This window comes from Notamacropus eugenii, chromosome 7 (genome assembly GCF_028372415.1).
Source record: "Notamacropus eugenii isolate mMacEug1 chromosome 7, mMacEug1.pri_v2, whole genome shotgun sequence".
In the NCBI taxonomy this organism is placed as follows: domain Eukaryota; kingdom Metazoa; phylum Chordata; class Mammalia; order Diprotodontia; family Macropodidae; genus Notamacropus; species Notamacropus eugenii.
In genome coordinates, this window is record NC_092878.1 from 80099952 (window position 1) to 80172040 (window position 72089).

The window sequence follows — 72089 nt, forward strand, 5'->3', positions numbered from 1 at the left end:
AAATCATCAATTGCAACACTAACCCTAAGCCTCAATGCTCTGAATTATGACCCAAAATGCTCTCCTGACCCTAAGCCTAACCCAAAACCTGGATTCTACCAACACAAACCCTAACCCTAATCGTAACCCAACTCCTCCCCTACCCCTAAATGCACTCAAACCCTAACCATAACCCCAACCCTAACACTAAAAATGCACTTGATTCTAACCCTAATCTTTACCCTAACTCTAACCCAAACACTGACCCTCGATTCTACGAAAGCTAACCCTATACCTAACTCTAACCCTAATACTATCCTTAAATGCACTCGATTCTAACCCAAAAGGCAATCCTGACCCTAAACCTAACACTAACCCTCGATTCTACGAATGTTAACCCTGTACATAACACTACCCCTAACACTATCCTTAAATGCACTCGATTCTCACCCTCACCCTGAACATAACCCTAACCCTAACCCTAATCCTAACCCTAAATGCACTGGATTCTAACCATAACTCAAACCCTAATGTGCACGATTATAACCCTAACTCTAAATCGTCAATCTCAACACTAAGCCTAACCCTAAATGCACTCGAATCTAACACAAAAGGCAATCCTGACCCTAAGCCTAAACCTAAACCTCGATTCTACCAACACAAACCTTAAACCTAATACTAACCCTACTCCTCCCACTAGCCCTAAAAGCACTTTAACCCTCACCCTCACCCTAACGCTAACACTACAACTGTGCTTGATTCTTACCCTAACCCTCACTCTAAGCCTAACCCTAAGACTAACCCTCGATTATACGAAAGCTAACCCTATACCTAACTCTAACCCTAACACTATCCTTAAATGCACTCGACTCTAACCCAAAAGGCAATTCTGTCCCTAAGCCAAACCCAAAACCTCGATTCTACCAACACAAACCCTAACCCTAATCCCAACCCTACTCCTATCCCTACCTCTATATGCACTCTAACCGGAACCCTAACCCAAATCCTAACAATAAAAATGCGCTTGATTCTGACACTAACCCTAACCCTAACCCTGACCCTCAATTCTACGAAACCTAACCGTAAACCTAACTATAACCCTAAAGCTATCCTTAAATGCTCTCGCTTCTAATCCTGACCCTAATAACCCTAACCCTAAGCCTAAGCCTAAATGCAGTGGATTCTAACCATTACTCTAACCCTCATGTGCTTGATTCTAACCCTAACTCTAAATCGTCAATCCCAACACTAACCCGAACCCTAAATGCACTCGATTCTAACCCAAAAGGCAATCGTGACGCTAACCCTAACCCTAACCCTCGATTCTAGGAATGCTAACCCTATACATAACACTACCCCTAACACTATCCTTAAATGCACTCGATTCTAACCCTCACCCTGAACATAACCCTAACCCTAATACTAATCCTAACCCTAAATGCACTGGATTCTCACCATAACTCTAACCCTAATGTGCTCGATTATAACCCTAACACTAAATCGTCAATCTCAACACTAAGCCTAACCCTAAGTGCACTCGACTCCAACCCAAAAGGCAATTCAGACCCTAAGCCTAAACCTAAACCTCGATTCTACCAACACAAACCTTAACCCTAATCCTAACCCTACCCCTACCACTAGTCCTAAAAGCACTTTAACCCTAACCCTCACCCTAACTCTAACACTAAAACTGTGCTTGATTCTAACCCGAACCCTCACCCTACGCCTAACCCTAAGCCTAACCCTCGATTCTACGAAAGCTAACCTTAAACCTAACTCTAACCCTAGCACTATCCTTAAATGCTCTCGATTCTAATGCTGACCCTAAGCCTAAGCCTAAGCCTAAGCCTAACCCCAACCCTAACACTAACCCTAAATGCACTGAATTCTAACCATAACTCTAACCCTAAATGTGCTCGATTCAAACACTAACACTAAATCGTCAATTTGAACACTAACCCAAAGCCTAAATACACTCGATTCTGATCGAAAATGCAATCCTGACCTTAAGCCTAAACCTAAACCTCGATTCTACCAACACAAACCTTAACCCTAATCCTAACCCTACCCCGACCACTAGCCCTAAAAGCACTTTAACCCTAACCCTCACCCTAACGCTAACACTAAAACTGTGCTTGATTCTAACCCTCACCCTCACCCTAAGCTTAACCCTCGATTCTACGAAAGCTAACCCTAAACCTAACTCTAACCCTAGCACTATCCTTAAAGGCTCTCGATTCTAATCCTGACCCTAAGCCTAAGCCTAAGCCTAACCCTAACCCTAACGCCAACCCTAACACTAACCCTAAATGCACTGAAATCTAAGCATAACTCCATCCCAAAATGTGATTGATTCGACCGCTAAAACTAAATCATCAATTTCAACAATAACCCTAAGTCTAAATGCTCTGAATTATGACCCAAAATGCTCTCCTGACCCTAACCCTAACCGAAAACCTCGATTCTACGAAAGCTAACCTTATACATAACTGGAACCCTAAAACTATCCTTAAATGCACTCGATTCTAACCGTCACCCTGAACATAACCCTAACCCTAACCCTAATCCTAACCCTAAATGCACTGGATTCTAACCATAACTCTAACCCTAATGTGCCCGATTATAACCCTAACTCTAAATCGTCAATCTCAACACTAAGCCTAACCCTAAATGCACTGGCTTCTGACCCAAAAGCCATTCCTGACCCTAAGCCTAACCCTAAACCTCGATTCTACCAACACAAACCTTAACCCTAATCCGAACTCTACTCATACGCCTACCCTGAAATGCACTCTAAGCCATACCCTGACGAAAACCACAACACTAAAAATGCGCCTGATTCCAATCCTAACCCTCACCCTAAGCCAAACCCTAAGCCTAACCTTCGATTATACGAAAGCTAACCCTAAACCTAACTCTAACCCTAGCACTATCCTTAAATGCTCTCGATTCTAACCCTGACCCTAAACCTAAACCTAACCCTATCCCTAACACTAACGCTAAATGCACTGAATTCTAAGCATAACTCTAACCCGAAAGGTGCTTGATTCTAACGCTAAAACTAAACCATCAATTTCACCACTAACCCTAAGCCCAAATGCTCTGAATTATGACCCAAAATGCTCTCCTGACCCTAAGCCTAACACAAAACCTCGATTCCACCAACACAAACCCTAACCCGAATCCTAACCCAACTCCTCCCCTACCCCTAAATGCACTCAAAGCCTAAGCCCAACCCTAACACTAAAAATGCCCTTGATTCTAACCCTAATCTTTACCCTAACTCTAACCCTAACACTATGCTTAAATGCACGCGATTTTAACCCTCACCCTAAACATAACCCTAACCCTAACCCTAATCCAAACCCTAAATGCACTGGATTCTAACGATAAATCTAACGTTAATGTGCTTGATTCTAACCCTAACTCTAAATCGTCAATCCCAACACTAACCCGAACTCTAAATGCACTCGATTCTAACCCAAAAGGCAATCGTGACCCTAACCCTAATCCTAACCCTCGATTCTACGAATGCTGACCCTATACATAACACTACCCCTAACACTATCCTTAAATGCACTCGATTCTCACTCTCACCCTAAACATAACCTTAACACTAACCCTAATCCTAACCCTAAATGCAGTGGATTCTAACCATAACTCTAACCCTAATGTGCTCGATTATAACGCTAACACTAAATAGTCAATCTCAATACGAAGCCTAACTCTAAATGCACTCGACTCTAACCCAAAAGGCAATTCTGACCCTAAGCCTAACCCTAAACCTCGATTCTACCAACACAAACCCTAACCCTAATCCTAACCCTACTCCTATCCCTACCTCTATATGCACTCTAACCTTAACCCTAACCCAACCCCTAACACTAAAAATGAGCTTGATTCTAACCCTAAAGCTAACCCGAACCCGAACACTCGATTCTACGAAACTTAACCCTAAACCTAACTCTAACCCTAAAAGTATTCTTAAATGCTCTCGATTTTAATCCTGACCCTAATAACCCTAACCCTAACCCTAAGCCTAAATGCAGTGGATTCTAACCATAACTCTTACCCTCATGTGCTTGGTCCTAAGCCTAACACTAAATCGTCAATCTCAACACTAACCCTAACCCTAAATGCACTCGATTCTAACCCAAAAGCCATTCCTGACCCTAAGCCTAACCCTAAACCTCGATTCTACCAACACAAACCTTAACCCTAATCCTAACTCTACTCATATCCCTACCCCTAAATGCACTCTAAGCCATACCCTGACGAAAACCGCAACACTAAAAATTCGCCTGATTCTAACCCTAACCCTAAGCGTAACCTTAAGCCTAACCCTCGATTCTGCGAAAGCGAACGCTAAACCTAACTCTAACCCTAGCACTATCCTTAAATGCTCTCTATTTTAACCCTGACCCTAAACCTAACCCTAACCCTAACCCTAACCCTAAATGCACTGAATTCTAACCATAACTCTAACCCTAAATGTGCTCGATTCAAACACTAACACTGAATCGTCAATTTGAACACTAACCCAAAGCCTAAATACACTCGATTCTGATCGAAAATGCAATCCTGACCTTAAGCCTAAACCTAAACCTCGATTCTACCAACACAAACCTTAACCCTAATCCTAACCCTACCCCTAGCACTAGCCCTAAAAGCACTTTAACCCTAACCCTCACCCTAACGCTAACACTAAAACTGTGCTTGATTCTAACCCTCACCCTCACCCTAAGCTTAACCCTCGATTCTACGAAAGCTAACCCTAAACCTAACTCTAACCCTAGCACTATCCTTAAAGGCTCTCGATTCTAATCCTGACCCTAAGCCTAAGCCTAAGCCTAACCCTAACCCCAACCCTAACACTAACCCTAAATGCACTGAAATCTAAGCATAACTCCATCCCAAAATGTGATTGATTCTAACGCTAAAACTAAATCATCAATTTCAACACTAACCCTAAGTCTAAATGCTCTGAATTATGACCCAAAATGCTCTCCTGACCCTAACCCTAACCGAAAACCTCGATTCTACGAAAGCTAACCTTATACATAACTGGAATCCTAACACTATCCTTAAATGCACTCGATTCTAACCCTCACACTGAACATAACCCTAACCCTAATCCTAACCCTAAATGCACTGGATTCTAACCATAACTCTAACCCTAATGTGCTCGATTATAACCCTAACACTAAATCGTCAATCTCAACACTAAGCCTAACCCTAAATGCACTGGCTTCTGACCCAAAAGCCATTCCTGACCCTAAGCCTAACCCTAAACCTCGATTCTACCAACACAAACCTTAACCCTAATCCAAACTCTACTCATATCCCTACCCCTAAATGCACTCTAAGCCATACCCTGACGAAAACCACAACACTAAAAATGCGCCTGATTCTAACCCTAACCCTAACCCTAAGCCTAACCTTAAGCCTAACCCTCGATTCTGCGAAAGCGAACGCTAAACCTAACTCTAACCCTAGCACTATCCTTAAATGCTCTCTATTTTAACCCTGACCCTAAACCTAACACTAACCCTATCCCTAACCCTAAATGCACTGAATTCTAACCATAACTCTAACCCTAAATGTGCTCGATTCAAACACTAACACTAAATCGTCAATTTGAACACTAACCCAAAGCCTAAATACACTCGATTCTGATCGAAAATGCAATCCTGACCTTAAGCCTAAACCTAAACCTCGATTCTACCAACACAAACCTTAACCCTAATCCTATCCCTACTCCTAGCACTAGCCCTAAAAGCACTTTAACCCTAACCCTCACCCTAACGCTAACACTAAAACTGTGCTTGATTCTAACCCTGACCCTCACCCTAAGCCTAACCCTCGACCCTACGAAAGCTAACCCTAAACCTAACTCTAACCCTAGCACTATCCTTAAAAGCTCTCGATTCTAATCCTGACCCTAAGCCTAAGCCTAACCCTAACCCTAACCCCAACCCCACCACTAACCCTAAATGCACTGAATTCTAAGCATAACTCGATCCCAAAATGTGATTGATTCTAACGCTAAAACTAAATCACCAATTTCAACACAAACCCTAAGCCTAAATGCTCTGAATTATGACCCAAAATGCTCCCCTGACCCTAACCCTAACCGAAAACCTCGATTCTATGAAAGCTAACCTTATACATAACTGTACCCCTAACACTATCCTTAAATGCACTCGATTCTAACCCTCACCCTGAACATAACCCTAACCATAACCCTAATCCTAACTCTAAATGCACTGGATTCTAACCATAACTCTAACCGTAATGTGCTCGATTATAACCCTAACACTAAATCGTCAATCTCAACACTAAGCCTAACCCTAAATGCACTGGCTTCTAACCCAAAAGCCATTCCTGACCCTAAGCCTAACCCTAAACCTCGATTCTACCAACACAAACCTTAACCCTAATCCTAACTCTACTCATATCCCTACCCCTAAATGCACTCTAAGCCATACCCTGACGAAAACCACAACACTAAAAATGCGCCTGATTCTAACCCTAACCCTAACCCTAAGCCTAACCTTAAGCCTAACCCTCGATTCTGCGAAAGCGAACGCTAAACCTAACTCTAACCCTAGCACTATCCTTAAATGCTCTCTATTTTAACCCTGACCCTAAACCTAACACTAACCCTAACCCTAACCCTAAATGCACTGAATTCTAACCATAACTCTAACCCTAAATGTGCTCGATTCAAACACTAACACTAAATCGTCAATTTGAACACTAACCCAAAGCCTAAATACACTCGATTCTGATCGAAAATGCAATCCTGACCTTAAGCCTAAACCTAAACCTCGATTCTACCAACACAAACCTTAACCCTAATCCTAACCCTACTCCTAGCACTAGCCCTAAAAGCACTTTAACCCTAACCCTCACCCTAACGCTAACACTAAAACTGTGCTTGATTCTAACCCTAACCCTCACCCTAAGCCTAACCCTCGATCCTACGAAAGCTAACCCTAAACCTAACTCTAACCCTAGCACTATCCTTAAAGGCTCTCGATTCTAATCCTGACCCTAAGCCTAAGCCTAACCCTAACCCTAACCCCAACCCCACCACTAACCCTAAATGCACTGAATTCTAAGCATAACTCGATCCCAAAATGTGATTGATTCTAACGCTAAAACTAAATCATCAATTTCAACACAAACCCTAAGCCTAAATGCTCTGAATTATGACCCAAAATGCTCCCCTGACCCTAACCCTAACCGAAAACCTCGATTCTACGAAAGCTAACCTTATACATAACTTTACCCCTAACACTATCCTTAAATGCACTCGATTCTAACCCTCACCCTGAACATAACCCTAACCATAACCCTAATCCTAACTCTAAATGCACTGGATTCTAACCATAACTCTAACCCTAATGTGCTCGATTATAACCCTAACACTAAATCGTCAATCTCAACACTAAGCCTAACCCTAAATGCACTGGCTTCTGACCCAAAAGCCATTCCTGACCCTAAGCCTAACCCTAAACCTCGATTCTACCAACACAAACCTTAACCCTAATCCTAACTCTACTCATACGCCTACCCTGAAATGCACTCTAAGCCATACCCTGACGAAAACCACAACACTAAAAATGCGCCTGATTCCAATCCTAACCCTCACCCTAAGCCAAACCCTAAGCCTAACCTTCGATTATACGAAAGCTAACCCTAAACCTAACTCTAAACCTAGCACTATCCTTAAATGCTCTCGATTCTAACCCTGACCCTAAACCTAACCCTAACCCTAACCCTAACCCTAAATGCACTGAATTCTAAGCATAACTCTAACCCTAAATGTGCTGGATTCTAACGCTAAAACTAAATCATCAATCTCAACACTAAGCCTAACCCTAAATGCTCTGAATTTTGACCCATAATGCTCTCCTGACCCTAAGCCTAACCCGAAACCTCGATTCTACCAACACAAACCCTAACCCTAATCCTAACCCAACTCCTCCCCTACCCCTAAATGCACTCAAACCCTAACCCTAACCCCAACCCTAACACTAAAAATGCAGTTGATTCTAACCCTAATCCTTACCCTAACTCTAACCCGAACACTGACCCTGGATTCTATGAAAGCTAACCTTATACCTAACTCTAACCCAAACACTATCCTTAAATGCTCTCGATTCTAATCCTGACCCTAATAACCCTAACCCTAACCCTAAGCTTAAATATAGTGGATTCTAACCATAACTCTAACCCTAATGTGCTCGATTCTAAGTCTACCACTAAATCGTCAATCTCAACACTAACCCTAACGCTAAATGCACTCAAGTTGTAACCGAAAAGGCAATCCTCACCCTACTCCTAACCCTAAACGTTGATTCTACCAACACAAACCCTAACCTTAATCCTAACCCAACTCCTTCCCTACCCCTATATGCACTCAAACCCTAACCCTAACCCCAACCCTAACACTAAAAATGCACTTGATTCTAACCCTAATCTTTACCCTAACTCTAACCTGAACACTGACCCTCGATTCTATGAAAGCTAACCCTATACCTAACTCTAACCCTAACACTATCCTTAAATGCACTCGATTCTCACCCTCACCCTAAATATAACCTTAACCCTAACCCTGATCCTAACCCTCGATTCTACGAATGCTAACCCTATACATAACACTACCCCTAACACTATCCTTAAATGCACTCGATTCTCACTCTCACCCTAAACATAACCTTAACACTAACCCTAATCCTAACCCTAAATGCAGTGGATTCTAACCATAACTCTAACCCTAATGTGCTCGATTATAACGCTAACACTAAATCGTCAATCTCAATACGAAGCCTAACTCTAAATGCACTCGATTCTAACCCAAAAGGCAATTCTGACCCTAAGCCTAACCCTAAACCTCGATTCTACCAACACAAACCCTAACCCTAATCCTAACCCTACTCCTATCCCTACCTCTATATGCACTCTAAGCCATATCCTGACGAAAATCGCAACACTAAAAATTCGCCTGATTCTAACCCTAACCCTAAGCCTAACCTTAAGCCTAACCCTCGATTCTGCGAAAGCGAACGCTAAACCTAACTCTAACCCTAGCACTATCCTTAAATGCTCTCTATTTTAACCCTGACCCTAAACCTAACCCTAACCCTAACCCTAACCCTAAATGCACTGAATTCTAACCATAACTCTAACCCTAAATGTGCTCGATTCAAACACTAACACTAAATCGTCAATTTGAACACTAACCCAAAGCCTAAATGCACTCGATTCTGATCGAAAATGCAATCCTGACCTTAAGCCTAAACCTAAACCTCGATTCTAACAACACAAACCTTAACCCTAATCCTAACCCTACCCCTACCACTAGCCCTAAAAGCACTTTAACCCTAGCCCTCACCCTAACGCTAACACTAAAACTGTGCTTGATTCTAACCCTCACCCTCACCCTAAGCTTAACCCTCGATTCTACGAAAGCTAACCCTAAACCTAACTCTAACCCTAGCACTATCCTTAAAGGCTCTCAATTCTAATCCTGACCCTAAGCCTAAGCCACTCTAACCTTAACCCTAACCTTAACCCCTAACACTAAAAATGAGCTTGATTCTAACCCTAAAGCTAACCCGAACCCGAACCCGAACCCGAACACTCGATTCTACGAAACTTAACCCTAAACCTAACTCTAACCCTAAAAGTATTCTTAAATGCTCTCGATTTTAATCCTGACCCTAATAACCTTAACCCTAACCCTAAGCCTAAATGCAGTGGATTCTAACCATAACTCTTACCCTCATGTGCTTGGTCCTAAGCCTAACACTAAATCGTCAATCTCAACACTAACCCTAACCCTAAATGCACTCGATTCTAACCCAAAAGCCATTCCTGACCCTAAGCCTAACCCTAAACCTCGATTCTACCAACACAAACCTTAACCCTAATCCTAACTCTACTCATATCCCTACCCCTAAATGCACTCTAAGCCATATCCTGACGAAAATCGCAACACTAAAAATTCGCCTGATTCTAACCCTAACCCTAAGCCTAACCTTAAGCCTAACCCTCGATTCTGCGAAAGCGAACGCTAAACCTAACTCTAACCCTAGCACTATCCTTAAATGCTCTCTATTTTAACCCTGACCCTAAACCTAACCCTAACCCTAACCCTAACCCTAAATGCACTGAATTCTAACCATAACTCTAACCCTAAATGTGCTCGATTCAAACACTAACACTAAATCGTCAATTTGAACACTAACCCAAAGCCTAAATACACTCGATTCTGATCGAAAATGCAATCCTGACCTTAAGCCTAAACCTAAACCTCGATTCTAACAACACAAACCTTAACCCTAATCCTAACCCTACCCCTACCACTAGCCCTAAAAGCACTTTAACCCTAACCCTCACCCTAACGCTAACACTAAAACTGTGCTTGATTCTAACCCTAACCCTCACCCTAAGCCTAACCCTCGATCCTACGAAAGCTAACCCTAAACCTAACTCTAACCCTAGCACTATCCTTAAAGGCTCTCGATTCTAATCCTGACCCTAAGCCTAAGCCTAACCCTAACCCTAACCCCAACCCCACCACTAACCCTAAATGCACTGAATTCTAAGCATAACTCGATCCCAAAATGTGATTGATTCTAACGCTAAAACTAAATCATCAATTTCAACACAAACCCTAAGCCTAAATGCTCTGAATTATGACCCAAAATGCTCCCCTGACCCTAACCCTAACCGAAAACCTCGATTCTACGAAAGCTAACCTTATACATAACTGTACCCCTAACACTATCCTTAAATGCACTCGATTCTAACCCTCACCCTGAACATAACCCTAACCATAACCCTAATCCTAACTCTAAATGCACTGGATTCTAACCATAACTCTAACCCTAATGTGCTCGATTATAACCCTAACACTAAATCGTCAATCTCAACACTAAGCCTAACCCTAAATGCACTGGCTTCTGACCCAAAAGCCATTCCTGACCCTAAGCCTAACCCTAAACCTCGATTCTACCAACACAAACCTTAACCCTAATCCTAACTCTACTCATACGCCTACCCTGAAATGCACTCTAAGCCATACCCTGACGAAAACCACAACACTAAAAATGCGCCTGATTCCAATCCTAACCCTCACCCTAAGCCAAACCCTAAGCCTAACCTTCGATTATACGAAAGCTAACCCTAAACCTAACTCTAAACCTAGCACTATCCTTAAATGCTCTCGATTCTAACCCTGACCCTAAACCTAACCCTAACCCTAACCCTAACCCTAAATGCACTGAATTCTAAGCATAACTCTAACCCTAAATGTGCTGGATTCTAACGCTAAAACTAAATCATCAATCTCAACACTAAGCCTAACCCTAAATGCTCTGAATTTTGACCCATAATGCTCTCCTGACCCTAAGCCTAACCCGAAACCTCGATTCTACCAACACAAACCCTAACCCTAATCCTAACCCAACTCCTCCCCTACCCCTAAATGCACTCAAACCCTAACCCTAACCCCAACCCTAACACTAAAAATGCAGTTGATTCTAACCCTAATCCTTACCCTAAATCTAACCCGAACACTGACCCTGGATTCTATGAAAGCTAACCTTATACCTAACTCTAACCCAAACACTATCCTTAAATGCTCTCGATTCTAATCCTGACCCTAATAACCCTAACCCTAACCCTAAGCTTAAATATAGTGGATTCTAACCATAACTCTAACCCTAATGTGCTCGATTCTAAGTCTACCACTAAATCGTCAATCTCAACACTAACCCTAACGCTAAATGCACTCAAGTTGTAACCGAAAAGGCAATCCTCACCCTACTCCTAACCCTAAACGTTGATTCTACCAACACAAACCCTAACCTTAATCCTAACCCAACTCCTTCCCTACCCCTATATGCACTCAAACCCTAACCCTAACCCCAACCCTAACACTAAAAATGCACTTGATTCTAACCCTAATCTTTACCCTAACTCTAACCTGAACACTGACCCTCGATTCTATGAAAGCTAACCCTATACCTAACTCTAACCCTAACACTATCCTTAAATGCACTCGATTCTCACCCTCACCCTAAATATAACCTTAACCCTAACCCTAATCCTAACCCTCGATTCTACGAATGCTAACCCTATACATAACACTACCCCTAACACTATCCTTAAATGCACTCGATTCTCACTCTCACCCTAAACATAACCTTAACACTAACCCTAATCCTAACCCTAAATGCAGTGGATTCTAACCATAACTCTAACCCTAATGTGCTCGATTATAACGCTAACACTAAATCGTCAATCTCAATACGAAGCCTAACTCTAAATGCACTCGACTCTAACCCAAAAGGCAATTCTGACCCTAAGCCTAACCCTAAACCTCGATTCTACCAACACAAACCCTAACCCTAATCCTAACCCTACTCCTATCCCTACCTCTATATGCACTCTAACCTTAACCCTAACCCAACCCCTAACACTAAAAATGAGCTTGATTCTAACCCTAAAGCTAACCCGAACCCGAACCCGAACCCGAACACTCGATTCTACGAAACTTAACCCTAAACCTAACTCTAACCCTAAAAGTATTCTTAAATGCTCTCGATTTTAATCCTGACCCTAATAACCTTAACCCTAACCCTAAGCCTAAATGCAGTGGATTCTAACCATAACTCTTACCCTCATGTGCTTGGTCCTAAGCCTAACACTAAATCGTCAAACTCAACACTAACCTTAACCCTAAATGCACTCGATTCTAACCCAAAAGCCATTCCTGACCCTAAGCCTAACCCTAAACCTCGATTCTACCAACACAAACCTTAACCCTAATCCTAACTCTACTCATATCCCTACCCCTAAATGCACTCTAAGCCATACCCTGACAAAAACCGCAACACTAAAAATTCGCCTGATTCTAACCCTAACCCTAAGCGTAACCTTAAGCCTAACCCTCGATTCTGCGAAAGCGAACGCTAAACCTAACTCTAACCCTAGCACTATCCTTAAATGCTCTCTATTTTAACCCTGACCCTCAACCTAACCCTAACCCTAACCCTAACCCTAAATGCACTGAATTCTAACCATAACTCTAACCCTAAATGTGCTCGATTCAAACACTAACACTAAATCGTCAATTTGAACACTAACCCAAAGCCTAAATACACTCGATTCTGATCGAAAATGCAATCCTGACCTTAAGCCTAAACCTAAACCTCGATTCTACCAACACAAACCTTAACCCTAATCCTAACCCTACTCCTAGCACTAGCCCTAAAAGCACTTTAACCCTAACCCTCACCCTAACGCTAACACTAAAACTGTGCTTGATTCTAACCCTCACCCTCACCCTAAGCTTAACCCTCGATTCTACGAAAGCTAACCCTAAACCTAACTCTAACCCTAGCACTATCCTTAAAGGCTCTCGATTCTAATCCTGACCCTAAGCCTAAGCCTAAGCCTAACCCTAACCCCGACCCTAACACTAACCCTAAATGCACTGAAATCTAAGCATAACTCCATCCCAAAATGTGATTGATTCTAACGCTAAAACTAAATCATCAATTTCAACACTAACCCTAAGTCTAAATGCACTGAAATATGACCCAAAATGCTCTCCTGACCCTAACCCTAACCGAAAACCTCGATTCTACGAAAGCTAACCTTATACATAACTGTACCCCTAACTCTATCCTTAAATGCACTCGATTCTAACCCTCACCCTGAACATAACCCTAACCATAACCCTAATCCTAACCCTAAATGCACTGGATTCTAACCATAACTCTAACCCTAATGTGCCCGATTATAACCCTAACTCTAAATCGTCAATCTCAACACTAAGCCTAACCATAAATGCACTGGCTTCTGACCCAAAAGCCATTCCTGACCCTAAGCCTAACCCTAAACCTCGATTCTACCAACACAAACCTTAACCCTAATCCTAACTCTACTCATACGCCTACCCTGAAATGCACTCTAAGCCATACCCTGACGAAAACCACAACACTAAAAATGCGCCTGATTTCAATCCTAACCCTCACCCTAAGCCAAACCCTAAGCCTAACCTTCGATTATACGAAAGCTAACCCTAAACCTAACTCTAACCCTAGCACTATCCTTAAATGCTCTCGATTCTAACCCTGACCCTAAACCTAACCCTAACCCTAACCCTAACCCTAACACTAACGCTAAATGCACTGAATTCTAAGCATAACTCTACCCCAAAAGGTGCTTGATTCTAACGCTAAAACTAAACCATCAATTTCACCACTAACCCTAAGCCCAAATGCTCTGAATTATGACCCAAAATGCTCTCCTGACCCTAAGCCTAACACAAAACCTCGATTCCACCAACACAAACCCTAACCCGAATCCTAACCCAACTCCTCCCCTACCCCTAAATGCACTCAAAGCCTAAGCCCAACCCTAACACTAAAAATGCCCTTGATTCTAACCCTAATCTTTACCCTAACTCTAACCCTAACACTATGCTTAAATGCACTCGATTTTAACCCTCACCCTAAACATAACCCTAACCCTAACCCTAATCCAAACCCTAAATGCACTGGATTCTAACGATAAATCTAACGCTAATGTGCTTGATTCTAACCCTAACTCTAAATCGTCAATCCCAACACTAACCCGAACTCTAAATGCACTCGATTCTAACCCAAAAGGCAATCGTGACCCTAACCCTAATCCTAACCCTCGATTCTACGAATGCTAACCCTATACATAACACTACCCCTAACACTATCCTTAAATGCACTCGATTCTCACTCTCACCCTAAACATAACCTTAACACTAACCCTAATCCTAACCCTAAATGCAGTGGATTCTAACCATAACTCTAACCCTAATGTGCTCGATTATAACGCTAACACTAAATCGTCAATCTCAATACGAAGCCTAACTCTAAATGCACTCGACTCTAACCCAAAAGGCAATTCTGACCCTAAGCCTAACCCTAAACCTCGATTCTACCAACACAAACCCTAACCCTAATCCTAACCATACTCCTATCCCTACCTCTATATGCACTCTAACCTTAACCCTAACCCAACCCCTAACACTAAAAATGAGCTTGATTCTAACCCTAAAGCTAACCCGAACCCGAACCCGAACCCGAACACTCGATTCTACGAAACTTAACCCTAAACCTAACTCTAACCCTAAAAGTATTCTTAAATGCTCTCGATTTTAATCCTGACCCTAATAACCCTAACCCTAACCCTAAGCCTAAATGCAGTGGATTCTAACCATAACTCTTACCCTCATGTGCTTGGTCCTAAGCCTAACACTAAATCGTCAATCTCAACACTAACCCTAACCCTAAATGCACTCGATTCTAACCCAAAAGTCATTCCTGACCCTAAACCTAACCCTAAACCTCGATTCTACCAACACAAACCTTAACCCTAATCCTAACTCTACTCATATCCCTACCCCTAAATGCACTCTAAGCCATACCCTGACGAAAACCACAACACTAAAAATGCGCCTGATTCTAACCCTAACCCTAAGCCTAACTTTAAGCCTAACCCTCGATTCTGCGAAAGCGAACGCTAAACCTTACTCTAACCCTAGCACTATCCTTAAATGCTCTCTATTTTAACCCTGACCCTAAACCTAACCCTAACCCTAACCCTAACCCTAAATGCACTGAATTCTAACCATAACTCTAACCCTAAATGTGCTCGATTCAAACACTAACACTAAATCGTCAATTTGAACACTAACCCAAAGCCTAAATACACTCGATTCTGATCGAAAATGCAATCCTGACCTTAAGCCTAAACCTAAACCTCGATTCTACCAACACAAACCTTAACCCTAATCCTAACCCTACCCCTACCACTAGCCCTAAAAGCACTTTAACCCTAACCCTCACCCTAACGCTAACACTAAAACTGTGCTTGATTCTAACCCTCACCCTCACCCTAAGCTTAACCCTCGATTCTACGAAAGCTAACCCTAAACCTAACTCTAACCCTAGCACTATCCTTAAAGGCTCTCGATTCTAATCCTGACCCTAAGCCTAAGCCTAAGCCTAACCCTAACCCCAACCCTAACACTAACCCTAAATGCACTGAAATCTAAGCATAACTCCATCCCAAAATGTGATTGATTCTAACGCTAAAACTAAATCATCAATTTCAACACTAACCCTAAGTCTAAATGCTCTGAATTATGACCCAAAATGCTCTCCTGACCCTAACCCTAACGGAAAACCTCGATTCTACGAAAGCTAACCTTATACATAACTGGAACCCTAACACTATCCTTAAATGCACTCGATTCTAACCCTCACACTGAACATAACCCTAACCCTAACCCTAATCTTAACCCTAAATGCACTGGATTCTAACCATAACTCTAACCCTAATGTGCCCGATTATAACCCTAACTCTAAATCGTCAATCTCAACACTAAGCCTAACCCTAAATGCACTGGCTTCTGACCCAAAAGCCATTCCTGACCCTAAGCCTAACCCTAAACCTCGATTCTACCAACACAAACCTTAACCCTAATCCTAACTCTACTCATACGCCTACCCTGAAATGCACTCTAAGCCATACCCTGACGAAAACCACAACACTAAATATGCGCCTGATTCCAATCCTAACCCTCACCCTAAGCCAAACCCTAAGCCTAACCTTCGATTATACGAAAGCTAACCCTAAACCTAACTCTAACCCTAGCACTATCCTTAAATGCTCTCGATTCTAACTCTGACCCTAAACCTAACCCTAACCCTAACCCTAACCCTAAATGCACTGAATTCTAAGCATAACTCTAACCCGAAATGTGCTGGATTCTAACGCTAAAACTAAATCATCAATCTCAACACTAAGCCTAACCCTAAATGCTCTGAATATTGACCCATAATGCTCTCCTGACTCTAAGCCTAACCCGAAACCTCGATTCTACCAACACAAACCCTAACCCTAATCCTAACCCAACTCCTCCCCTACCCCTAAATGCACTCAAACCCTGACCCTAACCCCAACCCTGACGCTAAAAATGCTCCTGATTCTAACCCTAATCCTAGCCCTAACCCTCACCCTAACACTGACCCTCGATTCTATGAAAGTTAACCCTATACCTAACTCTAACCCTAACACTATCCTTAAATGCACTCGATTCTAACACAAAAGGCAATCCTGACCCTAACCCTAACACTAACCCTCGATTCTACGAATGCTAACCCTGTACATAACACTACCCCTAACACTATCCTTAAATGCACTCGATTCTAACCGTCACCCTGAACATAACCCTAACCCTAACCCTAATCCTAACCCTAAATGCACTGGATTCTAACCATAACTCTAACCCTAATGTGCCCGATTATAACCCTAACTCTAAATCGTCAATCTCAACACTAAGCCTAACCCTAAATGCACTGGCTTCTGACCCAAAAGCCATTCCTGACCCTAAGCCTAACCCTAAACCTCGATTCTACCAACACAAACCTTAACCCTAATCCTAACTCTACTCATACGCCTACCCTGAAATGCACTCTAAGCCATACCCTGACGAAAACCACAACACTAAAAATGCGCCTGATTCCAATCCTAACCCTCACCCTAAGCCAAACCCTAAGCCTAACCTTCGATTATACGAAAGCTAACCCTAAACCTAACTCTAACCCTAGCACTATCCTTAAATGCTCTCGATTCTAACCCTGACCCTAAACCTAACCGTAACCCTAACCCTAACCCTAACACTAACGCTAAATGCACTGAATTCTAAGCATAACTCTACCCCAAAAGGTGCTTGATTCTAATGCTAAAACTAAACCATCAATTTCACCACTAACCCTAAGCCCAAATGCTCTGAATTATGACCCAAAATGCTCTCCTGACCCTAAGCCTAACACAAAACCTCGATTCCACCAACACAAACCCTAACCCGAATCCTAACCCAACTCCTCCCCTACCCCTAAATGCACTCAAAGCCTAAGCCCAACCCTAACACTAAAAATGCCCTTGATTCTAACCCTAATCTTTACCCTAACTCTAACCCTAACACTATGCTTAAATGCACTCGATTCTAACCCTCACCATAAACATAACCCTAACCCTAACCCTAATCCAAACCCTAAATGCACTGGATTCTAACGATAAATCTAACGCTAATGTGCTTGATTCTAACCCTAACTCTAAATCGTCAATCCCAACACTAACCCGAACTCTAAATGCACTCGATTCTAACCCAAAAGGCAATCGTGACCCTAACCCTAACCCTAACCCTCGATTCTACGAATGCTAACCCTATACATAACACTACCCATAACACTATCCTTAAATGCACTCGATTCTCACCCTCACCCTGAACATAACCCTAACCCTAACCCTAATCCTAACGTTAAATGCACTGGATTCTAACCATAACTCTAACCCTAATGTGCTCGATTATAACCGTAACACTAAATCGTCAATCTCAACACTAAGCCTAACCCTAAATGCACTCAACTCTAACCCAAAAGGCAAATAAGACCGTAAGCCTAAACCTAAACCTCGATTCTACGAACACAAACCTTAACCCTAATCCTAACCCTACCCCTACCACTAGCCCTAAAAGCACTTTAACCCTAAGCCTCACCCTAACGCTAACACTAAAAGTGTGCTTGATTCTAACCCTAACCCTAACCTTAAGACTAAACCTAAGCCTAACCCTCGATTCTACGAAAGCTAACCCTAATCCTAACTCTAACCCTAGCACTATCCATGAATGCTCTCGATTCTAACCCTGACCCTAAACCTAACCCTAACCCTAACCCTAACCCTAAATGAACTGATTTCTAAGCATAAGTAGAACCCTAAATGTGCTTGATTCTAACGCTAAATCTAAATCATCAATTGCAACACTAACCCTAAGCCTAAATGCTCTAAATTATGACCCAAAATGCTCTCCTGACCCTAAGCCTAACCCAAAACCTCGATTCTACCAATACAAACCCTAACCCTAATCCTAACCCAACTCCTCCCCTAACCCTAAATGCACTCAAACCCTAACCCTAACCGCAACCCTAACACTAAAAATGCACTTGATTCTAACCCTAATCTTTACCCTAACTCTGACCCGAACACTGACCCTCGATTCTATGAGAGCTAACCCTATACCTAAATCTAACCCTAACACTATCCTTAAATGCACTCGATTCTAACCCTCACCCTGAACATAACCCTAACCCTAACCCTAATCCTAACCCTAAATGCACTGGATTCTAACCATAACTCTAACCTTTTGTGCCCGATTATAACCCTAACACTAAATCGTCAATCTCAACACTAAGCCTAACCCTAAATGCACTCGACTCTAACCCAAAAGGCAATCCTGACCCTAAGCCTAAACCTAAACCTCGATTCTACCAACACAAATCTTAACCCTAATACTAACCCTACTCCTACCACTAGCCCTAAAAACACTTTAACCTTCACCCTCACCCTAACGCTAACACTAAAACTGTGCTTGATTCTAACCCTAACCCTCACTCTAAGCCTAACCCTAAGACTAACCTTCGATTCTACGAAAGCTAACCCTAAACCTAACTCTAACCCTAGCACTATCCATGAATGCTCTCGATTCTAAACCTGACCCTAAACCTAACCATAACCCTAACCCTTACCCTAAATGCACTGAATTCTAAGCATAACTCTAACCCTGAATGTGCTTGATTCTAACGCTAAAACTAAATCATCAATTGCAACACTAACCCTAAGCCTAAATGCTCTGAATTATGACCCAAAATGGTCTCCTGACCCTAAGCCTAACCCAAAACCTCGATTCTACCAACACAAACCCTAACCCTAATCGTAACCCAACTCCTCCCCTGCCACTAAATGCACTCAAACCCTAACCATAACCCCAACCCTAACACTAAAAATGCACTTGATTCTAACCCTAATCTTTACCCTAACTCTAACCCGAACACTGACCCTCGATTCTATGAAAGCTAACCCTATACCTAACTCTAACCCTAACACTATCCTTAAATGCACTCGATTCTAACCCAAAACGCAATCCTGACCCTAACCCTAACACTAACCCTCGATTCTACGAATTCTAACCCTGTACATAACACTACCCCTAACACTATCCTTAAATGCACTCGATTCTAACCGTCACCCTGAACATAACCCTAACCCTAACCCTAATCCTAACCCTAAATGCACTGGATTCTAACCATAACTCTAACCCTAATGTGCCCGATTATAACCCTAACTCTAAATCGTCAATCTCAACACTGAGCCTAACCCTAAATGCACTGGACTCTAACACAAAAGGCAATCCTGACCCTAAGCCTAAACCTAAACCTCGATTCTACCAACACAAACCTTAACCCTAATACTAACCCTACTCCTCCCACTAGCCCTAAAAGCACTTTAACCCTCACCCTCACCCTAACGCTAACACTAAAACTGTGCTTGATTATAACCCTAACCCTCACTCTAAGCCTAACCCTAAGACTAACCCTCGATTCTACGAAAGCTAACCCTAAACGTAACTCTAACCCTAACACTATACAGGAATGCTCTCGATTCTAACCCTGACCCTAAACCTAACCCTAACCCTAACCCTAACCCTAAATGCACTGAATTCTAAGCATAACTCTATCCCTAAATGTGCCTGATTCTAACGCTATAACTAAATCATCAATTTCAACACTAACCCTAAGCCCAAATGCTCTGAATTATGACCCAAAATGCTCTCCTGACCCTAAGCCTAAACCAAAACATCGATTCTACCAACACAAACCCTAACCCTAATCCTAACCCAACTCCTCCCCTACCCCTAAATGCACTCAAACCCTAACCATAACCCCAACCCTAACACTAAAAATGCACTTGATTCTAACCCTAATCTTTACCCTATCACTAACCCGAACACTGACCCTCGATTCTATGAAAGCTAACCCTATACCTAACTCTAACCCTAACACTATCCTTAAATGCACTCGATTCTAACTCAAAAGGCAATCCTGACCCTAACCCTAACACTAACCCTCGATTCTACGAATTCTAACCCTGTACATAACACTACCCCTAACACTATCCTTAAATGCACTCGATTCTAACCGTCACCCTGAACATAACCCTAACCCTAATCCTAACCCTAAATGCACTGGATTCTAACCATAACTCTAATCCTAATGTGCCCGATTATAACCCTAACTCTAAATCGTCAATCTCAACACTAAGCCTAACCCTAAATGCACTCGAATCTAACACAAAAGGCAATCCTGACCCTAAGCCTAAACCTGAACCTCGATTCTACCAACACAAACCTTAACCCTAATATTAACCCTACTCCTCCCACTACCCCTAAAAGCACTTTAACCCTCACCCTCGCCCTAACGCTAACACTACAACTGTGCTTGATTCTAACCCTAACCCTCACTCTAAGCCTAACCCTAAGACTAACCCTCGATTCTACGAAAGCTAACCCTAAACCTAACTCTAACCCTAGCACTATCCATGAATGCTCTCGATTCTAACCCTGACGCTAAACCTAACCCTAACCCTAACCCTAACCCTAAATGCGCTGAATTCTAAGCATAACTCTAACCCTAAATGTGCTTGATTATAACGCTAAAACTAAATCATCAATTGCAACACTAACCCTAAGCCTAAATGCTCTGAATTTTGACCCAAAATGCTCTCCTGACCCTAAGCCTAACCAAAATACTCGATTCTACCAACACAAACCCTAACCCTAATCCTAACCCAACTCCTCCACTACCCCTAAATGCACTCAAACCCTAACCCTAACCCCAACCCTAACACTAAAAATGCACTTGATTCTAACCCTAATCCTTACCCTAACTCTAACCCGAACACTGACCCTCGATTCTATGAAAGCTAACCCTATACCTAACTCTAACCGTAACACTATCCTTAAACGCCCTCGATTCTCACCCTCACCCTAAATATAACCTTAACCCTAACCCTAATCCTAACCCTAAATGCAGTGGATTCTAACCATAATTCTAACCCTAATGTGCTCGATTATAACCCTAACACTCAATCCTCAATCTCAATACGAAGACTAACCCTAAATGCACTCGACTCTAACCCAAAAGGCAATTCTGTCCCTAAGCCAAACCCTAAACCTCGATTCTACCAACACAAACCCTAACCCTAATCCCAACCCTACTCCTATCCCTTCCTCTATATGCACTCTAACCGGACCCCTAACCCAACCCCTAACAATAAAAATGCACTTGATTCTAACCCTAATCTTTCACCTAACTGTAACCCAAACACTGACCCTCGATTCTATGAAAGCTAACCCTATACCTAAATCTAACCCTAACACTATCCTTAAATGCACTCGACTCTAACCCAAAAGGCAATCCTGACCCTAAGCCTAAACCTAAACCTCGATTCTACCAACACAAAATTTAACCCTAATACTAACCCTAATTCTACCAATAGCCCTAAAAGCACTTTAACCCTAATCCTCACCCTAACGCTAACACTAAAACTGTGCTTGATTCTAACCCTAACCCTCACTCTATGCCTAACCCTAAGCCTAACCCTCGATTCTACGAAAGCTAACCCTAAACCTAACTCTAACCCTAGCACTATCCATGAATGCTCTCGATTCTAACCCTGACCCTAAACCTAACCCTTACCCTAACCCTAACCCTAAATGAACTGATTTCTAAGCATAACTAGAACCCTAAATGTGCTTGATTCTAACGCTAAAATTAAATCATCAATTGCAACACTAACCCTAAGACTAAATGCTCTAAATTATGACCCAAAATGCTCTCCTGACCCTAAGCCTAACCCAAAACCTCGATTCTACCAACACAAACCCTAACCCTAATCTTAACCCAACTCCTCCCCTCCCCCTATATGCACTCAAACCCTAACCCTAACACCAACCCTAACAGTAAAAATGCACTTGATTCTAACCCTAATCTTTAACCTAACTGTAACCCAAACACTGACCCTAGATTCTATGAAAGCTAACCCTATACCTAAATCTAACCTTAACACTATCCTTAAATGCACTCGATTCTAACCCTCACCCTGAACATAACCCTAACCCTAACCCTAATCCTAACCCTAAATCCACTGGATTCTAACCATAACTCTAACCTTATGTGCCCGATTATAACCCTAACACTAAATCGTCAATCTCAACACTAAGCCTAACCCTAAATGCACTCGACTCTACCACAAAAGGCAATCCTGACCCTAAGCCTAAACCTAAACTTCGATTCTACCAACACAAATCTTAACCCTAATAGTAACCCTACTCCTACCACTAGCCCTAAAAGCACTTTAACCTTCACCCTCACCCTAACGCTAACACTAAAACTGTGCTTGATTCTAACCCTAACCCTCACTCTAAGCCTAACCCTAAGACTAACCTTCGATTCTACGAAAGCTAACCCTAAACCTAACTCTAACCCTAGCACTATCCAAGAATGCTCTCGATTCTAACCCTGACCCTAAACCTAACCCTAACCCTAACCCTTACCCTAAATGCACTGAATTCTAAGCATAACTCTAACCCCAAATGTGCTTGATTCTAACGCTAAAACTAAATCATCAATTGCAACACTAACCCTAAGCCTAAATGCTCTGAATTATGACCCAAAATGGTCTCCTGACCCTAAGCCTAACCCAAAACCTCGATTCTACCAACAAAAACCCTAACCCTAATCGTAACCCAACTCCTCCCCTACCACTAAATGCACTCAAACCCTAACCATAACCCCAACCCTAACACTAAAAATGCACTTGATTCTAACCCTAATCTTTACCCTAACTCTAACCCGAACACTGACCCTCGATTCTATGAAAGCTAACCCTATACCTAACTCTAACCCTAACACTATCCTTAAATGCACTCGATTCTAACCCAAAAGGCAATCCTGACCCTAACCCTAACACTAACCCTCGATTCTACGAATGCTAACCCTATACCTAACTCTAACCCTAACACTATCCTTAAATGCACTCGATTCTCACCCTCACCCTAAACATAACCTTAACCCTAACCCTAATCCTAACCCTAAATGCAGTGGATTCTAACCATAACTCTAACCCTAATGTGCTCGATTATAACCCTAACACTCAATCCTCAATCTCAATACGAAGCCTAACTCTAAATGCACTCGACTCCAACCCAAAAGGCAATTCTGTCCCTAAGCCAAACCCTAAACCTCGATTCTACCAACACAAACCCTAACCCTAATCCCAACCCTACTCCTATCCCTACCTCTATATGCACTCTAACCGAAACCCTAACCCAACCCCTAACAATAAAAATGCGCTTGATTCTGACACTAACCCTAACCCTAACCCTGACCCTCAATTCTACGAAACCTAACCGTAAACCTAACTATAACCCTAAAGCTATCCTTAAATGCTCTCGCTTCTAATCCTGACCCTAATAACCCTAACCCTAAGCCTAAGCCTAAATGCAGTGGATTCTAACCATTACTCTAACCCTCATGTGCTTGATTCTAACCCTAACTCTAAATCGTCAATCCCAACACAAACCGGAACCCTAAATGCACTCGATTCTAACCCAAAAGGCAATCGTGACCATAACCCTAACCCTAATCTTCGATTCTAGGAATGCTAACCCTATACATAACACTACTCCTAACACTATACTTAAATGCACTCGATTCTAACCCTCACCCTGAACATAACCCTAACCCTAATACTAATCCTAACCCTAAATGCACTGGATTCTAACCATAACTCTAACCCTAATGTGCTCGATTATAACCCAAACACTAAATCGTCAATTTCAACACTATCCCTAACCCTAAATGCACTCGACTCTAACCCAAAAGCCATTCCTGACCCGAAGCCTAACCCTAAACCTCGATTCTACCAACACAAACCTTAACCCCAATCCTAACCCTACCCCTACCACTAGTCCTAAAAGCACTTTAACCTTAACACTCACCCTAACGCTAACACTAAAACTGTGCTTGATTCTAACCCGAACCCTCACCCTACGCCTAACCCTAAGCCTAACCCTCGATTCTACGAAAGCTAACCCTAAACCTAACTCTAACCCTAGCACTATCCATGAATGCTCTCGATTCTAACCCTGACCCTAAACCTAACTCTAACCCTAACCCTAACCCTAAATGCACTGAATTCTGAGCATAACTCTAAACCTAAATGTGATTGATTCTAACGCTAAAACTAAATCATCAATTGCAACACTAACCCTAAGCCTAAATGCTCTGAATTTTGACCCAAAATGCTCTCCTGACCCTAAGCCTAACCCAAAACCTCGATTCTACCAACACAAAGCCTAACCCTAATCCTAACCCAGCTCCTCCCCTACCCCTAAATGCACTCAAACCCTAACCCTAACCCCAACCCTAACACTAAAAATGCACTTGATTCTAACCGTAATCTTTACCCTAACTTTAACCCGAACACTGACCCTCGATTCTATGAAAGCTAACCCTATACCTAACTCTAACCCTAACACTGTCCTTAAATGCACTCGATTCTCACCCTCACCCTAAACATAACCTTAACCCTAACCCTAATCCTAACCCTCGATTCTACGAATGCTAACCCTATACATAACACTACCCCTAACACTATCCTTAAATGAACTCGATTCTAACCCTCATCCTGAACATAACCCTAAACCTAACCCTACTCCTAACCTTAAATGCACTGGATTCGAACCATAACTCTAACCCTAATGTGCCCGATTATAACCCTAACACTAAATCGTCACTCTCAACACTAAGCCTAACCCTAAATGCACTCGAATCTAACACAAAAGGCAATCCTGACCCTAAGCCTAAACCTAAACTTCGATTCTACCAACACAAATCTTAACCCTAATACTAACCCTACTCCTACCACTAGCCCTAAAAGAACTTTAACCCTCACCCTCACCCTAACGCTAACACTACAACTGTGCTTGATTCTAACCCTAACCCTCACTCTAAGCCTAACCCTAAGACTAACCCTTCGAATCTACGAAAGCTAACCCTAAACCTAACTCTAACCCTAGCACTATCCATGAATGCTCTCGATTCTAACCCTGACCCTAAACCTAACCCTAACCCTAACCCTAACCCTAAATGCACTGAATTGGAAGCATAACTCTAACACTAAATGTGCTGGATTCTAACGCTAAAACTAAATCATCAATTGCAAAGCTAACCCTAAGCCTAAATGCTCTGAATTTTGACCCATAATGCTCTCCTGACCCTAAGCCTAACCCGAAACCTCGATTCTACCAACACAAACCCTAACCCTAATCCTAACCCAACTCCTCCCCTACCCTTAAATGCACTCAAACCCTAACCCTAACCCCAACCCTAACACTAAAAATGCACTTGATTCTAACCCTAATCCTTACCCTAACTCTAATCCGAACACTGACCTTGGATTCTATGAAAGCTAACCCTATACCTAACTCTAACCCTAACACTATCCTTAAATGCTCTCAATTCTAATCCTGACCCTAATAACCCTAACCCTAACCCTAAGCTTAAATATAGTGGATTCTAACCATAACTCTAACCCTGATGTGCTCGATTCTAAGTCTAACACTAAATCGTCAATCTCAACACTCACCCTAACTCTAAATGCATCAGTTGTAACCCAAAGGGCACTCCTCACCCTACTCTTAACCCTAAACTTCGATTCTACCAACACAAACCCTAACCCTAATCCTAACCCTACCCCTACCCCTACCCCTAAATGCACTCTAACCCTACTCCTACCCCTTACACTAACCCTAACCCTAACGAATTCTAACCAAAACTCTAACCCTAAATGTGCTCGATTCTAACCCAAACACTAAATCGTCAATTTCAACACTATCCCTAACCCTAAATGCACTCGACTCTAACCCAAAAGCCATTCCTGACCCGAAGCCTAATCCTAAACCTCGATTCTACCAACACAAACCTTAACCCTAATCCTCACCCTACTCCTAGCCCTACCCCTAAATGCACTCTAAGCCGTACCCTAACGAAAAGCAAAACACTAAAAATGCGCCTGATTCGAACCCTAACACTAAGCCTAAGCCTAACCTTAAGCCTAACCCTCCATTCTACGAAAGCGAACGCTAAACCTAACTCTAACCCTAGCGTTATCCTTAAAAGCTCTCGATTTTAACCCTGACCCTCAACCTAACCCTAACCCTAACACTAAACTTAAATGCACTGAATTCTAAGCATAACTCTAACCCTAAATGTGCTCGATTCAAACCCTAACACTAAATCGTCAATTTGAACACTAACCCAAAGCCTAAATACACTCGATTCTGATCCAAAATGCAATCCTGATCCTAAGCCTAAACCTAACCCTCGATTCTACCAACACAAACCTTAACCCCAATCTTAACCCTATCCCTTCCACTAGCCCTAAAAGCACTTTAACCCTAACCCTCACCCTAACTCTTACACTAAAACTGTGCTTGATTCTAACCCTAACACTCACCCTAAGCCTAACACTAAGTGTAACCCTCGATTCTACGAAAGCTAACCCTATACCTAACTCTAACCCTAACACTATCCTGAAATGCTCTCGATTCTAACCCTCACCCTAAACATAAATCTAACCCTATCCCTAATGCTAATCCTAAATGCACTGGATTCTAACCATAACTCTAACCCTAATGTCCTCGATTATAACCCTAACACTAAATCGTCAATCTCAACACTAAGCCTAACCCTAAATGCACTCGACTCTAATCCTAAAGGAAATCCTGACCCTAAGCCTAACCCTAAACCTCGATTCTACCAACACAAACCCTAACCCTAATCCCAACCCTACTCCTATCCCTACCTCTATATGCACTCTAACCGAAACCCTGACCCAACCCCTAACACTAAAAATGCGCTTGATTCTATCCCTAACCCTAACCCTAACACTAACCCTCAATTCTACGAAACTTAACCCTAAACCTAACTCTAACCCTAACACTATCCTGAAATGCTCTCGATTCTAATCCTGACCCTAATAACCCTAACCCTAACCCTAAGCTTCAATATAGTGGATTCTAACCATAACTCTAACCCGCATGTGCTCGATTCTAAGCCTAACACTAAATCGTCAATCTCAACACTAACCCTAACTCTAAGTGCTCTCAGTTGTAACCCAAGAGGCAATCCTAACCCTACACCTAACCCTAAACTTCGATTCTGCCAACACAAACCCTAACCCTAATCCTAACCCTACCCCTACCCCTACCCCTAAATTCACTCTAACCCTACCCCTACCCCTTACACTAACCCTAACCCTAACGAATTCTAACCAAAACTCTAACCCTAAATGTGCTCGATTCTAACCCAAACACTAAATCGTCAATTTCAACATTATCCCTAACCATAATGCACTCGACTCTAACCCAAAAGCCATTTGTGACCCTAAGCCTAATCCTAAACCTCGATTCTACCAACACAAACCTTAACCCTAATCCTCACCCTACTCCTAGCCCTACCCCTAAATGCACTCTAAGCCGTACCCTAACGAAAACCAGAACACTAAAAATGCGCCTGATCTAACGCTAACACTAAGCGTAAGCCTAACCCTAAGTCTAACCCTCGATTCTACGAAAGCTAACCTTAAACCTAACTCTAACCCTAGCACTATCCTTAATGCTCTCGATTCTAACCCTGACCCTCAACCTAACCCTAACCCTAACGCTAACCCTAAATGCACTGAATTCTAAGCATAACTCTAACCCTAAATGTGCTCGATTCAAACCCTAACACTAAATCGTCAATTTGAACTCTAACCCAAAGCCTAAATACACTCGATTCTGATCCAAAATGAAATCTTGCCCTAAGCCTAAACCTAAACCTCGATTCTACCAACACAAACCTTAACCTTAATCCTAACCCTATACCTTCCACTAGCCCTAAAAGCACTTTAACCCTAACCCTCACCCTAACGCTTACACTAAAACTCTGCTTGATTCTAACCCTAACACTCACCCTAAGCCTAACCCTAAGTCTAACCCTCGATTCTACGAAAGCTAACCCTAAACCTAACTCTAACCGTAGCACTATCCTTAATGCTCTCGATTCTAACCCTGACCCTAAACCTAACCCTAACCCTAACCCTAACCCTAAATGCACTGAATTCTAATCATAACTCTATCCTTAAATGTGCCTGATTCTAACGCTATAACTAAATCATCAATTTCAACACTAACCCTAAGCCCAAATGCTCTGAATTATGACCCAAAATGCTCTCCTGACCCTAAGCCTAACCCAAAACCTCGATTCTACCAACACAAACCTTAATCCTAATCCTAACCCAACTCCACCCCTACCCCTAAATGCACTCAAACTCTGACCTTAACCCCAACCGTAACGCTAAAAATGCTCCTGAGTCTAACCTTAATCCTAACCCTAACCCTCACCCTAACACTGACCCTCGATTCGACGAAAGCTAACCCTATACCTAACTCTAACCCTAACACTATCCTTAAATGCACTCGATTCTAACCCTCATCCTAAACATAAACCTAACCCTATCCCTAATGCTAACCCTAAATGCACTCGACTCTAACCCAAAAGCCATTCCTGACCCTAAGCCTAATCCTAAACCTCGATTCTACCAACACAGACCTTGACCCTAATCCTAACCCTACCCCTTCCACTCGCCCTAAAAGCACTTTAACCCTAACCCTCACCCTAATGCTAACACTGAAACTGTGCTTGATTCTAACCTTAACACTCACCCTAAGCCTAACCCTAAGTCTAACCCTCGATTCTGCAAAAGCTAACCCTAAAGCTAACTCGAAAGCTAGCACTATCCTTAAATGGTCTCGATTCTAACCCTGAACCTAAACCTAACAATAACCCTAACCCTAACCCTAACCATAAATGCACTGAATTCTAATCATAACTCTATCCCTAAATGTGCCTGATTCGAACGCTATAACTAAATCATCAATTTCAACACTAACCCTAAGCCCAAATGCTCTGAATTATGACCCAAAATGCTCTCCTGACCCTAAGCCTAGCCCAAAACCTCGATTCTATCAACACAAACCCTAACCCTAATCCTAACCCAACTCCTCCCCTACCCCTAAATGCACTCCAACCCTAACTCTAACCCCAATCCTAACACTAAAAATGCGCTTGATTCTAACCCTAATCCTACTCCTAACCCTAACACTAACACTAACCATCGATTTTACGAAATCTAACCCTGTACCTAACTTTAACCCTAATACTATCGTTAAATTCACTCGATTCTAACCCTCACCCAAAACATAAACATAAACCTATCCCTAATCCTAACCCTAAATGCACTGGATTCTAACCATAACTCTAACCCTAATGTGCTCGATTATAACCCTAACACTAAATCGTCAATCTCAACACTAAGCCTAACCCTAAATGCACTCGACTCTAACCCAAAAGGCATTCCAGACCCTAAGCCTAACCCTAAACCTCGATTCTACCAACACAAACCCTAACCCTAATCCCAACCCTACTCCTATCCCTACCTCTATATGCACTCTAACCCTAACCCTGACCCAACCCCTAACACTAAAAATGTGCTTGATTCTATCGCTAACCCTAACCCTAACCCTAACCCTCAATTCTACGAAACCTAACCCTAAAGGTAACTCTAACCCTAACACTATCCTGAAATGCTCTCGATTCTATTCCTGACCCTAATAACCCTAACCCTAACCCTAAGCTTCAATATAGTGGATTCTAACCATAACTCTAACCCGCATGTGCTCGATTCTAAGCCTAACACTAAATCGTCAATCTCAACACTAACCCTAACTCTAAGTGCTCTCAGTTGTAACCCAAAAGGCAATCCTAACCCTACACCTAACCCTAAACTTCGATTCTGCCAACACAAACCCTAACCCTAATCCTAACCCTACCCCTACCCCTAGCCCTAAATGCACTATAACCCTACCCCTACCCCTTACACTAACCCTAACCCTAACGAATTCTAACCAAATCTCTAACCCTAAATGTGCTCGATTCTAACCCAAACACTAAATCGTCAATTTCAACACTATCCCTAACCCTAAATGCACTCGACTCTAACCCAAAAGCCATTCCTGACGCGAAGCCTAACCGTAAACCTCGATTCTACCAACCCAAACCTTAACCCTAATCCTAACCCTACTCCTACCCCTACCCCTAAATGCACTCTAAGCCGTACCTTGAAGAAAACCAGAACACTAAAAATGCGCCTGATTGTAACCCTAACCCTAAGCCTAAGCCTAACCTTAAGCTTAACCCTCGATGCTATGAAAGCGAAGGCTAAACCTAAGTCTAACCCTAGCACTATCCTTACATGCTCTCGATTTTAACCCTGACCCTCAACCTAACCCTAACCCTAACGCTAACCCTAAATGCACTGAATTCTAAGCAAAACTCTAACAATAATTGTGCTCGATTCAAACCCTAACACTAAATCGTCGATTTGAACACTAACCCAAAGCCTAAATACACTCGATTCTGATCCAAAATGCAATCCTGACCCTAAGCCTAAACCTAAACCTCGATTTTACCAACACAAACCTTAACCCTAATCCTAACCCTATCCCTTCCACTAGTGCTAAAAGCACTTTAACCCTAACCCTCACCCTAACGCTAACACTAAAACTGTGCTTGATTCTAACCCTAACACTCACCCTAAGCCTAACCCTAAGCATAACCCTCGATTCTACGAAAGCTATCTCTAAAGCTAACTCGAACCCTAGCACTATCCTTACACGGTCTCGATTCTAACTCTGACCCTAAACCTAACCCTAACCCTAAGCCTAACCCTAAATGCACTGAATTCTAATCATAACTCTATCCCTAAATGTGCCTGATTCGAACGCTATAACTAAATCATCAATTTCAACACTAACCCTAAGCCCAAATGCTCTGAATTATGACCCAATATGCTCTCCTGACCCTAAGCCTAACCCAAAACCTCGATTCTACCAACACAAACCCTAACCCGAATCCTAACCCAACTCCTCCACTACCCCTAAATGCACTCCAACCCTAACTCTAACCCCAACCCTAACACTAAAAATGCGCTTGATTTTAACCCTAATCCTAACCCTAACCCTAACCCTAACACTCACCATCGATTCTACGAAAGCTAACCCCATACCTAACTCTAACCCTAACACTATCCTTAAATGCACTCGATTCTAACCCTCACCCTAAACATAAACCTAACCCTATCCCTAATGCTAACCCTAAATGCACTGGATTCTAACCATAACTCTAACCCTAATATGCTCGATTATAACCCTAACACTGAATCGTCAATCTCAACACTAAGCCTAACCCTAAATGCACTCGACCCTAACCCAAAAAGCAATCATGACCCTAAGCCTAACCCTAAACCTCGAGTCTACCAACACATACCCTAACCCTAATCCCAACCCTACTCCTATCCCTACCTCTATATGCACTCTAACCCTAAACCTGACCCAACCCCTAACACTAAAAATGCGCTTGATTCTGTCTATAACCCTATCCCTAACCCTAATCCTAACCCTCAATTTTCCGACACCTAACCCTAAACCTAACTCTAACACTAACACTATCCTTAAATGCTCTCGATTCTACTCCTGAGCCTAATAACCCGAACCATAACCCTAAGCTTAAATATAGTGGATTCTAACCATAACTCTAACCCGAATGTGCTCGATTCTAAGTCTAACACTAAATCGTCAATCTCAACACTAACCCTAACTCTAAATGCACTCAGTTGTAACCCAAAAGGCAATCCTCACCCTACGCCTAACCCTAAACTTCGATTCTACCAACACAAACCCAAACCCTAATACTACCCCTACCCCTACCCCTACCCCTAAATGCACTCTAACCCTACCCCTACCTCTTACACTAACCCTAACCCTAACGAATTCTAACCAAAACGCTAACCCTAAATGTGCTCGATTCTAACCCAAACCCTAAATCGTCAATTTCAACACTATCCCTAACCCTAAATGCACTCGACTCTAACCCAAAAGCCATTCCTGACCCTAAGTCTAACCCTACTATTACTCCTACCCCTAAATGCACTCTAAGCCACACCCTGATGAAAAGCAGACCACTAAAAATATGCCTGATTCTAACCCTAAGCCTAACCCTAAGCCGAACCTTAAGCCTAACGCTCGATTCTACGAAAGCGAATGCTAAACCTAAGTGTAACCCTAGCACTATCCTTAAATGCTCTCGATTTTAACCCTGACCCTCAACCTAACCCTAACCCTAAAGAATTCTGACCAAAATTCTAACCCTAAATGTGCTCGATTCTAACCCAAACACTAAATCGTCAATTTCAACACTATCCCTAACGCTAAATGCACTCGACTCTAACCGAAAAGCCATACCTGACCCGAAGCCTAACTCTAAAGCTAGATTCTACCAACACAAACCTTATCCCTAATCCTAACCCTGTCCCTTCCACTAGCCCTAAAAGCACTTTAACCCTAATCCTCACCCTAACCCTAACACTAAAACTGTGCTTGATTCTAACCCTAACCCTCACCCTAAGCCTAACCCTAAGCCTAACTCTCGATTTTACCAAAGATAACCCTAAACCTAACTCTAACCTTAGCACTATCCTTAATGCTCTCGATTCTAACCCTCACCCTAAACCTAACCCTAACCCCAACCCTAACCCTAAAGGCACTCGACTCTAACCCAAAAGGCATTCCTGACCCTAAGCCTAACCCAAAACCTCGATTCTACCAACACAAACTCTAAGCCTAATCCTAATCCAACTCCTCCCCTACCCCTAAATGCACTCAAACCCTGACCCTAACCCCAACCCTAACGCTAAAAATGCTCCTGACTCTAACCTTACTCCTAACCCTACCCCTCACCCTAACACTGACCCTCGATTCTACGAAAGCTAACCCTATACCTAACTCTAACCCTAACACTATCCTTAAATGCACTCGATTCTAACCCTCACCCTAAACATAAAACTAACCCTATCGCTAATACTAACCTTAAATGCACTGGATTCTAACTATAACTCTAACCCTAATGTGCTCGATTATAACCCTAACACTAAATCGTCAATCTCAACACTAAGCCTAACCCGAAATGCACTCGACTCTAACCCTAAAGGCAATCCTGACCCTAAGCCTAACCCTAAACCTCGATTCTACCAACACAAACCCTAACCCTAATCCCAACCCTACTCCTATCCCTACCGCTATATGCACTCTAACCCTTACCCTGACCCAACCCCTAACACTAAAAATGCGCTTGATTCTATCCCTCACCCTAAACCTAACAGTAACCCTAACCCTAAATGCACTGAATTCTAATCATAACTCTATCCCTAAATGTGCCTGATTCTAACTCTATAACTAAATCATCAATTTCAACACTAACCCTAAGCCCAAATGCTCTGAATTATGACCCAAAATGCTCTCCTGACCCTAAGTCTAACCCAAAACCTCGATTCTACCAACACAAACCCTAACCCGAATCCTAACCCAACTCCTCCCCTACCCCTAAATGCACTCAAACCCTGACCCTAACAAAAACCCTAACGCTAAAAATGCTCCTGATTCTAACCTTAATCCTAACCCTAACCCTCACCCTAACACTGACCCTCGATTCTATGAAAGCTAACCCTGTACCTAACTTTAACCCTAGCACTATCCTTAAATGCACTCGATTCTAACCCTCACCCTAAACATAAACCTAACCCTATCCCTAATCCTATCCCTAAATGCACTGGATTCTAACCATAACTCTAACCCTAATGTGCTCGATTATAACCTTAACACTAAATCGTCAATCTCAACACTAAGCCTAACCCTAAATGCACTCGACTCTAACCCAAAAGGCATTCCTGACCCTAAGCCTAACCCTAAACCTCGATTCTACCAACACAAACCCTAACCCTAATCCCAACCCTACTCCTATCCCTACCTCTATATGCCCCCTAACCCTAACCCTGACCCAACCCCTAACACTAAAAATGCGCTTGATTCTATCCCTAACCCTAACCCTAACCCTAACCCTAACCCTCAATTCTACGAAACCTAACCCTAAACCTAACTCTAACCCTAACACTATCCTTAAATGCTCTCGATTCTAATCCTGACCCTCATAACCCTAACCCTTACCCTAAGCTTAAATATAGTGGATTCTAACCATAACTCTAACCCTAATGTGCTCGATTCTAAGTCTAACACTAAATCGTCAATCTCAACACTAACCCTAACTCTAAAAGCACTCAGTTGTAACCCAAAACGCAATCCTCACCCTATGCCTAACCCTAAACTTCGATTCTACCAACACAAACCCTAACCCTAATCCTAACCCTACCCCTACCCCTATCCCTAAATGCACTCTAACCCTACCCCTACCCCTTACACTAACCATAACCCTAACGAATTCTAACCAAAACTCTAACCTTAAATGTGCTCGATTCAAACCCAAACACTAAATCGTCAATTTCAACACTATCCCTATCCCTAAATGCACTGGACTCTAACCCAAAAGCCATTCCTGACCTGAAGCCTAACCCTAAACCTCGATTGTACCAACACAAACCTTAACCCCAATCCTAACCCTATCCCTTCCACTAGCCCTAAAAGCACTTTAACCCTAACCCTCACCCTAACTCTTACACTAAAACTGTGCTTGATTCTAACCCTAACACTCACCCTAAGCCTAACCCTAAGTGTAACCCTCGATTCTACGAAAGCTAACCCTATACCTAACTCTAACCCTAACACTATCCTGAAATGCTCTCGATTCTAACCCTCACCCTAAACATAAATCTAACCCTATCCCTAATGCTAATCCTAAATGCACTGGATTCTAACCATAACTCTAACCCTAATGTCCTCGATTATAACCCTAACACTAAATCGTCAATCTCAACACTAAGCCTAACCCTAAATGCACTCGACTCTAATCCTTAAGGAAATCCTGACCCTAAGCCTAACCCTAAACCTCGATTCTACCAACACAAACCCTAACCCTAATCCCAACCATACTCCTATCACTACCTCTATATGCACTCTAACCCTAACCCTGACCCAACCCCTAACACTAAAAATGCGCTTGATTCTATCCCTAACCCTAACCCTAACCCTAACCCTCAATTCTACGAAACCTAACCCTAAACCTAACTCTAACCCTAACACTATCCTGAAATGCTCTCGATTCTAATCCTGACCCTAATAACCCTAACCCTAACCCTAAACTTAAATATAGTGGATTCTAACCATAACTCTAACCTGAATGTGCTCGATTCTAAGTCTAACACTAAATCGTCAATCTCAACACTAACCCTAACTCTAAATGCACTCAGTTGTAACCCAAAAGGCATCCTCACCCGACGCCTAACCCTAAACTTCGATTCTACCAACACAAACCATAACGTTAATCCTAACCCTGCCCCTACCCCTACCCCTAAATGCACTGGAACCCTACCCCTACCCCTTCCACTAACCATAACCCTAACGAATTCTAACCAAAACTCTAACCCTAAATGTGCTCGATTCTAACCCAAACACTAAATCGTCAATTTCAACACTATCCCTAACCCTAAATGCACTCGACTCTAACCCAAAAGCCATTCCTGACCCGAAGCCTAACCCTAAACCTCGATTCTACCAACACAAATCTTAACCGTAATCCTAACCCTATCCCTTCCACTAGCCCTAAAAGCACTTTAACTCTAATCCTCACCCTAACGCTAACACTAAAACTCTGCTTGATTCTAACCCTAACCCTCACCCTAAGCCTAACCCAAAGCCTAACTCTCGATTCTACGAAAGCTAACCCTAAACCTAACTGTAACCCTAGCACTGTCCTTAATGCTCTCGATTCTAACCCTCACCCTAAACCTAACCCTAACCCTAACCCTAACCCTAAATGCACTGAATTCTAATCATAACTCTATTCCTAAATGTGCCTGATTCGAACGCTGTAACTAAATCATCAATTTCAACACTAACCCTAAGCCCAAATGCTCTGAATTATGACCCAAAATGCTCTCCTGACGCTAAGCCTAACCCAAAACCTCGATTCTACCAATACAAACCCTAACCCTAATCCTAACCCAACTCCTCCCCTAACCCTAAATGCACTCAAACACTAACCCTAACCCCAACCCTAACACTAAAAATGCACTTGATTCTAACCCTAATCCTTACCCTAACTCTAATCCGAACACTGACCTTGGATTTTATGAAAGCTAACCCTATACCTAACTCTAACCCTAACACTATCCTTAAATGATCTCAATTCTAATCCTGACCCTAATAACCCTAACCCTAACCCTAAGCTTAAATATAGTGGATTCTAACCATAACTCTAACCCTGATGTGCTCGATTCTAAGTCTAACACTAAATCGTCAATCTCAACACTCACCCTAACTCTAAATGCATCAGTTGTAACCCAAAAGGCAATCCTCACCCTACTCTTAACCCTAAACTTCGATTCTACCAACACAAACCCTAACCCTAATCTTAACCCTACCCCTACCCCTACCCCTAAATGCACTCTAACCCTACTCCTACCCCTTACACTAACCCTAACCCTAACGAATTCTAACCAAAACTCTAACCCTAAATGTGCTCGATTCTAACCCAAACACTAAATCGTCAATTTCAACACTATCCCTAACCCTAAATGCACTCGACTCTAACCCAAAAGCCATTCCTGACCCTAAGCCTAATCCTAAACCTCGATTCTACCAACACAAACCTTAACCCTAATCCTCACCCTACTCCTAGCCCTACCCCTAAATGCACTCTAAGCCGTACCCTAACGAAAAGCAAAACACTAAAAATGCGCCTGATTCGAACCCTAACACTAAGCCTAAGCCTAACCTTAAGCCTAACCCTCCATTCTACGAAAGCGAACGCTAAACCTAACTCTAACCCTAGCGTTATCCTTAAAAGCTCTCGATTTTAACCCTGACCCTCAACCTAACCCTAACCCTAACACTAAACCTAAATGCACTGAATTCTAAGCATAACTCTAACCCTAAATGTGCTCGATTCAAACCCTAACACTAAATCGTCAATTTGAACACTAACCCAAAGCCTAAATACACTCGATTCTGATCCAAAATGCGATCCTGACCCTAAGCCTAAACCTAAACCTCGATTCTACCAACACAAACCTTAACCCCAATCCTAACCCTATCCCTTCCACTAGCCCTAAAAGCACTTTAACCCTAACCCTCACCCTAACTCTTACACTAAAACTGTGCTTGATTCTAACCCTAACACTCACCCTAAGCCTAACCCTAAGTGTAACCCTCGATTCTACGAAAGCTAACCCTATACCTAACTCTAACCCTAACACTATCCTTAAATGCTCTCGATTCTAACCCTCACCCTAAACATCAATCTAACCCTATCCCTAATGCTAATCCTAAATGCACTGGATTCTAACCATAACTCTAACCCTAATGTCCTCGATTATAACCCTAACACTAAATCGTCAATCTCAACACTAAGCCTAACCCTAAATGCACTCGACTCTAATCCTAAAGGAAATCCTGACCCTAAGCCTAACCCTAAACCTCGATTCTACCAACACAAACCCTAACCCTAATCCCAACCATACTCCTATCCCTACCTCTATATGCACTCTAACCCTAACCCTGACCCAACCCCTAACACTAAAAATGCGCTTGATTCTATCCCTAACCCTAACCCTAACCCTAACCCTCAATTCTACGAAACTTAACCCTAAACCTAACTCTAACCCTAACACTATCCTGAAATGCTCTCGATTCTAATCCTGACCCTAATAACCCTAACCCTAACCCTAAGCTTCAATATAGTGGATTCTAACCATAACTCTAACCCGAATGTGCTCGATTCTAAGTCTAACACTAAATCGTCAATCTCAACACTAACCCTAACTCTAAATGCACTCAGTTGTAACCCAAAAGGCAATCCTCACCCTACGCCTAACCCTAAACTTCGATTCTACCAACACAAACCCTAACCCTAATACTACCCTTACCCCTACCCCTACCCCTAAATGCACTCTAACCCTACCCCTACCTCTTACACTAACCCTAACCCTAACGAATTCTAACCAAAACGCTAACCCTAAATGTGCTCGATTCTAACCCAAACCCTAAATCGTCAATTTCAACACTATCCCTAACCCTAAATGCACTCGACTCTAACCCAAAAGCCATTCCTGACCCTAAGTCTAACCCTACTATTACTCCTACCCCTAAATGCACTCTAAGCCACACCCTGATGAAAAACAGACCACTAAAAATATGCCTGATTCTAACCCTAAGCCTAACCCTAAGCCGAACCTTAAGCCTAACCCTCGATTCTACGAAAGCGAATGCTAAACCTAAGTGTAACCCTAGCACTATCCTTAAATGCTCTCGATTTTAACCCTGACCCTCAACCTAACCCTAACCCTAAAGAATTCTGACCAAAATTCTAACCCTAAATGTGCTCGATTCTAACCCAAACACTAAATCGTCAATTTCAACACTATCCCTAACGCTAAATGCACTCGACTCTAACCGAAAAGCCATACCTGACCCGAAGCCTAACTCTAAAGCTAGATTCTACCAACACAAACCTTATCCCTAATCCTAACCCTGTCCCTTCCACTAGCCCTAAAAGCACTTTAACCCTAATCCTCACCCTAACCCTAACACTAAAACTGTGCTTGATTCTAACCCTAACCCTCACCCTAAGCCTAACCCTAAGCCTAACTCTCGATTTTACGAAAGATAACCCTAAACCTAACTCTAACCTTAGCACTATCCTTAATGCTCTCGATTCTAACCCTCACCCTAAACCTAACCCTAACCCCAACCCTAACCCTAAAGGCACTCGACTCTAACCCAAAAGGCATTCCTGACCCTAAGCCTAACCCAAAACCTCGATTCTACCAACACAAACTCTAAGCCTAATCCTAATCCAACTCCTCCCCTACCCCTAAATGCACTCAAACCCTGACCCTAACCCCAACCCTAACGCTAAAAATGCTCCTGACTCTAACCTTACTCCTAACCCTACCCCTCACCCTAACACTGACCCTCGATTCTACGAAAGCTAACCCTATACCTAACTCTAACCCTAACACTATCCTTAAATGCACTCGATTCTAACCCTCACCCTAAACATAAACCTAACCCTATCGCTAATACTAACCTTAAATGCACTGGATTCTAACTATAACTCTAACCCTAATGTGCTCGATTATAACCCTAACACTAAATCGTCAATCTCAACACTAAGCCTAACCCTAAATGCACTCGACTCTAACCCTAAAGGCAATCCTGACCCTAAGCCTAACCCTAAACCTCGATTCTACCAACACAAACCCTAACCCTAATCCCAACCCTACTCCTATCCCTACCGCTATATGCACTCTAACCCTTACCCTGACCCAACCCCTAACACTAAAAATGCGCTTGATTCTATCCCTTACCCTAAACCTAACAGTAACCCTAACCCTAAATGCACTGAATTCTAATCATAACTCTATCCCTAAATGTGCCTGATTCTAACTCTATAACTAAATCATCAATTTCAACACTAACCCTAAGCCCAAATGCTCTGAATTATGACCCAAAATGCTCTCCTGACCCTAAGTCTAACCCAAAACCTCGATTCTACCAACACAAACCCTAACCCGAATCCTAACCCAACTCCTCCCCTACCCCTAAATGCACTCAAACCCTGACCCTAACACAAACCCTAACGCTAAAAATGCTCCTGATTCTAACCTTAATCCTAACCCTAACCCTCACCCTAACACTGACCCTCGATTCTACGAAAGCTAACCCTGTACCTAACTTTAACCCTAGCACTATCCTTAAATGCACTCGATTCTAACCCTCACCCTAAACATAAACCTAACCCTATCCCTAATCCTATCCCTAAATGCACTGGATTCTAACCATAACTCTAACCCTAATGTGCTCGATTATAACCTTAACACTAAATCGTCAATCTCAACACTAAGCCTAACCCTAAATGCACTCGACTCTAACCCAAAAGGCATTCCTGACCCTAAGCCTAACCCTAAACCTCGATTCTACCAACACAAACCTTAACCCTGATCCCAACCCTACTCCTATCCCTACCTCTATATGCACTCTAACCCTAACCCTGACCCAACGCCTAACACTAAAAATGCGCTTGATTCTATCCCTAACCCTAACCCTAACCCTAACCCTAACCCTCAATTCTACGAAACCTAACCCTAAACCTAACTCTAACCCTAACACTATCCTTAAATGCTCTCTATTCTAATCCTGACCCTAATAACCCTAACCCTAACCCTAAGCTTAAATATAGTGGATTCTAACCATAACTCTAACCTGAATGTGCTCGATTCTAAGCCTAACACTAAATCGTCAATCTCAACACTAACCCTAACTCTAAATGCACTCAGTTGTAACCCAAAAGGCATCCTCACCCGACGCCTAACCCTAAACTTCGATTCTACCAACACAAACCATAACGTTAATCCTAACCCTGCCCCTACCCCTACCCCTAAATGCACTGGAACCCTACCCCTACCCCTTCCACTAACCATAACCCTAACGAATTCTAACCAAAACTCTAACCCTAAATGTGCTCGATTCTAACCCAAACACTAAATCGTCAATTTCAACACTATCCCTAACCCTAAATGCACTCGACTCTAACCCAAAAGCCATTCCTGACCCGAAGCCTAACCCTAAACCTCGATTCTACCAACACAAACCCTAACCCTAATCCCAACCATACTCCTATCACTACCTCTATATGCACTCTAACCCTAACCCTGACCCAACCCCTAACACTAAAAATGCGCTTGATTCTATCCCTAACCCTAACCCTAACCCTAACCCTCAATTCTACGAAACCTAACCCTAAACCTAACTCTAACCCTAACACTATCCTGAAATGCTCTCGATTCTAATCCTGACCCTAATAACCCTAACCCTAACCCTAAACTTAAATATAGTGGATTCTAACCATAACTCTAACCTGAATGTGCTCGATTCTAAGTCTAACACTAAATCGTCAATCTCAACACTAACCCTAACTCTAAATGCACTCAGTTGTAACCCAAAAGGCATCCTCACCCGACGCCTAACCCTAAACTTCGATTCTACCAACACAAACCATAACGTTAATCCTAACCCTGCCCCTACCCCTACCCCTAAATGCACTCGAACCCTACCCCTACCCCTTCCACTAACCATAACCCTAACGAATTCTAACCAAAACTCTAACCCTAAATGTGCTCGATTCTAACCCAAACACTAAATCGTCAATTTCAACACTATCCCTAACCCTAAATGCACTCGACTCTAACCCAAAAGCCATTCCTGACCCGAAGCCTAACCCTAAACCTCGATTCTACCAACACAAATCTTAACCGTAATCCTAACCCTATCCCTTCCACTAGCCCTAAAAGCACTTTAACTCTAATCCTCACCCTAACGCTAACACTAAAACTCTGCTTGATTCTAACCCTAACCCTCACCCTAAGCCTAACCCAAAGCCTAACTCTCGATTCTACGAAAGCTAACCCTAAACCTAACTGTAACCCTAGCACTGTCCTTAATGCTCTCGATTCTAACCCTCACCCTAAACCTAACCCTAACCCTAACCCTAACCCTAAATGCACTGAATTCTAATCATAACTCTATTCCTAAATGTGCCTGATTCGAACGCTGTAACTAAATCATCAATTTCAACACTAACCCTAAGCCCAAATGCTCTGAATTATGACCCAAAATGCTCTCCTGACGCTAAGCCTAACCCAAAACCTCGATTCTACCAATACAAACCCTAACCCTAATCCTAACCCAACTCCTCCCCTAACCCTAAATGCACTCAAACACTAACCCTAACCCCAACCCTAACACTAAAAATGCACTTGATTCTAACCCTAATCCTTACCCTAACTCTAATCCGAACACTGACCTTGGATTTTATGAAAGCTAACCCTATACCTAACTCTAACCCTAACACTATCCTTAAATGATCTCAATTCTAATCCTGACCCTAATAACCCTAACCCTAACCCTAAGCTTAAATATAGTGGATTCTAACCATAACTCTAACCCTGATGTGCTCGATTCTAAGTCTAACACTAAATCGTCAATCTCAACACTCACCCTAACTCTAAATGCATCAGTTGTAACCCAAAAGGCAATCCTCACCCTACTCTTAACCCTAAACTTCGATTCTACCAACACAAACCCTAACCCTAATCTTAACCCTACCCCTACCCCTACCCCTAAATGCACTCTAACCCTACTCCTACCCCTTACACTAACCCTAACCCTAACGAATTCTAACCAAAACTCTAACCCTAAATGTGCTCGATTCTAACCCAAACACTAAATCGTCAATTTCAACACTATCCCTAACCCTAAATGCACTCGACTCTAACCCAAAAGCCATTCCTGACCCTAAGCCTAATCCTAAACCTCGATTCTACCAACACAAACCTTAACCCTAATCCTCACCCTACTCCTAGCCCTACCCCTAAATGCACTCTAAGCCGTACCCTAACGAAAAGCAAAACACTAAAAATGCGCCTGATTCGAACCCTAACACTAAGCCTAAGCCTAACCTTAAGCCTAACCCTCCATTCTACGAAAGCGAACGCTAAACCTAACTCTAACCCTAGCGTTATCCTTAAAAGCTCTCGATTTTAACCCTGACCCTCAACCTAACCCTAACCCTAACACTAAACCTAAATGCACTGAATTCTAAGCATAACTCTAACCCTAAATGTGCTCGATTCAAACCCTAACACTAAATCGTCAATTTGAACACTAACCCAAAGCCTAAATACACTCGATTCTGATCCAAAATGCGATCCTGACCCTAAGCCTAAACCTAAACCTCGATTCTACCAACACAAACCTTAACCCCAATCCTAACCCTATCCCTTCCACTAGCCCTAAAAGCACTTTAACCCTAACCCTCACCCTAACTCTTACACTAAAACTGTGCTTGATTCTAACCCTAACACTCACCCTAAGCCTAACCCTAAGTGTAACCCTCGATTCTACGAAAGCTAACCCTATACCTAACTCTAACCCTAACACTATCCTGAAATGCTCTCGATTCTAACCCTCACCCTAAACATCAATCTAACCCTATCCCTAATGCTAATCCTAAATGCACTGGATTCTAACCATAACTCTAACCCTAATGTCCTCGATTATAACCCTAACACTAAATCGTCAATCTCAACACTAAGCCTAACCCTAAATGCACTCGACTCTAATCCTAAAGGAAATCCTGACCCTAAGCCTAACCCTAAACCTCGATTCTACCAACACAAACCCTAACCCTAATCCCAACCATACTCCTATCCCTACCTCTATATGCACTCTAACCCTAACCCTGACCCAACCCCTAACACTAAAAATGCGCTTGATTCTATCCCTAACCCTAACCCTAACCCTAACCCTCAATTCTACGAAACTTAACCCTAAACCTAACTCTAACCCTAACACTATCCTGAAATGCTCTCGATTCTAATCCTGACCCTAATAACCCTAACCCTAACCCTAAGCTTCAATATAGTGGATTCTAACCATAACTCTAACCCGAATGTGCTCGATTCTAAGTCTAACACTAAATCGTCAATCTCAACACTAACCCTAACTCTAAATGCACTCAGTTGTAACCCAAAAGGCAATCCTCACCCTACGCCTAACCCTAAACTTCGATTCTACCAACACAAACCCTAACCCTAATACTACCCTTACCCCTACCCCTACCCCTAAATGCACTCTAACCCTACCCCTACCTCTTACACTAACCCTAACCCTAACGAATTCTAACCAAAACGCTAACCCTAAATGTGCTCGATTCTAACCCAAACCCTAAATCGTCAATTTCAACACTATCCCTAACCCTAAATGCACTCGACTCTAACCCAAAAGCCATTCCTGACCCTAAGTCTAACCCTACTATTACTCCTACCCCTAAATGCACTCTAAGCCACACCCTGATGAAAAACAGACCACTAAAAATATGCCTGATTCTAACCCTAAGCCTAACCCTAAGCCGAACCTTAAGCCTAACCCTCGATTCTACGAAAGCGAATGCTAAACCTAAGTGTAACCCTAGCACTATCCTTAAATGCTCTCGATTTTAACCCTGACCCTCAACCTAACCCTAACCCTAAAGAATTCTGACCAAAATTCTAACCCTAAATGTGCTCGATTCTAACCCAAACACTAAATCGTCAATTTCAACACTATCCCTAACGCTAAATGCACTCGACTCTAACCGAAAAGCCATACCTGACCCGAAGCCTAACTCTAAAGCTAGATTCTACCAACACAAACCTTATCCCTAATCCTAACCCTGTCCCTTCCACTAGCCCTAAAAGCACTTTAACCCTAATCCTCACCCTAACCCTAACACTAAAACTGTGCTTGATTCTAACCCTAACCCTCACCCTAAGCCTAACCCTAAGCCTAACTCTCGATTTTACGAAAGATAACCCTAAACCTAACTCTAACCTTAGCACTATCCTTAATGCTCTCGATTCTAACCCTCACCCTAAACCTAACCCTAACCCCAACCCTAACCCTAAAGGCACTCGACTCTAACCCAAAAGGCATTCCTGACCCTAAGCCTAACCCAAAACCTCGATTCTACCAACACAAACTCTAAGCCTAATCCTAATCCAACTCCTGCCCTACCCCTAAATGCACTCAAACCCTGACCCTAACCCCAACCCTAACGCTAAAAATGCTCCTGACTCTAACCTTACTCCTAACCCTACCCCTCACCCTAACACTGACCCTCGATTCTACGAAAGCTAACCCTATACCTAACTCTAACCCTAACACTATCCTTAAATGCACTCGATTCTAACCCTCACCCTAAACATAAACCTAACCCTATCGCTAATACTAACCTTAAATGCACTGGATTCTAACTATAACTCTAACCCTAATGTGCTCGATTATAACCCTAACACTAAATCGTCAATCTCAACACTAAGCCTAACCCTAAATGCACTCGACTCTAACCCTAAAGGCAATCCTGACCCTAAGCCTAACCCTAAACCTCGATTCTACCAACACAAACCCTAACCCTAATCCCAACCCTACTCCTATCCCTACCGCTATATGCACTCTAACCCTTACCCTGACCCAACCCCTAACACTAAAAATGCGCTTGATTCTATCCCTTACCCTAAACCTAACAGTAACCCTAACCCTAAATGCACTGAATTCTAATCATAACTCTATCCCTAAATGTGCCTGATTCTAACTCTATAACTAAATCATCAATTTCAACACTAACCCTAAGCCCAAATGCTCTGAATTATGACCCAAAATGCTCTCCTGACCCTAAGTCTAACCCAAAACCTCGATTCTACCAACACAAACCCTAACCCGAATCCTAACCCAACTCCTCCCCTACCCCTAAATGCACTCAAACCCTGACCCTAACACAAACCCTAACGCTAAAAATGCTCCTGATTCTAACCTTAATCCTAACCCTAACCCTCACCCTAACACTGACCCTCGATTCTACGAAAGCTAACCCTGTACCTAACTTTAACCCTAGCACTATCCTTAAATGCACTCGATTCTAACCCTCACCCTAAACATAAACCTAACCCTATCCCTAATCCTATCCCTAAATGCACTGGATTCTAACCATAACTCTAACCCTAATGTGCTCGATTATAACCTTAACACTAAATCGTCAATCTCAACACTAAGCCTAACCCTAAATGCACTCGACTCTAACCCAAAAGGCATTCCTGACCCTAAGCCTAACCCTAAACCTCGATTCTACCAACACAAACCTTAACCCTGATCCCAACCCTACTCCTATCCCTACCTCTATATGCACTCTAACCCTAACCCTGACCCAACGCCTAACACTAAAAATGCGCTTGATTCTATCCCTAACCCTAACCCTAACCCTAACCCTAACCCTAACCCTCAATTCTACGAAACCTAACCCTAAACCTAACTCTAACCCTAACACTATCCTTAAATGCTCTCTATTCTAATCCTGACCCTAATAACCCTAACCCTAACCCTAAGCTTAAATATAGTGGATTCTAACCATAACTCTAACCTGAATGTGCTCGATTCTAAGCCTAACACTAAATCGTCAATCTCAACACTAACCCTAACTCTAAATGCACTCAGTTGTAACCCAAAAGGCATCCTCACCCGACGCCTAACCCTAAACTTCGATTCTACCAACACAAACCATAACGTTAATCCTAACCCTGCCCCTACCCCTACCCCTAAATGCACTGGAACCCTACCCCTACCCCTTCCACTAACCATAACCCTAACGAATTCTAACCAAAACTCTAACCCTAAATGTGCTCGATTCTAACCCAAACACTAAATCGTCAATTTCAACACTATCCCTAACCCTAAATGCACTCGACTCTAACCCAAAAGCCATTCCTGACCCGAAGCCTAACCCTAAACCTCGATTCTACCAACACAAATCTTAACCGTAATCCTAACCCTATCCCTTCCACTAGCCCTAAAAGCACTTTAACTCTAATCCTCACCCTAACGCTAACACTAAAACTCTGCTTGATTCTAACCCTAACCCTCACCCTAAGCCTAACCCAAAGCCTAACTCTCGATTCTACGAAAGCTAACCCTAAACCTAACTGTAACCCTAGCACTGTCCTTAATGCTCTCGATTCTAACCCTCACCCTAAACCTAACCCTAACCCTAACCCTAACCCTAAATGCACTGAATTCTAATCATAACTCTATTCCTAAATGTGCCTGATTCGAACGCTGTAACTAAATCATCAATTTCAACACTAACCCTAAGCCCAAATGCTCTGAATTATGACCCAAAATGCTCTCCTGACGCTAAGCCTAACCCAAAACCTCGATTCTACCAATACAAACCCTAACCCTAATCCTAACCCAACTCCTCCCCTAACCCTAAATGCACTCAAACACTAACCCTAACCCCAACCCTAACACTAAAAATGCACTTGATTCTAACCCTAATCCTTACCCTAACTCTAATCCGAACACTGACCTTGGATTTTATGAAAGCTAACCCTATACCTAACTCTAACCCTAACACTATCCTTAAATGATCTCAATTCTAATCCTGACCCTAATAACCCTAACCCTAACCCTAAGCTTAAATATAGTGGATTCTAACCATAACTCTAACCCTGATGTGCTCGATTCTAAGTCTAACACTAAATCGTCAATCTCAACACTCACCCTAACTCTAAATGCATCAGTTGTAACCCAAAAGGCAATCCTCACCCTACTCTTAACCCTAAACTTCGATTCTACCAACACAAACCCTAACCCTAATCTTAACCCTACCCCTACCCCTACCCCTAAATGCACTCTAACCCTACTCCTACCCCTTACACTAACCCTAACCCTAACGAATTCTAACCAAAACTCTAACCCTAAATGTGCTCGATTCTAACCCAAACACTAAATCGTCAATTTCAACACTATCCCTAACCCTAAATGCACTCGACTCTAACCCAAAAGCCATTCCTGACCCTAAGCCTAATCCTAAACCTCGATTCTACCAACACAAACCTTAACCCTAATCCTCACCCTACTCCTAGCCCTACCCCTAAATGCACTCTAAGCCGTACCCTAACGAAAAGCAAAACACTAAAAATGCGCCTGATTCGAACCCTAACACTAAGCCTAAGCCTAACCTTAAGCCTAACCCTCCATTCTACGAAAGCGAACGCTAAACCTAACTCTAACCCTAGCGTTATCCTTAAAAGCTCTCGATTTTAACCCTGACCCTCAACCTAACCCTAACCCTAACACTAAACCTAAATGCACTGAATTCTAAGCATAACTCTAACCCTAAATGTGCTCGATTCAAACCCTAACACTAAATCGTCAATTTGAACACTAACCCAAAGCCTAAATACACTCGATTCTGATCCAAAATGCGATCCTGACCCTAAGCCTAAACCTAAACCTCGATTCTACCAACACAAACCTTAACCCCAATCCTAACCCTATCCCTTCCACTAGCCCTAAAAGCACTTTAACCCTAACCCTCACCCTAACTCTTACACTAAAACTGTGCTTGATTCTAACCCTAACACTCACCCTAAGCCTAACCCTAAGTGTAACCCTCGATTCTACGAAAGCTAACCCTATACCTAACTCTAACCCTAACACTATCCTGAAATGCTCTCGATTCTAACCCTCACCCTAAACATCAATCTAACCCTATCCCTAATGCTAATCCTAAATGCACTGGATTCTAACCATAACTCTAACCCTAATGTCCTCGATTATAACCCTAACACTAAATCGTCAATCTCAACACTAAGCCTAACCCTAAATGCACTCGACTCTAATCCTAAAGGAAATCCTGACCCTAAGCCTAACCCTAAACCTCGATTCTACCAACACAAACCCTAACCCTAATCCCAACCATACTCCTATCCCTACCTCTATATGCACTCTAACCCTAACCCTGACCCAACCCCTAACACTAAAAATGCGCTTGATTCTATCCCTAACCCTAACCCTAACCCTAACCCTCAATTCTACGAAACTTAACCCTAAACCTAACTCTAACCCTAACACTATCCTGAAATGCTCTCGATTCTAATCCTGACCCTAATAACCCTAACCCTAACCCTAAGCTTCAATATAGTGGATTCTAACCATAACTCTAACCCGAATGTCCTCGATTCTAAGTCTAACACTAAATCGTCAATCTCAACACTAACCCTAACTCTAAATGCACTCAGTTGTAACCCAAAAGGCAATCCTCACCCTACGCCTAACCCTAAACTTCGATTCTACCAACACAAACCCTAACCCTAATACTACCCTTACCCCTACCCCTACCCCTAAATGCACTCTAACCCTACCCCTACCTCTTACACTAACCCTAACCCTAACGAATTCTAACCAAAACGCTAACCCTAAATGTGCTCGATTCTAACCCAAACCCTAAATCGTCAATTTCAACACTATCCCTAACCCTAAATGCACTCGACTCTAACCCAAAAGCCATTCCTGACCCTAAGTCTAACCCTACTATTACTCCTACCCCTAAATGCACTCTAAGCCACACCCTGATGAAAAACAGACCACTAAAAATATGCCTGATTCTAACCCTAAGCCTAACCCTAAGCCGAACCTTAAGCCTAACCCTCGATTCTACGAAAGCGAATGCTAAACCTAAGTGTAACCCTAGCACTATCCTTAAATGCTCTCGATTTTAACCCTGACCCTCAACCTAACCCTAACCCTAAAGAATTCTGACCAAAATTCTAACCCTAAATGTGCTCGATTCTAACCCAAACACTAAATCGTCAATTTCAACACTATCCCTAACGCTAAATGCACTCGACTCTAACCGAAAAGCCATACCTGACCCGAAGCCTAACTCTAAAGCTAGATTCTACCAACACAAACCTTATCCCTAATCCTAACCCTGTCCCTTCCACTAGCCCTAAAAGCACTTTAACCCTAATCCTCACCCTAACCCTAACACTAAAACTGTGCTTGATTCTAACCCTAACCCTCACCCTAAGCCTAACCCTAAGCCTAACTCTCGATTTTACGAAAGATAACCCTAAACCTAACTCTAACCTTAGCACTATCCTTAATGCTCTCGATTCTAACCCTCACCCTAAACCTAACCCTAACCCCAACCCTAACCCTAAAGGCACTCGACTCTAACCCAAAAGGCATTCCTGACCCTAAGCCTAACCCAAAACCTCGATTCTACCAACACAAACTCTAAGCCTAATCCTAATCCAACTCCTCCCCTACCCCTAAATGCACTCAAACCCTGACCCTAACCCCAACCCTAACGCTAAAAATGCTCCTGACTCTAACCTTACTCCTAACCCTACCCCTCACCCTAACACTGACCCTCGATGCTACGAAAGCTAACCCTATACCTAACTCTAACCCTAACACTATCCTTAAATGCACTCGATTCTAACCCTCACCCTAAACATAAACCTAACCCTATCGCTAATACTAACCTTAAATGCACTGGATTCTAACTATAACTCTAACCCTAATGTGCTCGATTATAACCCTAACACTAAATCGTCAATCTCAACACTAAGCCTAACCCGAAATGCACTCGACTCTAACCCTAAAGGCAATCCTGACCCTAAGCCTAACCCTAAACCTCGATTCTACCAACACAAACCCTAACCCTAATCCCAACCCTACTCCTATCCCTACCGCTATATGCACTCTAACCCTTACCCTGACCCAACCCCTAACACTAAAAATGCGCTTGATTCTATCCCTTACCCTAAACCTAACAGTAACCCTAACCCTAAATGCACTGAATTCTAATCATAACTCTATCCCTAAATGTGCCTGATTCTAACTCTATAACTAAATCATCAATTTCAACACTAACCCTAAGCCCAAATGCTCTGAATTATGACCCAAAATGCTCTCCTGACCCTAAGTCTAACCCAAAACCTCGATTCTACCAACACAAACCCTAACCCGAATCCTAACCCAACTCCTCCCCTACCCCTAAATGCACTCAAACCCTGACCCTAACACAAACCCTAACGCTAAAAATGCTCCTGATTCTAACCTTAATCCTAACCCTAACCCTCACCCTAACACTGACCCTCGATTCTACGAAAGCTAACCCTGTACCTAACTTTAACCCTAGCACTATCCTTAAATGCACTCGATTCTAACCCTCACCCTAAACATAAACCTAACCCTATCCCTAATCCTATCCCTAAATGCACTGGATTCTAACCATAACTCTAACCCTAATGTGCTCGATTATAACCTTAACACTAAATCGTCAATCTCAACACTAAGCCTAACCCTAAATGCACTCGACTCTAACCCAAAAGGCATTCCTGACCCTAAGCCTAACCCTAAACCTCGATTCTACCAACACAAACCTTAACCCTGATCCCAACCCTACTCCTATCCCTACCTCTATATGCACTCTAACCCTAACCCTGACCCAACGCCTAACACTAAAAATGCGCTTGATTCTATCCCTAACCCTAACCCTAACCCTAACCCTAACCCTCAATTCTACGAAACCTAACCCTAAACCTAACTCTAACCCTAACACTATCCTTAAATGCTCTCTATTCTAATCCTGACCCTAATAACCCTAACCCTAACCCTAAGCTTAAATATAGTGGATTCTAACCATAACTCTAACCTGAATGTGCTCGATTCTAAGCCTAACACTAAATCGTCAATCTCAACACTAACCCTAACTCTAAATGCACTCAGTTGTAACCCAAAAGGCATCCTCACCCGACGCCTAACCCTAAACTTCGATTCTACCAACACAAACCATAACGTTAATCCTAACCCTGCCCCTACCCCTACCCCTAAATGCACTGGAACCCTACCCCTACCCCTTCCACTAACCATAACCCTAACGAATTCTAACCAAAACTCTAACCCTAAATGTGCTCGATTCTAACCCAAACACTAAATCGTCAATTTCAACACTATCCCTAACCCTAAATGCACTCGACTCTAACCCAAAAGCCATTCCTGACCCGAAGCCTAACCCTAAACCTCGATTCTACCAACACAAATCTTAACCGTAATCCTAACCCTATCCCTTCCACTAGCCCTAAAAGCACTTTAACTCTAATCCTCACCCTAACGCTAACACTAAAACTCTGCTTGATTCTAACCCTAACCCTCACCCTAAGCCTAACCCAAAGCCTAACTCTCGATTCTACGAAAGCTAACCCTAAACCTAACTGTAACCCTAGCACTGTCCTTAATGCTCTCGATTCTAACCCTCACCCTAAACCTAACCCTAACCCTAACCCTAACCCTAAATGCACTGAATTCTAATCATAACTCTATTCCTAAATGTGCCTGATTCGAACGCTGTAACTAAATCATCAATTTCAACACTAACCCTAAGCCCAAATGCTCTGAATTATGACCCAAAATGCTCTCCTGACGCTAAGCCTAACCCAAAACCTCGATTCTACCAATACAAACCCTAACCCTAATCCTAACCCAACTCCTCCCCTAACCCTAAATGCACTCAAACACTAACCCTAACCCCAACCCTAACACTAAAAATGCACTTGATTCTAACCCTAATCCTTACCCTAACTCTAATCCGAACACTGACCTTGGATTTTATGAAAGCTAACCCTATACCTAACTCTAACCCTAACACTATCCTTAAATGATCTCAATTCTAATCCTGACCCTAATAACCCTAACCCTAACCCTAAGCTTAAATATAGTGGATTCTAACCATAACTCTAACCCTGATGTGCTCGATTCTAAGTCTAACACTAAATCGTCAATCTCAACACTCACCCTAACTCTAAATGCATCAGTTGTAACCCAAAAGGCAATCCTCACCCTACTCTTAACCCTAAACTTCGATTCTACCAACACAAACCCTAACCCTAATCTTAACCCTACCCCTACCCCTACCCCTAAATGCACTCTAACCCTACTCCTACCCCTTACACTAACCCTAACCCTAACGAATTCTAACCAAAACTCTAACCCTAAATGTGCTCGATTCTAACCCAAACACTAAATCGTCAATTTCAACACTATCCCTAACCCTAAATGCACTCGACTCTAACCCAAAAGCCATTCCTGACCCTAAGCCTAATCCTAAACCTCGATTCTACCAACACAAACCTTAACCCTAATCCTCACCCTACTCCTAGCCCTACCCCTAAATGCACTCTAAGCCGTACCCTAACGAAAAGCAAAACACTAAAAATGCGCCTGATTCGAACCCTAACACTAAGCCTAAGCCTAACCTTAAGCCTAACCCTCCATTCTACGAAAGCGAACGCTAAACCTAACTCTAACCCTAGCGTTATCCTTAAAAGCTCTCGATTTTAACCCTGACCCTCAACCTAACCCTAACCCTAACACTAAACCTAAATGCACTGAATTCTAAGCATAACTCTAACCCTAAATGTGCTCGATTCAAACCCTAACACTAAATCGTCAATTTGAACACTAACCCAAAGCCTAAATACACTCGATTCTGATCCAAAATGCGATCCTGACCCTAAGCCTAAACCTAAACCTCGATTCTACCAACACAAACCTTAACCCCAATCCTAACCCTATCCCTTCCACTAGCCCTAAAAGCACTTTAACCCTAACCCTCACCCTAACTCTTACACTAAAACTGTGCTTGATTCTAACCCTAACACTCACCCTAAGCCTAACCCTAAGTGTAACCCTCGATTCTACGAAAGCTAACCCTATACCTAACTCTAACCCTAACACTATCCTGAAATGCTCTCGATTCTAACCCTCACCCTAAACATCAATCTAACCCTATCCCTAATGCTAATCCTAAATGCACTGGATTCTAACCATAACTCTAACCCTAATGTCCTCGATTATAACCCTAACACTAAATCGTCAATCTCAACACTAAGCCTAACCCTAAATGCACTCGACTCTAATCCTAAAGGAAATCCTGACCCTAAGCCTAACCCTAAACCTCGATTCTACCAACACAAACCCTAACCCTAATCCCAACCATACTCCTATCCCTACCTCTATATGCACTCTAACCCTAACCCTGACCCAACCCCTAACACTAAAAATGCGCTTGATTCTATCCCTAACCCTAACCCTAACCCTAACCCTCAATTCTACGAAACTTAACCCTAAACCTAACTCTAACCCTAACACTATCCTGAAATGCTCTCGATTCTAATCCTGACCCTAATAACCCTAACCCTAACCCTAAGCTTCAATATAGTGGATTCTAACCATAACTCTAACCCGAATGTGCTCGATTCTAAGTCTAACACTAAATCGTCAATCTCAACACTAACCCTAACTCTAAATGCACTCAGTTGTAACCCAAAAGGCAATCCTCACCCTACGCCTAACCCTAAACTTCGATTCTACCAACACAAACCCTAACCCTAATACTACCCTTACCCCTACCCCTACCCCTAAATGCACTCTAACCCTACCCCTACCTCTTACACTAACCCTAACCCTAACGAATTCTAACCAAAACGCTAACCCTAAATGTGCTCGATTCTAACCCAAACCCTAAATCGTCAATTTCAACACTATCCCTAACCCTAAATGCACTCGACTCTAACCCAAAAGCCATTCCTGACCCTAATTCTAACCCTACTATTACTCCTACCCCTAAATGCACTCTAAGCCACACCCTGATGAAAAACAGACCACTAAAAATATGCCTGATTCTAACCCTAAGCCTAACCCTAAGCCGAACCTTAAGCCTAACCCTCGATTCTACGAAAGCGAATGCTAAACCTAAGTGTAACCCTAGCACTATCCTTAAATGCTCTCGATTTTAACCCTGACCCTCAACCTAACCCTAACCCTAAAGAATTCTGACCAAAATTCTAACCCTAAATGTGCTCGATTCTAACCCAAACACTAAATCGTCAATTTCAACACTATCCCTAACGCTAAATGCACTCGACTCTAACCGAAAAGCCATACCTGACCCGAAGCCTAACTCTAAAGCTAGATTCTACCAACACAAACCTTATCCCTAATCCTAACCCTGTCCCTTCCACTAGCCCTAAAAGCACTTTAACCCTAATCCTCACCCTAACCCTAACACTAAAACTGTGCTTGATTCTAACCCTAACCCTCACCCTAAGCCTAACCCTAAGCCTAACTCTCGATTTTACGAAAGATAACCCTAAACCTAACTCTAACCTTAGCACTATCCTTAATGCTCTCGATTCTAACCCTCACCCTAAACCTAACCCTAACCCCAACCCTAACCCTAAAGGCACTCGACTCTAACCCAAAAGGCATTCCTGACCCTAAGCCTAACCCAAAACCTCGATTCTACCAACACAAACTCTAAGCCTAATCCTAATCCAACTCCTCCCCTACCCCTAAATGCACTCAAACCCTGACCCTAACCCCAACCCTAACGCTAAAAATGCTCCTGACTCTAACCTTACTCCTAACCCTACCCCTCACCCTAACACTGACCCTCGATGCTACGAAAGCTAACCCTATACCTAACTCTAACCCTAACACTATCCTTAAATGCACTCGATTCTAACCCTCACCCTAAACATAAACCTAACCCTATCGCTAATACTAACCTTAAATGCACTGGATTCTAACTATAACTCTAACCCTAATGTGCTCGATTATAACCCTAACACTAAATCGTCAATCTCAACACTAAGCCTAACCCGAAATGCACTCGACTCTAACCCTAAAGGCAATCCTGACCCTAAGCCTAACCCTAAACCTCGATTCTACCAACACAAACCCTAACCCTAATCCCAACCCTACTCCTATCCCTACCGCTATATGCACTCTAACCCTTACCCTGACCCAACCCCTAACACTAAAAATGCGCTTGATTCTATCCCTTACCCTAAACCTAACAGTAACCCTAACCCTAAATGCACTGAATTCTAATCATAACTCTATCCCTAAATGTGCCTGATTCTAACTTTATAACTAAATCATCAATTTCAACACTAACCCTAAGCCGAAATGCTCTGAATTATGACCCAAAATGCTCTCCTGACCCTAAGTCTAACCCAAAACCTCGATTCTACCAACACAAACCCTAACCCGAATCCTAACCCAACTCCTCCCCTACCCCTAAATGCACTCAAACCCTGACCCTAACACAAACCCTAACGCTAAAAATGCTCCTGATTCTAACCTTAATCCTAACCCTAACCCTCACCCTAACACTGACCCTCGATTCTACGAAAGCTAACCCTGTACCTAACTTTAACCCTAGCACTATCCTTAAATGCATTCGATTCTAACCCTCACCCTAAACATAAACCTAACCCTATCCCTAATCCTATCCCTAAATGCACTGGATTCTAACCATAACTCTAACCCTAATGTGCTCGATTATAACCTTAACACTAAATCATCAATCTCAACACTAAGCCTAACCCTAAATGCACTCGACTCTAACCCAAAAGGCATTCCTGACCCTAAGCCTAACCCTAAACCTCGATTCTACCAACACAAACCTTAACCCTGATCCCAACCCTACTCCTATCCCTACCTCTATATGCCCCCTAACCCTAACCCTGACCCAACCCCTAACACTAAAAATGCGCTTGATTCTATCCCTAACCCTAACCCTAACCCTAACCCTCAATTCTACGAAACCTAACCCTAAACCTAACTCTAACCCTAACACTATCCTTAAATGCTCTCGATTCTAATCCTGACCCTCATAACCCTAACCCTAACCCTAAGCTTTAATATAGTGGATTCTAACCATAACTCTAACCCTAATGTGCTCGATTCTAAGTCTAACACTAAATCGTCAATCTCAACACTAACCCTAACTCTAAAAGCACTCAGTTGTAACCCAAAACGCAATCCTCACCCTATGCCTAACCCTAAACTTCGATTCTACCAACACAAACCCTAACCCTAATCCTAACCCTACCCCTACCCCTATCCCTAAATGCACTCTAACCCTACCCCTACCCCTTACACTAACCATAACCCTAACGAATTCTAACCAAAACTCTAACCTTAAATGTGCTCGATTCAAACCCAAACACTAAATCGTCAATTTCAACACTATCCCTATCCCTAAATGCACTGGACTCTAACCCAAAAGCCATTCCTGACCCGAAGCCTAACCCTAAACCTCGATTCTACCAACACAAACCTTAACCCCAATCCTAACCCTATGCCTTCCACTAGCCCTAAAAGCACTTTAACCCTAACCCTCACCCTAACTCTTACACTAAAACTGTGCTTGATTCTAACCCTAACACTCACCCTAAGCCTAACCCTAAGTGTAACCCTCGATTCTACGAAAGCTAACCCTATACCTAACTCTAACCCTAACACTATCCTGAAATGCTCTCGATTCTAACCCTCACCCTAAACATAAATCTAACCCTATCCCTAATGCTAATCCTAAATGCACTGGATTCTAACCATAACTCTAACCCTAATGTCCTCGATTATAACCCTAACACTAAATCTTCAATCTCAACACTAAGCCTAACCCTAAATGCACTCGACTCTAATCCTTAAGGAAATCCTGACCCTAAGCCTAACCCTAAACCTCAATTCTACCAACACAAACCCTAACCCTAATCCCAACCATACTCCTATTCCTACCTCTATATGCACTCTAACCCTAACCCTGACCCAACCCCTAACACTAAAAATGCGCTTGATTCTATCCCTAACCCTAACCCTAACCCTAACCTTCAATTCTACGAAACTTAACCCTAAACCTAACTCTAACCCTAACACTATCCTGAAATGCTCTCGATTCTAATCCTGACCCTCATAACCCTAACCCTAACCCTACGCTTCAATATAGTGGATTCTAACCATAACTCTAACCCGAATGTGCTCGATTCTAAGTCTAACACTAAATCGTCAATCTCAACACTAACCCTAACTCTAAATGCACTCAGTTGTAACCCAAAAGGCAATCCTCACCCTACGCCTAACCCTAAACTTCGATTCTACCAACACAAACCTTAACCCTAATCCTAACCCTACCCCTACCCCTACCCCTAAATTCACTCTAACCCTACTCCTACCCCTTACACTAACCCTAACCCTAACGAATTCTAACCAAAACTCTAACCCTAAATGTGCTCGATTCTAACCCAAACACTAAATCGTCAATTTCAACATTATCCCTAACCATAATGCACTCGACACTAACCCAAAAGCCATTTGTGACCCTAAGCCTAATCCTAAACCTCGATTCTACCAACACAAACCTTAACCCTAATCCTCACCCTACTCCTAGCCCTACCCCTAAATGCACTCTAAGCCGTACCCTAACGAAAACCAGAACACTAAAAATGCGCCTGATCTAACGATAACACTAAGCGTAAGCCTAACCCTAAGTCTAACGCTCGATTCTACGAAAGCTAACCATAAACCTAACTCTAACCCTAGCACTATCCTTAATGCTCTCGATTCTAACCCTGACCCTCAACCTAACCCTAACCCTAACGCTAACCCTAAATGCACTGAATTCTAAGCATAACTCTAACCCTAAATGTGCTCGATTCAAACCCTAACACTAAATCGTCAATTTGAACACTAACCCAAAGCCTAAATACTCTCGATTCTGATCCAAAATGAAATCTTGCCCTAAGCCTAAACCTAAACCTCGATTCTACCAACACAAACCTTAACCTTAATCCTAACCCTATACCTTCCACTAGCCCTAAAAGCACTTTAACCCTAACCCTCACCCTAACGCTTACACTAAAACTCTGCTTGATTCTAACCCTAACACTCACCCTAAGCCTAACCCTAAGTCTAACCCTCGATTCTACGAAAGCTAACCCTAAACCTAACTCTAACCGTAGCACTATCCTTAATGCTCTCGATTCTAACCCTGACCCTAAACCTAACCCTAACCCTAACCCTAACCCTAAATGCACTGAATTCTAATCATAACTCTATCCTTAAATGTGACTGATTCTAACGCTATAACTAAATCATCAATTTCAACACTAACCCTAAGCCCAAATGCTCTGAATTATGACCCAAAATGCTCTCCTGACCCTAAGCCTAACCCAAAACCTCGATTCTACCAATACAAACCTTAATCCTAATCCTAACCCAACTCCACCCCTACCCCTAAATGCACTCAAACTCTGACCTTAACCGCAACCATAACGCTAAAAATGCTCCTGAGTCTAACCTTAATCCTAACCCTAACCCTCACCCTAACACTGACCCTCGTTTCGACGAAAGCTAACCCTATACCTAACTCTAACCCTAACACTATCCTTAAATGCACTCGATTCTAACCCTCATCCTAAACATAAACCTAACCCTATCCCTAATGCTAACCCTAAATGCACTCGACTCTAACCCAAAAGCCATTCCTGACCCTAAGCCTAATCCTAAACCTCGATTCTACCAACACAGACCTTGACCCTAATCCTAACCCTACCCCTTCCACTAGCCCTAAAAGCACTTTAACCCTAACCCTCACCCTAATGCTAACACTAAAACTGTGCTTGATTCTAACCTTAACACTCACCCTAAGCCTAACCCTAAGTCTAACCCTCGATTCTGCAAAAGCTAACCCTAAAGCTAACTCGAAAGCTAGCACTATCCTTAAATGGTCTCGATTCTAACCCTGAACCTAAACCTAACAATAACCCTAACCCTAACCCTAACCATAAATGCACTGAATTCTAATCATAACTCTATCCCTAAATGTGCCTGATTCGAACGCTATAACTAAATCATCAATTTCAACACTAACCCTAAGCCCAAATGCTCTGAATTATGACCCAAAATGCTCTCCTGACCCTAAGCCTAACCCAAAACCTCGATTCTACCAACACAAACCCTAACCCTAATCCTAACCCAACTCCTCCCCTACCCCTAAATGCACTCCAACCCTAACTCTAACCCCAATCCTAACACTAAAAATGCGCTTGATTCTAACCCTAATCCTACTCCTAACCCTAACCCTAACACTAACCATCGATTTTACGAAATCTAACCCTGTACCTAACTTTAACCCTAACACTATCCTTAAATTCACTCGATTCTAACCCTCACCCAAAACATAAACATAAACCTATCCCTAATCCTAACCCTAAATGCACTGGATTCTAACCATAACTCTAACCCTAATGTGCTCGATTATAACCCTAACACTAAATCGTCAATCTCAACACTAAGCCTAACCCTAAATGCACTCGACTCTAACCCAAAAGGCATTCCAGACCCTAAGCCTAACCCTAAACCTCGATTCTACCAACACAAACCCTAACCCTAATCCCAACCCTACTCCTATCCCTACCTCTATATGCACTCTAACCCTAACCCTGACCCAACCCCTAACACTAAAAATGCGCTTGATTCTATCCCTAACCCTAACCCTAACCCTAACCCTCAATTCTACGAAACCTAACCCTAAAGCTAACTCTAACCCTAACACTATCCTGAAATGCTCTCGATTCTAATCCTGACCCTAATAACCCTAACCCTAACCCTAAGCTTCAATATAGTGGATTCTAACCATAACTCTAACCCGCATGTGCTCGATTCTAAGCCTAACACTAAATCGTCAATCTCAACACTAACCCTAACTCTAAGTGCTCTCAGTTGTAACCCAAAAGGCAATCCTAACCCTACACCTAACCCTAAACTTCGATTCTGCCAACACAAACCCTAACCCTAATCCTCACCCTACCCCTACCCCTACCCCTAAATGCACTATAACCCTACCCCTACCCCTTACACTAACCCTAACCCTAACGAATTCTAACCAAATCTCTAACCCTAAATGTGCTAGATTCTAACCCAAACACTAAATCGTCAATTTCAACACTATCCCTAACCCTAAATGCACTCGACTCTAACCCAAAAGCCATTCCTGACCCTAAGCCTAACCCTAAACCTCGATTCTACCAACCCAAACATTAACCCTAATCCTAACCCTACTCCTACCCTTACCCCTAAATGCACTCTAAGCCGTACCCTGACGAAAACCAGAACACTAAAAATGCGCCTGATTGTAACCCTAACCCTAAGCCTAAGCCTAATCTTAAGCCTAACCCTCGATGCTACGAAAGCGAACGTTAAACCAAACTGTAACCCTAACACTATTCTTAAATGCACTCGATTCTAACCCTCACCCTAAACATAAACCTAAGCCTATCCCTAATCCTAACCATAAATGCACTGGATTCTAACCATAACTCTAACCCTAATGTGCTCGATTATAACCCTAACACTAAATCGTCAATCTCAACACTAAGCCTAACCCTAAATGCCCTCGACTCTAACCCAAAAAGCAATCCTGACCCTAAGCCTAACCCTAAAACTCGATTCTACCAACACAAACCTTAACCCTAATCCTCACCCTACTCCTACCCCTACCCCTAAATGCACTCTAAGCCATACCCTAACGAAAACCAGAACACTAAAAATGCGCCTGATTCTAACCCTAACACTAAGCCTAAGCCTAACCTTAAGCCTAACCCTCGATTCTACGAAAGCGAACGTTAAACCTAACTATAACCCTAACACTATTCTTAAATGCACTCGATTCTAACCCTCACCCTAAACATAAACCTAAGCCTATCCCTAATCCTAACCCTAAATGCACTGGATTCTAACCGTAACTCTAAACCTAATGTGCTCGATTATAACCCTAACACTAAATCGTCAATCTCAACACTAAGCCTAACCCTAAATGCCCTCGACTCTAACCCAAAAAGCAATCCTGACCCTAAGCCTAACCCTAAACCTCGATTCTACCAACACAAACCTTAACCCTAATCCTAACCCTACTCCTACGCCTACCCCTAAATGCACTCTAAGCCATACCCAGATGAAAAGCAGACCACTAAAAATGTGCCTGAGTCTAACCCTAATCCTCAGCTTAACCCTAACCTTAAGCCTAACCCTCGATTCTACGAAAGCTAAAGCTAAACCTAACACTAACCCTAGCACTATACTTAAATGTTCTAGATTTTAACCCTGACCCTCAACCTAACCCTAACCCTAAAGAATTCTGACCAAAATTCTAACCCTAAATGTGCTCGATTCTAACCCAAACACTAAATCGTCAATTTCAACACTATCCCTAACGCTAAATGCACTCGACTCTAACCGAAAAGCCATACCTGACCCGAAGCCTAACTCTAAACCTAGATTCTACCAACACAAACCTTATCCCTAATCCTAACCCTATCCCTTCCACTAGTCCTAAAAGCACTTTAACCCTAATCCTCACCCTAACCCTAACACTAAAACTGTGCTTGATTCTAACCCTAACCCTCACCCTAAGCCTAACCCTAAGCCTAACTCTCGATTTTACGAAAGATAACCCTAAACCTAACTCTAACCTTAGCACTATCCTTAATGCTCTCGATTCTAACCCTCACCCTAAACCTAACCCAAACCCCAACCCTAACCCTAAAGGCACTCGACTCTAACCCAAAAGGCATTCCTGACCCTAAGCCTAACCCAAAACCTCGATTCTACCAACACAAACTCTAAGCCTAATCCTAATCCAACTCCTCCCCTACCCCTAAATGCACTCAAACCCTGACCCTAACCCCAACCCTAACGCTAAAAATGCTCCTGACTCTAACCTTACTCCTAACCCTACCCTTCACCCTAACACTGACCCTCTATTCTACGAAAGCTAACCCTATACCTAACTCTAACCCTAACACTATCCTTAAATGCACTCGATTCTAACCCTCACTCTAAACATAAACCTAACCCTATCGCTAATACTAACCTTAAATGCACTGGATTTTAACTATAACTCTAACCCTAATGTGCTCGATTATAACCCTAACACTAAATCGTCAATCTCAACACTAAGCCTAACCCGAAATGCACTCGACTCTAACCCTAAAGGCAATCCTGACCCTAAGCCTAACCCTAAACCGCGATTCTACCAACACAAACCCTAACCCTAATCCCAACCCTACTCCTATCCCTACCGCTATATGCACTCTAACTCTTACCCTGACCCAACCCCTAACACTAAAAATGCGCTTGAATCTATCCCTCACCCTAAACCTAACAGTAACCCTAACCCTAAATGCACTGAATTCTAATCATAACTCTATCCCTAAATGTTCCTGATTCTAACTCTATAACTAAATCATCAATTTCAACACTAACCCTAAGCCCAAATGCTCTGAATTATGACCCAAAATGCTCTCCTGACCCTAAGTCTAACCCAAAACCTCGATTCTACCAACACAAACCCTAACCCGAATCCTAACCCAACTCCACCCCTACCCCTAAATGCACCCAAACCCTGACCCTAACACAAACCCTAACGCTAAAAATGCTCCTGATTCTAACCTTAATCCTAACCCTAACCCTCACCCTAACACTGACCCTCGATTCTACGAAAGCTAACCCTGTACCTAACTTTAACCCTAGCACTATCCTTAAATGCACTCGATTCTAACCCTCCCCCTAAACATAAACCTAACCCTATCCCTAATCCTATCCCTAAATGCACTGGATTCTAACCATAACTCTAACCCTAATGTGCTCGATTATAACCTTAACACTAAATCATCAAACTCAACACTAAGCCTAACCCTAAATTCACTCGACCCTAACCCAAAAAGCAATCATGACCCTAAGCCTAACCCTAAACCTCGAGTCTACCAACACATACCCTAACCCTAATCCCAACCCTACTCCTATCCCTACCTCTATATGCACTCTAACCCTAACCCTGACCCAACCCCTAACACTAAAAATGCGCTTGATTCTATCTATAACCCTATCCCTAACCCTAATCCTAACCCTCAATTTTCCGACACCTAACCCTAAACCTAACTCTAACCCTAACACTATCCTTAAATGCTCTCGATTCTACTCCTGAGCCTAATAACCCTAACCCTAACCCTAAGCTTAAATATAGTGGATTCTAACCATAACTCTAACCCGAATGTGCTCGATTCTAAGTCTAACACTAAATCGTCAATCTCAACACTAACCCTAACTCTAAATGCACTCAGTTGTAACCCAAAAGGCAATCCTCACCCTACGCCTAACCCTAAACTTCGATTCTACCAACACAAACCCTAACCCTAATACTACCCCTACCCCTACCCCTACCCCTAAATGCACTCTAACCCTACCCCTACCTCTTACACTAACCCTAACCCTAACGAATTCTAACCAAAACGCTAACCCTAAATGAGCTCGATTCTAACCCAAACCCTAAATCGTCAATTTCAACACTATCCCTAACCCTAAATCCATTCGACTCTAATCCAAAAGCCATTCCTGACCCTAAGTCTAACCCTACTATTACTCCTACCCCTAAATGCACTCTAAGCCACACCCTGATGAAAAGCAGACCACTAAAAATATGCCTGATTCTAACCCTAAGCCTAACCCTAAGCCGAACCTTAAGCCTAACCTTCGATTCTACGAAAGCGAATGCTAAACCTAACTCTAACCCTAGCACTATCCTTAAATGCTCTCGATTTTAACCCTGACCCTCAACCTAACCCTAACCCTAAAGAATTCTGACCAAAATTCTAACCCTAAATGTGCTCGATTCTAACCCAAACACTAAATCGTCAATTTCAACACTATCCCTAACGCTAAATGCACTCGACTCTAACCGAAAAGCCATACCTGACCCGAAGCCTAACTCTAAACCTAGATTCTACCAACACAAACCTTATCCCTAATCCTAACCCTATCCCTTCCACTAGTCCTAAAAGCACTTTAACCCTAATCCTCACCCTAACCCTAACACTAAAACTGTGCTTGATTCTAACCCTAACCCTCACCCTAAGCCTAACCCTAAGCCTAACTCTCGATTTTACGAAAGATAACCCTAAACCTAACTCTAACCTTAGCACTATCCTTAATGCTCTCGATTCTAACCCTCACCCTAAACCTAACCCAAACCCCAACCCTAACCCTAAAGGCACTCGACTCTAACCCAAAAGGCATTCCTGACCCTAAGCCTAACCCAAAACCTCGATTCTACCAACACAAACTCTAAGCCTAATCCTAATCCAACTCCTCCCCTACCCCTAAATGCACTCAAACCCTGACCCTAACCCCAACCCTAACGCTAAAAATGCTCCTGACTCTAACCTTACTCCTAACCCTACCCCTCACCCTAACACTGACCCTCTATTCTACGAAAGCTAACCTTATACCTAACTCTAACCCTAACACTATCCTTAAATGCACTCGATTCTAACCCTCACCCTAAACATAAACCTAACCCTATCGCTAATACTAACCTTAAATGCACTGGATTCTAACTATAACTCTAACCCTAATGTGCTCGATTATAACCCTAACACTAAATCGTCAATCTCAACACTAAGCCTAACCCGAAATGCACTCGACTCTAACCCTAAAGGCAATCCTGACCCTAAGCCTAACCCTAAACCGCGATTCTACCAACACAAACCCTAACCCTAATCCCAACCCTACTCCTATCCCTACCGCTATATGCACTCTAACCCTTACCCTGACCCAACCCCTAACACTAAAAATGCGCTTGATTCTATCCCTCACCCTAAACCTAACAGTAACCCTAACCCTAAATGCACTGAATTCTAATCATAACTCTATCCCTAAATGTTCCTGATTGTAACTCTATAACTAAATCATCAATTTCAACACTAACCCTAAGCCCAAATGCTCTGAATTATGACCCAAAATGCTCTCCTGACCCTAAGTCTAACCCAAAACCTCGATTCTACCAACACAAACCCTAACCCGAATCCTAACCCAACTCCACCCCTACCCCTAAATGCACTCAAACCCTGACCCTAACACAAACCCTAACGCTAAAAATGCTCCTGATTCTAACCTTAATCCTAACCCTAACCCTCACCCTAACACTGACCCTCGATTCTACGAAAGCTAACCCTGTACCTAACTTTAACCCTAGCACTATCCTTAAATTCACTCGATTCTAACCCTCACCCTAAACATAAACCTAACCCTATCCCTAATCCTATCCCTAAATGCACTGGATTCTAACCATAACTCTAACCCTAATGTGCTCGATTATAACCTTAACACTAAATCGTCAAACTCAACACTAAGCCTAACCCTAAATGCACTCGACTCTAACCCAAAAGGCATTCCTGACCCTAAGCCTAACCCTAAACCTCGATTCTACCAACACAAACCCTAACCCTAATCCCAACCCTACTCCTATCCCTACCTCTATATGCCCCCTAACCCTAACCCTGACCCAACCCCTAACACTAAAAATGCGCTTGATTCTATCCCTAACCGTAACCCTAACCCTAACCCTCAATTCTACGAAACCTAACCCTAATCCTAACTCTAACCCTAACACTATCCTTAAATGCTCTCGATTCTAATCCTGACCCTCATAACCCTAACCCTAACCCTAAGCTTAAATATAGTGGATTCTAACCATAACTCTTACCCTAATGTGCTCGATTCTAAGTCTAACACTAAATCGTCAATCTCAACACTAACCCTAACTCTAAAAGCACTCAGTTGTAACCCAAAACGCAATCCTCACCCTATGCCTAACCCTAAACTTCGATTCTACCAACACAAACCCTAACCCTAATCCTAACCTTACCCCTACCCCTATCCCTAAATGCACTCTAACCCTACCCCTACCCCTTACACTAACCATAACCCTAACGAATTCTAACCAAAACTCTAAACTTAAATGTGCTCGATTCTAACCCAAACACTAAATCGTCAATTTCAACACTATCCCTATCCCTAAATGCACTGGACTCTAACCCAAAAGCCATTCCTGACCCGAAGCCTAACCCTAAACCTCGATTCTACCAACACAAACCTTAACCCTAATCATAACCCTATCCCTTCCACTAGCCCTAAAAGCATTTTAACACTAATCCTCACCCTAAAGCTAACACTAAAACTGTGCTTGATTCTAACCCTAACCCTCACCCTAAGCCTAACCCTAAGCCTAACTCTCGATTCTACGAAAGCTAACCCTAAACCTAATTCTAACCCTGGCACTATCCTTAATGCTCTCGATTCTAACCCTCACCCTAAACATAAACCTAACCCTATCCCTAATCCTAACCCTAAATGCACTGGATTCTAACCATAACTCTAACCCTAATGTGCTCGATTATAACCCTAACACTAAATCGTCAATCTCAACACTAAGCCTAACCCTAAATGCACTCGACTCTAACCCTAAAGGCAATCCTGACCCTAAGCCTAACCCTAAACTTCGATTCTACCATCACAAACACTAACCTTAATCCCAACCCTACTCCTATCCCTACCTCTATATGCACTCTAACCCTAACCCTGACCCAACGCCTAACACTAAAAATGCGCTTGATTCTATCCCTAACCCTAACCCTAACCCTAACCCTAACCCTCAATTCTATGAAACCTAACCCTAATCCTAACTCTAACCCTAACACTATCCTTAAATGCTCTCTATTCTAATCCTGACCCTAATAACCCTAACCCTAACCCTAAGCTTAAATATAGTGGATTCTAACCATAACTCTAACCTGAATGTGCTCGATTCTAAGTCTAACACTAAATCGTCAATCTCAACACTAACCCTAACTCTAAATGCACTCAGTTGTAACCCAAAAGGCATCCTCACCCGACGCCTAACCCTAAACTTCGATTCTACCAACACAAACCATAACGTTAATCCTAACCCTGCCCCTACCCCTACCCCTAAATGCACTGGAACCCTACCCCTACCCCTTCCACTAACCATAACCCTAACGAATTCTAACCAAAACTCTAACCCTAAATGTGCTCGATTCTAACCCAAACACTAAATCGTCAATTTCAACACTATCCCTAACCCTAAATGCACTCGACTCTAACCCAAAAGCCATTCCTGACCCGAAGCCTAACCCTAAACCTCGATTCTACCAACACAAATCTTAACCCTAATCCTAACCCTATCCCTTCCACTAGCCCTAAAAGCACTTTAACTCTAATCATCACCCTAACGCTAACACTAAAACTGTGCTTGATTCTAACCCTAACCCTCACCCTAAGCCTAACCCTAAGCCTAACTCTCGATTTTACGAAAGCTAACACTAAACCTAACTCTAACCCTAGCACTGTCCTTAATGCTCTCGATTCTAACCCTCACCCTAAACCTAACCCTAACCCTAACCCCAACCCTAAATGCACTGAATTCTAATCATAACTCTATCCCTAAATGTGCCTGATTCGAACGCTGTAACTAAATCATCAATTTCAACACTAACCCTAAGCCCAAATGCTCTGAATTATGACCCAAAATGCTCTCCTGACGCTAAGCCTAACCCAAAACCTCGATTCTACCAACACAAACCCTAACCCGAATCCTAACCCAAATCCTCCCCTACCACTAAATGCACTCAAACCCTGACCCTAACCCCAACCCTAACGCTAAAAATGCTCCTGAGTCTAACCTTAATCCTAACCGTAAGCCTCACCCTAACACTGACCCTCGATTCTACGAAAGCTAACTCTATACTTAACTTTAACCCTAACACTATCCTTAAATGGACTCGATGCTAACCCTCACCCTAAACATAAACCTAACCCTATCCCTAATCCTAACCCTAAATGCACTGGATTCTAACCATAACTCTAACCCTAATGTGCTCGATTATAACCCTAACACTAAATCGTCAATCTCAACACTAAGCCTAACCCTAAATGCACTGGACTCTAACCCAAAAGGCATTCCTGACCCTAAGCCTCACCCTTAACCTCGATTCTACCAACACAAACCCTAACCCTAATCCCAACCCTACTCTTATCCCTACCTCTATATGCACTCTAACCCTAACCCTGACCCAACCCCTAACACTAAAAATGCGCTTGATTCTATCCCTAACCCTAACCCTAACCCTAACCCTAACCCTCAATTCTACGAAACCTAACCCTAAACCTAACTCTAACCCTAACACTATCCTTAAATGCTCTCGATTCTAATCCTCACCCTAATAACCCTAACCCTAACCCAAAGCTTAAGCATAGTGGATTCTAACCATAACTCTAACCCTAATGTGCTCGATTCTAAGTCTAACACTAAATCGTCAATCTCAACACTAAGCCTAACCCTAAATGCACTCGACTCTAACCCAAAAGGCATTCCTGACCCTAAGCCTAACCCTAAACTTCGATTCTACCAACACAAACTCTAAGCCTAATCCTAACCCAACTCCTCCCCTACCACTAAATGAACTCAAACCCTGACCCTAACCCCAACCCTAACGCTAAAAATGCTCCTGAGCCTAACCTTACCCCTAACCCTAATCCTCACCCTAACACTGACCCTCGATTCTACGAAAGCTAACCCTGTACCTAACTCTAACCCTAACACTATCCTTAAATGCACTCCATTCTAACCCTCAGCCTAAACATAAACCTAACCCTATCCCTCATGCTAACCTTAAATGCACTGGATTCTAACCATTACTCTAACCCTAATGTGCTCGATTATAACCCTAACACTAAATCGTCAATCTCAACACTAAGCCTAACCCTAAATGCACTCGACTCTAACCCTAAAGGCAATCCTGACCCTAAGCCTAACCCTAAACCTCGTTTCTACTAACACAAACCCTAACCCTAATCCCAACCCTACTCCTATCCCTACCTCTATATGCACTCTAACCCTTACCCTTGCCCAACCCCTAACACTAAAAATGCGCTTGATTCTATCCCTAACCCTAACCCTAACCCTAACCCTAACCCTAACCGTAACCCTCAATTCTACGAAACATAACCCTAAACCTAACTCTAACCCTAACACTATCCTTAAATGCTCTCAATTCTAATCCTGACCCTAATAACCCTAACCCTAACCCTAAGCTTCAATATAGTGGATTCTAACCATAACTCTAACCCTCATGTGCTCGATTCTAAGCCTAACACTAAATCGTCAATCTCAACACTAACCCTAACTCTAAGTGCTCTCAGTTGTAACCCAAAAGGCAATCCTCACCCTACGCCTAACCCTAAACTTCGATTCTACCAACACAAACCCTAACCCTAATCCTAACCCTAGCCCTACCCCTACCCCTAAATGCAATCTAACCCTACCCCTACCCCTTACACTAACCCTAACCCTAACGAATTCTAACCAAATCTCTAACCCTAAATGTGCTCGATTCTAACCCAAACACTAAATCGTCAATTTCAACACTATCCCTAACCCTAAATGCACTCGACTCTAACCCAAAAGCCATTCCTGACGCGAAGCCTAACCCTAAACCTCGATTCTACCAACCCAAACCTTAACCCTAATCCTAACCCTACTCCTACCCCTACCCCTAAATGCACTCTAAACCGTACCTTGAAGAAAACCAGAACACTAAAAATGCGCCTGATTGTAACCCTAACCCTAAGCCTAAGCCTAACCTTAAGCCTAACCCTCGATGCTACGAAAGAGAAGGCTAAACCTAAGTCTAACCCTAGCACTATCCTTACATGCTCTCGATTTTAACCCTGACCCTCAACCTAACCCTAACCCTAACGCTAACCCTAAATGCACTGAATTCTAAGCAAAACTCTAACAATAATTGTGCTCGATTCAAACCCTAACACTAAATCTTCAATTTGAACACTAACCCAAAGCCTAAATACTCTCGATTCTGATCCAAAATGCAATCCTGACCCTAAGCCTAAACCTAAACCTCGATTTTACCAACACAAACCTTAACCCTAATCCTAACCCTATCCGTTCCACTAGTCCTAAAAGCACTTTAACCCTAACCCTCACCCTAACGCTAACACTAAAACTGTGCTTGATTCTAACCCTAACACTCACCCTAAGCCTAACCCTAAGCCTAACCCTCGATTCTACGAAAGCTAACTCTAAAGCTAACTCGAACCCTACCACTATCCTTAAACGGTCTCGATTCTAACTCTAACCCTAACCCTAACCCTAACCCTAACCCTAAATGCACTGAATTCTAATCATAACTCTATCCCTAAATGTGCCTGATTCTAACGCTATAACTAAATCATCAATTTCAACACTAACCCTAAGCCCAAATGCTCTGAATTATGACCCAAAATGCTCTCCTGACCCTAAGCCTAACCCAAAACCTCGATTCTACCAACACAAACCCTAACCCTAATCCTAACCCAACTCCTCCCCTACCCCTAAATGCACTCCAACCCTAACTCTAACCAAAACCCTAACACTAAAAATGCGCTTGATTTTAACCCTTATCCTAATCCTGACCCTAACCCTAACACTCACCATCGATTCTACGAAAGCTAACCCCAGACCTAACTCTAACCGTAACACTATCCTTAAATGCACTCGATTCTAACCCTCACCCTAAACATAAACCTAACCCTATCCCTAATGCTAACCCTAAATGCACTGGATTCTAACCATAACTCTAACCCTAATATGCTCGATTATAACCGTAACACTAAATCGTCAATGTCAACACTAAGCCTAACCCTAAATGCACTCGACCCTAACCCAAAAAGCAATCATGACCCTAAGCCTAACCCTAAACCTCGAGTCTACCAACACATACCCTAACCCTAATCCCAACCCTACTCCTATCCCTACCTCTATATGCACTCTAACCCTAACCCTTACCCAACCCCTAACACTAAAAATGCGCTTGATTCTATCTATAACCCT